This window comes from Silene latifolia, chromosome 1, assembly GCF_048544455.1.
Source record: "Silene latifolia isolate original U9 population chromosome 1, ASM4854445v1, whole genome shotgun sequence".
Classification (NCBI taxonomy): domain Eukaryota; kingdom Viridiplantae; phylum Streptophyta; class Magnoliopsida; order Caryophyllales; family Caryophyllaceae; genus Silene; species Silene latifolia.
The window spans coordinates 154,140,363-154,212,451 of NC_133526.1; the positions used below are offsets into that span (position 1 = coordinate 154,140,363).

Consider the following 72,089-nt stretch of genomic DNA (forward strand, 5'->3'; position numbering starts at 1 on the left):
GACGGGCGTCTTCTCATAATAGAAGACGGGCGTCTTCCTCCAAATCCGGGCGGATTCTAATACAGGGATTTTTCTAAGTTGAGAGCAGGAAGAAAATGGGCGTCTTCAGAGTTGGGACGGACGGATTTTCAAAAATCCGCTCGGATTTCCTAGCAGCTCAAAATCTTGTTTTAGATGACATACGGGACGGGCGTCCCGTGAAGAATACGGTCGTCTTTTATCAGGACGGGCGTCTTGGGTTGAATCCGCCCGTCTTCTAAGACAGCGTCAACCAGTCTTTTGACGGAGGTCCTGGACGGGCGTCCAGGCCTCGGGACGGACGTCTTCAGCTTCTTTTCTTCCTTTTTCCTTTCTTTTCCGCGCAAAATCATACCCTTTCACCGATTTGCTATTTCTCCTTATCTTTTTCTGAAAATTGCTCATTAAAAATATAAGATGACTCTATCTCTCACCACTCTCATGCAAGAAATTAAATGCAAATGCAATAATGTACAAAATTATACAAAGTAAAGGGTCCAAGAAATATCTTACAAATGGTGGTTTGAGATAGGACTCCACCAAACTAGTTCAACTTGCAGAAATGCTTGTCCATAGAGCTCAGGGCTCTTAATAAGAGATCAAAAGCTTGTGAACAAGCTCCAAATAGACACAAGTATGGGTTGCTCCACTTGAATATGGAATTTGGCCAAGGAAGCTTGTAAAATGTTCTTTCTTTTGCTTCGTCCTTGGCATTAGAGCTTTCCCAATGCTTCCAATAAACAAGCCCATGATTCTTGTCAACACTAGGCATGAAGTGTGGTTCATTTTCATCCGTAGACTTCCACTCACCAACTTCTTCTTCAATTCCGGTAATGATGATAGCATTTTGATTTTTCAATCCTTCCAAAGTAGAAGGAGAATTCTCATAACATTGATGATCGGATACCTTAGGAGTTGAGATTGTGGGTGCCAAATCTTCACAAGTGGCCTCACGAGCAATTTTTTCTTTGAGCTTTTTCACCAAGTAGCTCTTGTATGATACTTTGGCCTTTTGAAGAAGGTCTACCATATCCTCTTCAATGATCAGTAGCTCCATGATAGGTGTCAAGTGATCTTCATGAGGAATAAGGGAAGGACGTTCTTCTTCATGATAGGGTATCTCAAATGTCTCAAGGATAGGCTCCTCAAGCAAGGTGATATTATGAGTCCATCCGTTAGGCTCATCATCATTGCTATCTTCATACGAATCATAGATAGGGGCTTCATTTAACTCTTTCTCCAATGTCTCAATGTTCACATCAAAAGTCACACCCTCATACTTACAAAGGCTAAGAGTATTTGGCTTTCTCAACCTCATGTCTTCATCATCAAATACCACACTTTCATACTCACAAGAGCTCAATGAGGTTGGCTCTTCCCACTTCTCATCAAAAGTAACTCCTTCAAACTCACATTCATGGTCAATTTCTAAAGAGTGGTGAGGGGTAGTTAGTTGGGTTTCTTTTATTTGGGCAATTTGAATTTCCAACTCCTCACCTTGAGTAACAATGCCTTGAAGAACAATGTCCCTTCTTTGGCTCTCTTCTAGCATTTGTTTGAAGAAGTTTTGTTGATCTCCCATCATTTTGAGAATCACATTTTGAATGGGTTCATCTTCTTGTTGTGGGTAGGTGTGAAAGTGGTTGTATTGTGGCATTTGGAATTGGTTTTAAAGTGAGTTTTGGGTGGTTGGTTGTTGGTATTGGATGTGGTGATTTTGGTGGGGAAAGTTGGGGTAGTAGTTAGGATTTTCATTGTACAAATAGTAAGGTAGGTTTGTGTTGACTTGCTCCTCAAACTCCCCATACCCATAGTCATACTCAAAGAATCCACCACATACTCCATATGTCAAGTCTTGAGCCATCATAGCTAAGACAAGGAAACAACTACAAGCATGGAAACTACACAAAAACGGTAAGAACAATCCTTGAGGAACAAGTTCCTCAAGGTGAAAGCAAAATCAAAATAGACAAACAAGTAAGAACTTAATCACATAGCACCATCCCCGGCAACGGCGCCATTTTGATGGGTGATGTCGTCGGGTCACATCCAATCAAACACATTTATAATACTCAACAAACAACTAGTTAGCGGTAAGTCGAGGTCGATCCATGGGACGGTGTGCTTTGGGTTCTAAGCCTATCTATCTCAATTTATGCTAGTGTCACGATTTGTTTGGGTTTGTAGTTGTGTTCTAGGCTAATGCAAGCAATAAAGTATAACAAGCAATGAAATAAAGGATATAAATAAATGATTAAAGGTGCTAGGATATCATGGGGTCATAGGGGATTCATGGTGTTGATCATACAAACATGTTCACAAAGTTGCAATCAATTATTATTGTGGAGAAACCGAGTTGGTTTATATCTTACGGTTCTTAGGAAGAGTTGGGTCCCGGAGCCGAATCGATTAGATTGTACAACACCTACAAGTCGACTTACTTTCCTCCTAATCAACTTCTATGCATGGTCTAACAAGACTCGAGTTGGTTTATATCTTACAAGTCAAGTTGAATAGATAAGAGATGGTTGTAAATGCAAGGATTCATAGGCTTAGCATTTCATCAAACATAACATGTGCATAAAGTTGACATCACAACAAGCAAGCAATTTAATTGTGAAAACATATTAGATTAAGCATGAATCATTCCCCATGTTGATTTCCCCTAATTACCCACTAATCCTAGCTAGGTGACTACTCACTCATTATCAAGTTTAACATGCTAACAAGGTTGTCAATCATATTAACAAGGTAAAACATGATGAACAAGTAAGAAAGATTAACAATAATTAAAACAAGGATTAAGAGAATTATACCTATGGAGATTCCAAAATAATAATGCAAAGAATAATAGAAGAACTTGATGATTGATGGAAGGTTCTCAATCTCCCAATAATAACCCAATAATCTTCAATTACCCAATAATAAACTTGAATAATAAACTTGAACAATAATTAAGGAAAGATTAATGTGTAATTTGTGGAAAGATTAAAGAGTAATCTATTCTAATCTACTCCTAATCTAATCTAAGAGAATTTCCTACTAAGAGAGCTTGGTCTCTATTCCAATCCCCCTTTTTTTTTACTTGATTATTACAAATGGGGTATTTATAGTAGGGATTCACTAGGTTAACTAAGGCTAAATTAGTAATTACACTTTTGAGTTTAGAGCAGGGAAACGCCGGTATCTTTGGAAGGATGGGCATCTTTCACGGAGAAAGAAAAAGGCGAAATTTGCTGTAGGAGAATCCGGGCGTCCAAGGAGGAAGACGGGCGGATTGTTGAGGTGGTGCCCGGGCGTCTTCGTGGGAATCCGCTCGGATTATTTGGGGGAATCCGGGCGTCTTCGTAGGTATCCGCTCGGGTTTTAAGTGTAGGACGGGCGTCTTGTGGGAAACTCGCTCGTCTTTTGTGGCAGCGTCCCATTTCTTCACTCCCTTTTTATTCTTGTGGGGTTGGTCTTTAGTTCTTGCTTCCTCTTTATACTAGTCCATCAAATATCATCAATAAGCTTCCAAATATGCACGAAAGACGGGAATTTCCGCCTTATTATCTCCTTTTCTACAAAACATATGAAATGCGATAGAAAAGCAAATAGGAAGGTTTTGACGGATAACAAGGCCATGGAATGTTATAATAGTATGAAAAAATAGGCTCAATTAGGGGACTAAATGTGCGCAAATAATGGTCACATCAACGACCTTATCCAGGGTGTATGAGAGTCATTCTAGAGATAGGATGCTAAAGAGGGACGATTCCTTATCTTTAGTACCTATGTCAAACATCGCTTTTTGCCTTGGTTGACCTAGGTATAAAGTGGATTCGAACGGGTTCCAAGCATCCCACAAATGCTTGGTGGCGACTCCGAACATCTCTTGCATCGTTTCGAGACCCTTGCCGAGACGAAACCGACCGATCTAAAACGATCCGGTCGAATGCATTTTTACGCCGCCGAGCGTGGCTTTCAAAGAGACTGCTGTATGTCCACAGATCGGCTGGTCGTGCAGGTGGCTATGCCCACACAATCAATCACAATATCAATCGTACAACCAATTACCACACATATCTCAAATCAGTTAAACAGTAAACCAAGTGGGGAAACCCTACCTTTGCAGAAATCTGACACGAGGCAATCAAGCAAGCTAAAACGGCTCCTCTACGAAGTCTCCACCTAACAATAATCATATAATTTAATCACAAACATGCACAACAACCCCTTCCCTCAAATCATAAAACTAGGGCAAAACCCTAAAAGACAAATTGATAAAACTCATAGAACTAGACGCTTACTGACACAATCGACGGGAAGGAAGGACGAACAAGACTCACGAAAGATCCACGAACTTGAGAGAGATTTGGAGATGATTAGAGTTATGTTGAAAGTTTAGGTTTTGGTAAAAGTGATTAAGAAACTGTAAATCTCGTTTATATCTCTAATCCTCTCTAAATCAAACCGCGGAAATAAACACCGTCAGACCGGATACTCGACCGTTGTCAGAATCCCGATTCGATCCTATGATTCTATGATTCTACGATCCAAAAATGCTTGACCGATCCCGGATCCTACGATTCTATCATGTTTGTAGAATCTTACGATCCTATCTATTCGAAATTTTCTAGAGGTAGGATTATAATACGATTCTACAATCTTACGATCCTACGATCCGACTCCATAGGAAACATATTAAAATCTATTTTTATATAATAACATCGTAAAATCCAAATTTCATGTAATTTGTAGAAACATGTTCATGAAATGATACTAAACTTATTAATTATCAATATTTTGTGTATAAATAATTGTTTTGATCTTCAATTATAAATTTTTACCAAATAAAAAACTATATTTAATGAATTTGTAGAATCTTACGATTCTACGATCCGATTCTACCGATTCGATCCTACCCTCCCCCCATCGATTCAAAGTAGAATCCCAATCCTAACAACATTGAGGTCGAGTATAGAGTATACTCGGTCGAGTATCCTCTACTCGGCCGAGTATTATCATACTCGGTCGAGTATTCCTGGACATTAGCCTGACCAGAAACACACGACGCATTACTCGGCCGAGTTAGCCATATTCGTCTGAGTAACAAACTTAGAAAACCGTAGTATTACAAAGACGGTCTCCCAACCGTCTTACGTCTCCTCAACAGCCACATGTCACAATCTAACATTCTCCATTCACCACCTCCAACATCCACAATAAACCAAGTATGCAAAAATTAAATAAGACTTACCATATAAGAATGAAACATCTTATGACAAGAACTCGCATGTTTATCAATAAGCCAACTAATTAATTAACAAGCTTCCTAATTCATGTTATAAACACTGCACATTAGTATGTCATTAAACCCTAATTACCAATTACTCATGTTATCATGCAACTACCACATGTATTATGTAATTCATGATAACTAATGTACAAACAAACACCCATATTATGAAAGCTAAGTAGGGCAACCCTACCTTTTGCTAGTTTCCAAGCACTTCAAGTAAGCAAGCTAGAAGGACTCCTCAATAAAGTCTCCTCCTACACATATTATGACTAACTATCACAACAACATTCTATAACGATAATAATACTAATTAACCCACTTAATTTGTCAAAACCCTAATTAAAATCTCACGAGGCAACATACTAATTAAACTAGGGTTCACTAATTAAGAATAGAGGAAAAGTGTAAGGATGTACTTACAAGTGTAAACAAATGAATAAGAACAATAATTAGGAATAAAATCTTCACAAGTATGGTGAAAATCTTGTGGATAAGATTTGAGAGTGTTTTGTGGGATTTTTTAAGGTGTGCGGATAAGGTTTGGTGGGGAAATGAGGGAAGAAAATCTGAAAGAGAGTTTAGAGAGAGAAGGTTCACCTAACATGCTTTCACGTGAAAATAGGGACAGCGACAGGCCACTCAGTCGAGTGCTCGGTGGCACTCGGCCGAGTGGACCTCCACTAGGTCGAGTGCACCCGCCACTCGGCCGAGTGACTCATTCCAAGAGATGGTGTAAAAGACCAGCTGTTACTCGGTCCCTCACTCAGTCGAGTGAGATTCCACTCGGTCGAGTACTCGGTGTACTAAGCCGAGTGCAGCCTTAGAATTCACGGGTTACACCCTTATATCTTGACCCGTGACCCCCTTTGACTCGAATCCAAAATAATCTGTTATTCTAGGGCTGAAACCCGATCTGATCCGTTGAGTGAAAGATAAATTAAGAGTATTAGTAATATTTTTATATTATATTCGAAATAATTAAAAGAAAATAATTTTTTAAATATTAAATTAAAAATTCATTTAAAAATCAATTTTATAGTAATTTATGTCATTAAATTATAAAAAAATTATTTATTATTATAATTGCTAATATAAGTATGATATATTTTTTTCGTGGCATAAAAATGGTAAAATAAAGATGCCAGACATTTTTTTGGCTTGTATTTTGACCCTAATCCGATTCAAAACTCGTATAACCCGACGCGTATTTGGCTCGACCAAGATCTGCCCCGCCTGACCTGTTGAACATGAACTATACAACATAGCGAAAAATGGTAAAATCAACACTATATTAATTAACAACAACTTTTTCATTTAGTTATACGATGGAGATGCATATACTCATTTCACAATAATATATAACTCATAGTCATATTTGAGGGTCCTAGGTCATAAGGATTAAGTAGTATGGATCCTCTCCATTTCCTTTCATTTCCTTTAATACAATATTAATTATCGGATTTTCTAACATGTGCCCTTAGGGCACATTATAATAAGCTAAATAGGGAAATATTGTTGAGAATATTCCATGATAAATTATAGTTGAAACTCATATTTACCCTAACTAGTATAATAATCTTGAAAATCTTCCCCTATTTACATGGGCGGATCTAGGGGGCCGGGTGAGCACGTGCCCACCATGACTTTTTCGGGATAAATTTTTATAAGTAACAGAAATGATCAATAGGTTTATGTGGTTTAGTTGGTAAGCTCTTTAGTTGACCTTTGAAAGGTCACATGTTCGATTCTTGGTGCCCTAGTTTTTTATTAAATAATTTTTTGTAAACTGTGCAATGGTCTTGTTTTGTGTGGATTTTGCGCAAGGCGAAATCAGGTCAGGGTGATATTGTGCAGGGTTAACTAGCTCTAATTAGATTTCTGGTCAAGTCGACAGGGTACGATATTAAGCTGTAAATAAGATAACAAAAATAACAAGACAAACAATTTTGTACGTGGAAAACCCTTGAATGGAAAAAAACCACGGCCACCAAGCCAGGAGAGGATTTCACTATATGATTTGAGAGAATATTCTTATGATAACAACAATGCTTGTATTTCTAAGTAATATGTGTTCTTCTTCTTGTGTACGAATGATGTGTTCCCAATATCTTCAAAGTGTCTCTTATATAGCTTTCCTATCTTGAACGGCTGTATGATCAAGCATTGAAGGCTGAATATTCTCCATAATTGCTGGTAATAATTGCTGAATATTTCCCTCTTAATTACCGTAATTACTGCATAATCTTTATACTTAATGCTGCGTATTTATTTCCATTAATATACGCGGATATGGTCAAATATTGTCCTGATATTTTGACCGTTGTCCTCTCCATGACCTGGCGCCTAACTTCATGTCCCTGATAGCCTGGCACCCTGAGAGCCTGGTCAACAAGTTTAGATGAAATGCTTGATCGGGGTGGTCTCATGGATTTTCAGGCCTAACAATTGCCCCTTATCTCCTTATTGGTAGTGCCAGGACGAAAAAATGAGGAGATAACTTTAATTTTGATAAGGTCACCCAACGGTTAAATTTTCCCTGATCAGTTTCCTGTAACGGCTCTTTTACTGCAACTGTTGACGCGTGGTTTATTTACTGCAACTTCCTTAATTATTTTACGGCTGAAACCATAATCTTCTTTGCTATAAATACTTGGGTTCTTCATTTAATTTGAACTCATCAACACAACTTCTCCGTCTTCTTTCTCTTAACTTTCCTTGTCTTCAGTTTTCTTAATTCTCAACTTCCCAAATCTTTTTATTCAATCTTCCATAATTCTTCAAACAATGGCTGCAAAGAAAAAATCTACCAGGGCAGCGGTTCCTGTAACTCCTCCTCCTCAGAATCCTGAGGAAGTTTCCTCTGAAACTTTGCCTGCTTCTTCTGCTGCTCCATCTCCCATAGTAAATAAGACGAGTGATCCTCCATTGGAGATGATCTCAATATCTCATGGTGCTTTTCAATTCAAGCCCACGAAGGCTTTAAATGAAGATCAGTCTCCTGCAAACCGTTTGAAGCCTGAGTTCGAAAAAATTTTGAAGGATAAGGGAATCATCCCTGCTGATGCTGAAGTCTGGATCCCTGAGGATTCTCCTATCAGGGCTGATTGGGCTTGTCCTGGTTGGTTCTGCATCCATGATTGGGCCTTCAGGGCAGGCTGTAAGCTTCCTTTTTCTCCTCTTATGGTTGAGGTTATCAAGGAGATTGGTGTTCCCTCTTATCAATTAATCCCGATGGTGTGGAAAGTTGTATGTTCTATTGAGAATCTCTGTAAAAAACACAATATTTCTTTTTCTCTTGATGATTTGAAGACCTGTTATGCTGTTAAAACAAACAGTCTTGGTCGTATAAGTTTTAAGGTTAGGGCGTCACTACTCCTCTCCTGAGTAATTTAGACAGTGGCCATGATAAGGGCTGGGTTGCTGGCTATATGTTTGTCAGGACCAATTCTGTGGGTCCTGATCTGGCGTATTTAAATCATGAGGCCTGTGTGGCTGGTGAGTCTTTTGATTTCTTTCTTTGACCTGCATGTTTTTCCTGTTAGTGAGAAAATAAAATGAAAATAATAAGTCATACCTCTTATGTGTGCAGTTGATGACTGGGTTACTGAAACTGAGTACCCTACTCCCAATGTCTCTGCTTTCCTTGCTATTCCTCCTTTGGAGAGGTCCTGGCCTCTTTGTTGTGGGGTTGGTCACCTTCCTCGCTGTTTGAAGGCTGACGGTGCTCCCAGGGCTAAAGCGCCGGGGGCTGCTGGTGCCAGCACTTCAGGCAGTAAGTCTATTTTAATCTTTCCTTTCTTTTTACCTGGCCTTCCTGATGATACTTGGTTTATATTGCTGATATAGCACTTCGTTTTGCAGCTACCAGGTCGTCTATTCGTCTTGCCAGGTTTAGTATGGCTGACCTCTCAGCCAGACTGGCTAAGATTAAGGAGGAAGGTCCTCAGGGAAGCGGGGATAATGAACCTGTCATCGACTTGACTGAGCAATCGGATCTTTGCCAAGGTCACTCTCGCACTGCTTGTCCCTCGTCTTTGAAACAAGTTCAAGAAAGAAAAAGGAGAATTGAGGATGTTGATGTTTCGCCCCTGGTCGGGGAGGTGAGAGCCAGGTTGGATAATATGGAGGCTGCTAGGGTGAAGATCGGGGACTATGCGACTTCTAAATCGGATGTCATGCTCACCCTTGACCCTGTTGAGACGGCTACTCGTGCATTGCTTCGATGGATCATTCATCGCTTCTTGGGTCGGTGCCCCGGCTTTGTGAGGGGAGGTATGTTGGAATCATTTCCATGTGTTTTGTTTTTGGTAGTCTTCTATTGTTGGTACAAGTTACTCATACTTTTCTTGTCTTTGGTCGGTGTCGCGACTGTCTCCATAATGCCTATCGTGCTACTTCTTTGGTAGCCGGGATCGATCCGATGAGATCGGTTATGATAAGGTTGAAGTCCGAGCCGGAATTTGCAAGGGTGACTTGGCCGCCAAAACTGCCGATTTGACAAGGGTGCAGTGAGAGGGATGCTGCTAAGACTGAGGCAGCTTCGAGCAAGCGGTTGTTGCAGGAAGCTCTGGATAGGAATGAAGAGCTTACCCAGGAGAGGGACGACTTGGAGTTCAAGTTGGATGATGCCTCCCTCTATTTCTACATCAAGGGAAGGGCGGCTGCCATGTCGGAGCCTGTCGAGGCCAGGGCAAAATGGGACCCTGCAGCTGAGATGGCCTTTGCTGCTTCGAAGTATCCTGACCTGCATAATTTGGAGAATGAACAGGAGGTCGAGTCCCCAGGGGAGCAGAACGTTGGGGCTGAGCCGGCTAAGAGTGGGGAGCAGGTTGTTGATGTCGCTGCTTCTGAGGAGAAGCTGTAATATTATTTGATTGAGTTGGTATTTTGGCCCATCCAGGGGGGATGTCCCTGGACAAACATTATTTTCATTTTCCTGTTTTGGGTCAGGGGGGCTCTCCCTGGCCTTTATGAATATTTTGGCGCCTTTGCCCCAGAGGGTAAAGGTTTATTAATATAGACATGATGGCCTTCTTTTGGCTGATTTCATTTTTGTCTTTTCTTGATTTGTGAGTTTCATCCTGTTGGACCTGTCAAATATTTTGTTTGCATGATTTGCACATTATTCTGGTTAAATAACGTGTACATTTCGTTTCAATCTTTGTCATGAGTATTTCAACCAAGTATAGTTTTTTTTGCTATAATGGTTGAAAGGGTGGGAAATCCGGCCTGTCGGGAGGGCTTATGTCCCCTGCCTGGCTGGAAGGCTTGGTATTCGGCCTGTCGAGAGGGCATTTTAGACTGATGGTCAGGATAAAACACCCTTGCACCGTCTTTGCTTTGCGTCCGGCCGGTTGTTATCCGTGGCAGTAAACCTAGTCAGGTCAGGCAATTATTTCATGCCTGATTAGTCCTGACTTTTTACTGTATCCGGTGGTGGTTACCAACTCGTTAGGCACAGTTAAGTGCAAAATTTTTGTTTCAGGAATATATGGTAGAGTAGCCCTCAATCCTGAATATTTATGCGTATAATCTTTTATTATGTATAATTTTTCAGGATTCAAAAAGTAAAGATGGGTTAGTTGAGCAGGTATAAAATACAGACAAGTCATATAAAGCATGTAGTTCATCACATAGCACATCAGGTTGAGTAGTGATTGAATTTGTACCGATCGTAGCCTGATCTCGATCTTTACATATGGAATAGTTTTAAATGAGTTACATTCCAGGATCTTGGGATTATTTCCCCTTCTAGTGTTTGGAGCCTGTATGCTCCTTGTCCAACAATTGAATCAATTAAGTAAGGGCCTTCCCATGTGGGAGCTAGCTTGCTGTTGATTTTTCCTTTTATTTGGAAATACTTTGCGTAGGACAAGGTCTCCTTCTTTGAAGACCCCGACCCGACGTTTTATTGTAAGTCCTGGCAACTCGCTTGTTGATATGATGCCATCCTCGATTTTGGCGGCGTCTCTTAGTTCTTCCGTCGTAACTAAGTTATCTTGCATCGTCTTTATTTGTTTCAACGTTGTTCAGCCGGATCTGGATGTTGGTACTCGTATCTAGGGATGACACTTTCGCAGCCATACACCGAGAGAGTAAGGTGTTTGGCCTGTCGCGCTTTTGAGTTGTCTGTCGCCCATAGTACTAATGGAAGTTCTTTAGCCCATCCGCCTCGTCTTCTTTTCACTTCTTTTTTAGGCGAATTTATGATGACTACCTTGTTGCTTGACTCTGCCTGGCCATTAGCTTTTGGGTATCCAGGGGTTGATGTTACCAGTTGATATTCCATTCTTGCGAATGCTTGGGTCCTTTTCCCCACGAACCGAGTTCCGTTGTCACATACTATTTCGATGGGACTCCATATCTGCAAATAATGTTTGTCCGATGAAGGATATTACTTCTTTTTCGTTACTCTTAAGCTGTAAGAGTCAGCCTCGATCCACTTGGAGAAGTAATCAATCATGGCTAACATGAAGACTTTTTGTCCTGGAGCTACAGGCAGTTTTCCCATAATGTCCATGCCCCACTTTATAAATGGCCAGGGCACGGAAATTGAATGAAGGAGTTCAGATGGCTGATGTATGATTGGTGCATGGATTTGGCAAGCTTCGCATTTTGAAGAGTATTCCAGCAATCGGCCCTCTCTCAACAGGCCAAGAGTAGCCTGTCCTGAGAACTTTGTTTGCCAGGCTCTTCCTCCTTTATGATTTCCATAGTGTCCATCATGTATTTCTTGAATTACTAGTTTGGCTTCGTCAGGCTCCAAGCATCTCAGGTAGGGTCCAGCCTGCGATCTCTTGAACAAGGTGTTATTGATGATGGCATAAGATGAAGCTCTAATTCTAAAGGCCCTTGCCTCATGTCTTCCCTGAGGTAGTATTCCTTGGAGAAACCAATCATAATAAGGTTTAGTCCAAGAGTTACTGTCCTGATTGACAGGGTTGACCTGTTCAGGTTTGCTGATGGTCGGCTCTAATAAGTGCACAATTGGTATTTTATCAAAAATAGTGGGGGTAAAGTTTGAACCTAGGCTGGCCAGAGCATCAGCCTGGGTATTCAAGTCTCTTGATATTTGATCTATATCAAATAAAGCAAATTTGGCGGTAAGGTTTTTTGCGTATTCTAAATATGAAATCATTTTTGCATCCTTAGCTGTATAAATTCCCTTTATTTGATTGGCAATTAAGAGTAAATCAGTTTTTACCTTTAGGTTCTAAACATCGAGGTCTAGACATACCTTTAAGCCTGCTATCAGGGCTTCATATTCTGCTTCATTGTTGGTAGCTTTGAACTCACAGCTTATAGCCTGAGCTATCACATCTCCCTATGGTGATTTAAGTACTAGTCTTAACCCTGTCCCCCTGGCGTTGGATGCCCCATCTATGAATAGGGTCCATTCTTGGTCTAGGGTCTTATTTTCTAGTTGGTTGACCTCTTTTATTAGATCTGGTTCCAGGTTAGGGCTAAAATCAGCCACAAAGTCTGCTAGGGCCTGCGATTTGATCGCTGCCTTGGGTTCAAAAGAGATGTCGTATGTGCTAATCAGACGACCATTTGGCCATCCCGCCGAAAGTTCACGCTTACGCAGATGCATTTTATGGGTAAGTTGGTCCTGACTATAATTGGGTGACTTTCAAAATAAGGTCTCAACTTAGTACATGACATAATTAAAGCTAAAACATATTTCTCAAGTAATCCATACCTCAACTCAGCATCTAGTAGGCTTTTACTTACATAGTAGACTGGATGTTGCTGCCCGTCCCGTTCTTTTACCAGATCACGCTGACATCGTGTCGATGTGATGATAGGTATATCGACAAAGGTTCTCCCTTTCCTCGGTTTAGCCAGTGAGGGTGAAGATGACAAATAGGATTTTAGATCCTGGAAAGTCGCTTCATGCTCGCCCGTCCCCGGAATTGTTTATTTTTCCTGAGGAGGTTATAAAATGTTTTGCATCTTTCAGAAGATCTTGATATAAAGCGGTTCAGGGCAGCTACCCGGCCTGTCAATTTTTGGATATCTTTGATAGACTTGGGTGACTGTAGTTCCAGGATGGCTTTTATCTGTTCAGGGCTTGCTTCTATGCCTCTCTTTGTGACCATATATCCAAGAAATTTGCCTGCAGAGACCCCAAAGTGGCACTTTGCAGGGTTCAGCTTCATGTTATACTTTTCTAATATCTCAAATGCTATTTCTAGGTGCTTCACATGATCTTCTGCATTCTTGGATTTTACCACCATGTCATCTATGTATACCTCCATGATATCACCTATCTGGTCCTTAAACATCATGTTGACCAGGCGCTGGTACGTTGCCCCCGCATTCTTCAGCCGAAAGGCATGGCAAAGGTGTAACAAAGATATGCCTCGATGCCTAATGAATGCAGTACTCTCCTGGTCAGCAGGGTGCATCTTTATTTGATTGAATCCACTGGAAGCATCCATGAATGTTAGCATTTCGTGGCCTGCTGTTGCGTCTACCATGGCATCAATATGAGGCAGGGGGAATGGATCTTTAGGACAGGCTTTGTTCAGGTCGGTGTAGTCTACACAGACTCTCCACTTTCCATTCTTTTTCTGCACGACAACTACATTAGCCAGCTACTCAAGGTACATTACTTCCCTGATCATCCCCATATCCAAGAGTTTTTCTACTTCTTCATTTATTATGGTGTTTCTTTCAGCTGCAAATTTGCGCCTTTTTTGCTGCACAAGCTTAAAAGATGGGTCAACATTGAGCTTATGAGTAATAATATCAGCGCTAATTCCAGTCATATCAAAATGTGACCAAGCAAACCAAGATGATTTATTTTTAAGGAATTTTACCAGTTTAGGCCTGACACTATCTGGTGCGCCATATCCTATTAAAACATACCATCGTGGTACTCGGGTCTAGAATTACCCGATCTGTTTCCATTCGGGAGGTGCTACATACGTGCTCTTGACAGTCTACGTAATTGCTATGCTAGGGACTTACCCGCCTTGAAGGGCTTCAAGGTCAGCTGTAGCACTCACTCTGGGCTGTCTTGTGATCCCCTTTGATTGTGGTTATGCCCCGGTCTGTTGGTATCTTGATGCATTGGTGATAGGTTGATGGTACGGCCTTGACATTGTGAATCCAGTGGTCCGCCAGATGGCGTTGTAGGATGACAAGCAGTCAAGGACCCGGAACTTTTCATAGGATGAGACTCCTTCCACATAGGTTGGGAGGTGGATCTCTCCTAGAGTGCTCCCCGGTCTCACCACCGAACCCTACTAGACGCTGGATTTTTGGTGATTTGATCCTCGTTTATCTTCATGGCCTTGATCGTCAAGCATGATCGGGTTTCTTGAGCTGCCTCCATCTACCAGGATCCTTCTTACTGTGGTTGTTCCAATATGCATAGAAATGACCAGGCCATCATGATGAACATCAGGAACGCCCACCAGTCGCAATCGTTGAAAGTGATTGTTGGGACGGGATCCACTTGCGGGTGATGATACAAATCCTTGGTGTCCTGGCTATCTTTTTTTCTGAGCTTGTCAGCCACAAATCTCGACCCGCCGATATAAATTTTACTTCATAGAGTGGTGGTGGTGGAGGGAGGTCTGCGATCCCGCTTGTGCTCCGATTTTCTTTATCCTGGTTTGCATTCCTGCCTTTTGACTTGATCAGGTCTTTTAAGTATCCTGATTTCAGTAGGTAGGCCACTTCCTTTCTCAGGGTGAAACAATCATCCGTGGTGTGTCCAATATCCATGTGAAATTCGCACCATTGTGAATTGTCTCTTCTGGGATTTGGATTTTCTACCTTCCTGGGCCATCTAACAGCTGTTCCCATGTTGTCAAGCCTCTGGATCAATCCTGCAGTATCAACACAAAAGTTATGTTCGGAGATAGGTGGATAAACCTTAACCTTACCTTGATATTCACGAGTCAGGTTGACTTCTGACTGATCTGGCCTGGAATACATAGTAGGTCTGTAATTGTTTCCCTTGTTGCTTTTCCTATTGCTTCTTTCGTGGTCCCTTGGTCCACTGGGTGATCCAAGTTTGTAGCTTTTATCTTCTTCCAGCCTGATGAATGCAAGGGTCTTGGCCTGAACATCTTCGAAGGTGTGGCAAGGATACTTAGTGAGCTCACTGTATAAGTCACTATTCGGTAGTAACCCCTGTCTGAATGCCTCCACTGCTGTTCCAACGTCACACCTGGGTATAGATAATTTCTCTTTATTGAATCTTGCAAGGAATGTCCTGAGGGTTTTATCAGGCTTCTGTGTAACTCGGTAAAGGTCACTGGATCGTTTCTCCAACTCCCTGCTACTTGCAAACTGCTGGTTGAAACTGTTGATCAGGTTGGCAAAGGAATGGATACTGCCAGTAGGCAGGTTGATATACCATTACAAGGCAGGGCCAGTCAAGGTCGTTCCAAATCCCTTGCACATGCAAACTTGTCTGAATTCGCTGGGAATGGATGCAGCCAACATTTTCTGCTTGTAAAGAGCCACGTGATTTTGTGGATCCGTGGTTCCATCATAAACCCTCATGGATGGAATTGTAAATTTCTTTGGTAGGTCTACTTTGGCTATTTCGTCTATGAAGGGTGAATCAAAGATAGCCGTCGTCGGGCGACTTCTCTCTCTTGCTGGCAGGTACTCCTGGTATCTTGTCGAATTTTTCATTGAGTTTCTTGATCTCCTGAACTACTGCCATCATGATGACCACTGCAGATTCATCAGGTTTCTCTTGATCATCATTTTTTGGCTCATCATCACCATCTACGTTAATGGCTTTGGGGATATTTGGGCTCCCAAAACTGGAAAAATCAATGTTTTTGATGATTGATGAGAATGAGGTTCCTGGTTGGAACCTAGAGCCTGCCCCTTGGGTTTTTTCCAGTTTTTGTTTCAAGGCTGACTCAGATTCTTTCAATTGCAGGATCTCTGCTTCAGTTTGGGCCACTTTTTCTTTCAGGCTTTCCAACTCAGCGATTTTTTGGAGAGCTGCATTCAATTGTTCTTCAACGGTGGGTTGGGCCATTTTTGTAGGTTTTTTTTTTAGGTTTTTGTAAGGTAAGAAAAAAGGATTAAAGAGCTAGATGCCCCCACGGTGGGCGCCAATTATTTTGTGTGGATTTTGCGCAAGGCGAAATCAGGTCAGGGTGATATTGTGCAGGGTTAACTAGCTCTAATTAGATTTCTGGTCAGGTCGACAGGGTACGATATTAAGCTGTAAATAAGATAACAAAAATAACAAGACAAACAATTTTGTACGTGGAAAACCCTTGAATGGGAAAAAACCACGGGCACCAAGCCAGGAGAGGATTTCACTATATGATTTGAGAGAATATTCTTATGATAACAACAATGCTTGTATTTCTAAGTAATATGTGTTCTTCTTCTTGTGTACAAATGATGTGTTCCCAATATCTTCAAAGTGTCTCTTATATAGCTTTCCTATCTTGAACGGCTCTATGATCAAGAATTGAAGGCTGAATATTCTCCATAATTGCTGGTAATAATTGCTGAATATTTCCCTCTTAATTACCGTAATTACTGCATAATCTTTATACTTAATGCTGCGTATTTATTTCCATTAATATACGCGGATATGGTCAAATATTGTCCTGATATTTTGACCGTTGTCCTCTCCATGGCCTGGCGCCTAACTTCATGTGCCCTGATAGCCTGGCACCCTGAGAGCCTGGCAGTCAGGTTTAGATGAAATGCTGATCAAGGTGGTCTGCGGATTTCCAGGCCTAACAGGTCTCAAGGCTCATCTCGTTAGTAAGCTACAATTTATATGTAAAAAATGTTCCTCCCAGGGTTTGAACCCTTGACCTCGAGGTTACATACCACCTTCTCTACCATTGAACCACTTGTGTTTAGTGTGTATTTAAATATTAGAATATAATATATCTTATCATAGGAGATATTTTTTGTTTTTGTTTTTTTTTTTCGATAAAATGTAAGTATATTAAAGAAAAAAACCGTCACCATACAACAAGGGGTTCGGACCAAACCCACAAGTTAAAACAAATACAGGCCTAAGACCATGTCACCGTCGACAACATCAAAACCAAATAGGGAAATCTAAAAATAAGACAACAAAATCAAATTCCCTATTTCAATCCCTAAATCGTCATCTTCAACCTCCAGCTTCAACATCTCAACTCGAATTCATGGTTTGGGCTTGCTGAATTCGTTCCACTAATCTCCTATCTCGGTTTCCCATGAAAGTCAGAGGGAAACTTAAGATGCGAGTCTTCATCTCCCTGCCTATCAAGCTCGCCAGTTTCTGCGGATGCAAAATGGTAAGTTCATGCTTGGCTTGATTTCTTTGTTTCCATATGTGATAAATACAAGCGTTGTAGTAAGCATTTATCACATCCTTCCACAGATCAGTCCCTGTCATAGCCAATCTCCAGTTGCTGGAATCATGAGAAGGGAGGGGGATTCCAATCGTTATCTCAATATATTGAAGAACCCGTTTACTGTAAATGCACTCAAAGAAGATGTGTTGACTGCTCTCAGCTTCTAAGCCACACACATAGCAGGTATCATCCTCAATAATCCCCAATCTATGTAGCTTAACATTAGTATTTAGGCTGTCATGGTGGTACATCCAAGCTAGAAACCCATGTTTTGGAATCGTGAGTTTGTTCCATACCAGAGCTATCCAATCTAGTTTCTCCCCTCTGGTTCTTAGCACCTCATATCCTCTGGCTATAGAGTATGGCTTATCTTGTGTCCAATCTTGCTGCTGATAGTGACTGCATAGGATGTCTTTTATTTGACAGATTTTCCTCCAAGCCCAGCTTGAGTTAGGACTAGGAAGATAATCTAGCCAATCCCCTCCTTTTATGTATATTTGGTCAACTCATTTGACCCAAAGATGGTCAGATTTAGTGGCAACCCACCAAACCAGTTTCCCCACAGCAGCTTGATTCCACAAAGCGTTCTGCTTCAAGCCAAGTCCCCCTTCAATCTTTGGTTTACAAATTTTCTCCCAAGAAATCAGGGGGGTCCTTTTATAATCCACACCCCCATCCCACAAGAAATTCCTGCAAATGGACTCAATTCTGTTAGTCACCCCTTGAGGGAGGATGAACATACTAGCCCAGTAGTTATGTAGGGTATTAAGAACATACTGGACCAAAACCAATCTACCTGCATATGAAAGTTTCCTTGCCCCTAAATTCCTAATCCTTTGAACAATTTTATCAATAAGAGGCTTACAATCCTGAAGCTTCAATCTAGTGGTTTTGATAGGGACCCCAAGATATTTAAAAGGCATAGACCCTTCAACCATACCTGAGATTTGCAAAATTTCCTGTCTTAAGTCACTTTTGATCCCATTAAAATAAGCATTGGATTTCCCTTTGCTCATTTGTAGTCCAGATGAATGTGAGAAGGTAGCAAAAGTTCTTAGGATAGTCATAATTGAGGAGGCATCTCCCTTGCAGAATAAGAGAAGATCATCTGCAAACATAAGATGAGTCAATCTCATAGGTTTACATAGGGGATGATACCTGACCTCTCTTGTGGTAGTAGTATGCTCAAGGAGTCTAGAGAGGTATTCCATACATATGGTGAAAAAGAAGGGGAGAGAGGGGATCCCCCTGTCTAAGTCCCCTCTGCCCTTTGAAGAAGCCAAACACATTGCCCCCTAGGTTGAGTGAGTAGCTAGCAGTTGTGACACACTTCATAATCCACCCTCTGAATTGATCTGAGAACTTTAAAGCTTGTAACATTTGGTCCAAAAAATCTCATTCAATGGTATCATAAGCTTTCTGAAGATCCAGTTTAAATAGACATCTTGGTGAAACAGCTTGTCTCTCATAAAGTTTGACTATATCTTGGCATATAAGAATATTTTCCATGATACTACTCCCCTGTATGAATCCTTCTTGATTCTGAGCAATTAAATCATGGAGAATGTTGGCCAACCTGTTGCAAAGAATTTTAGAGATACACTTGTAAATAATATTACAACATGCAATAGGTCTGTACTGGAGCACACTAGTTGGTCTATCGACCTTAGGAATCAAAGTGATCATGGTAGCATTTATTTGTCTCAGTATTTGACCTGAGTCAAAAAAATCCATGATAGCATCAGTAACCTCATCCCCAATAATATCCCAACTATCCTTATAAAATTCGCTTGAATACCCATCTGGTCCAGGAGCTTTGTCATGTGGAATGTGAAAGATGATGTCTTTAACCTCCTCTTTAGTTACAGGGGTAAGTAGGGTAGCATGATGAACCTCAGAACAAGTCTTTCCCTGCTGCACAACGACTCTGTTAACTCTGGTAGTAGTAGTCTTTGATCCCAGGAGCATCTCATAGTAGGCTAGAAAAGCTTCATGAATACCTTCCTAATCTGAATGAGTGACCTGTTTATGATCCATAATCTGACAGATAAAATGCTTGTTTCTCCTAGCCCTTATTACTCCATGAAAGTACTCAGTATTAGCATCCTCATCCTTTAGCCAATGAGCTTTAGCCTTTTGTCTACGGAATGCCAACCTGGCTTGCTGAAGTGAGGCTGCAGTCTGGTGAGCTTCATGTTCCTTCTGAATAAGGATTGGATCCCCTGGACATAGAGCAAGGTCTTCCTGTATTTTAGTTAGATTGATCCTTGCAATATCAGCAGTATTCTCAATGTCAGTATAGCATTGCCTATTAATTCTCTTAAGATCAGGTTTTAGGAGCTTTAATTTCCTGGCAACCCTATACATTTTTGTTCCATTAATTTGCTGCTGCCAAACATTTGCCACACAATCCTTGAAATCAGTGGCAGTGCTCCACATATTATAGTATTTAAATGGCCTTTTTTGACTCCCTCTCAGGGCCCCTTTGCTCATCAGTCAAGGGGTGTGATCAAATAAGCCCTCTGGTAAGAAGTTTGCTATAAACCCTGGGTAACTTGCCATCCATTCATGATTCACAAACAGCCTATCTAGTCTACTGTAGATCCTTGTGGCAAGAGGTTGTTTATTATTCCAAGTGTAGAAAGCTCCAGTAGCAGCTAGATCCATCAGTCCACAAGTTTGTAGACAGTCATAGAAAGGTTCAGACTCAGCCTGAGATACATTGCCACCCAATCTCTCATTAGAATCCAGCACACAATTAAAGTCTCCCCCAATTGCCCAAGGGCCATTTATTTGAGAAGAAAAATTTTGAAGGTTAGACCATAAGGATTCTCTGTCACCAATACCATTGAAGGCATAGACAATAGTCAAGAAAAAATTCATGTGATCCATTTTATTCCAAACCTTCATATGAATGAATTGGGCATCATATTGAAGGAACTGAATATCAAACAAATGTGGCTTCCATAGCACCCAAACGCTACCTCCAACATGGAGGTTGTTATTAGTAGAAATGCTCCACTCTGAAAAAATATTACTAGCTATGCTATGAAACTTACTAGCCTTTATTTTGGTCTCTAAAAGACCAAACAAACCAACATTATTATTGTGAAGGAAGGTATTTACAACTACTTGCTTGCCTTCTTTATTCAAACCTCTTACATTCCAGTAACCAAACTTTATCATTTATTTGCTGTTGATATCTCATTACCATTTGTACCAATGCCCTGTTTTGGAGAGGATGACCCTTGTAAGTCCTCCATCAGAGGAGGGGTAACCAAAAGTTTCCTGCTGCCTTCTTCAGGACCTTGTTTAGTGGCCTTCGGAATCCTAATTGGGGACAAAGTCCCACTTGTAGCAAATTTAGGACTATTGTTAGGAGTGCATTCAATTTATTTCTCACCATTCTTACTTGCATCAGGTTGTGGCACCATGAGAATAGCTTTTGGAGAGCTTGAAGATGGTGGGATCTGAACAACAAGCTGCTGGACAGTGGAAGTTGAAGCCTTGACAGGTCTCCACACTTTCTGAGGTACAGTAGTTTTAGCCTTGGGTTTCCCTCTTCTACACGTTTCTTTTTCATGTCCCAGTTGCTTGCACTTGGAACACAAACTTGGTTTCCATTCATATTCAATGCTTACAGTGATCATATTCTTTTTCTCATCCAGAAACTTAATTGAATTAGGAAAAGATTGTCCTAACTTAAGTTCCACCATGACCCTAGCAAAAACAAGTCTAGTTTTTTGTTCAGTAGCATCATCACTTTTGATATAAGTACCTACAAGTGAGGCTAATTTAGGGAGACTCTTACCCCAAAATTTTAGAGGCAACTTTGGCATTCTGATCCAAGCAGGAACAGATTTAATGTTTTCCTTAGTGAATTCAATATCTGGTTGCCAAGCCTTGAGGATAAGGAGTTTATTATCAAATAGGAAGTGTCCACTCTTTAGGACTGCATTTTTCATCTCCTCTGTTTGGAATCTTGCTAAGAAAATACCATTAGGTAAAAATGAAATTTTATCAATGACATACTTACTCCAAATTCGTTTCAGGAAGGCTTCTAAGACCTGCCATGGTGGATTAGCACCAACAACAAACCCCACAACAGCCTGTTGCCAATAATCTAATTCAGATTGAATGTTCTCATCAGTCAGTTGAAGCATTTCATCAGGTTCCTCATCAATTATTTGGATAATTTTCTTTCCATGGACTTGATACCAGGCTTCATCTTGTGCAGCATCATCATCTGAAGCTGAATTCTCTTCACAGTCCTCTACTACAACATCATCCAAGACAAGAGGAGGGATACCGGTCACCTCATGAATACTTTTGCATTTTTGGCCTTCATTGTCATTAGGTTTCCCAACAATTTTTGTCTTCTCTGATTGTATAGCAATAGAGGTAGTAGATCTAGTACCAATTTGTCTGGGTTTAGAGGAAGGAATAGCAGATTTCTTAGTCATATTGAGAAACCCTAATAATGGCGGCACTTTCTCTCTCTCTCTCTCTCTCTCTCTCTCTCTCTCTCTCTCTCTCTCTAAACATTTCTTAAAGTCTAAACATTTATTTTTATTTACAAAGTACATTTATTTCAAATTTAAATATTTCAGAAGAAAGTTCAAAATAAAATACTAATTTTTAAACTAAAAAAATTATTAAAATTAGTTATTTTTCTATTTTTTTGGGAGGAAAAAAAATCCGTAATAAAAAAATGCAGTTTAAAATAAAAAATAATGTATCGGAAAAAAAATTTGTGTCCCCCTTTCGATAAATTCCTGCGTCCGCCCCTGCCTATTTAGCTTATTATCATGTGCCCTAGGGGCACATGTTAGAAAAACCCTATTATTATATCATTATTCAACTCATAAGCAAATCACAAACATCCAACTGTTAGGTCGTTCTGGAACAGGATCTAGATCATTGATAAGAAATGGAAAGAAATGAAGAGAGGAATAAATGGAGAGGATCCCAATTGGGTAACGGTCCATTTTCTCTCTATTTCCTAAAAAGAAATGGAGAGGCTAGTTCTTATCAAGGTATGGATCGCATTTTAACAACATATAACGGTTTTAAATTTATGCATAAAAATAAAGGAAAAATAGGAATGAAAGGGAAAATTATTATTTAAAGAGATTGTGAGAGAAAATTGGGAGAAAAGAAATGGAGATGATCCATTTTCAAGTACAAGGCCAGGGAGAGCATGGCTAGAGGACAAGACTCAAGAGTATGAAAAATATGGAATTTAGAGAATTGTTAACAACAATTAAAAATAGGGTTTGGGATCCAAGATGAATTTAATTATCCCATAAATCACCACCTTCTCAACTCTTGATCCAAGCTCAAGTAATTTACGAGGAGACATGCATACTAATCTTAGACTAAAATTAAGATAATTGCTTCTCACTTGAGCAATGAATTTCTTTTCAAAGTTGACCATTTTAGCTTAGACGATATTCTATTTGTTTTATTTAATACGGAGTATCCGACATTTTCGATGAGAACTCAATAACTTTTAATTTCACATAACAATTTTATTTATACTCCGTATTAAATACCAGGGAGTACAATCATAAGAGTATGTATATTTTTCTTATGTATTCGGTAGTTTATTAAATACTCCCTCTGTTTTTCTATATATGACTTTCTCACATTTCGAGATACATACTTCTCTCTTCAATATCTCTCAAATTATATGCTAAAACATAGTGATATATATACTCATATGAAAGAGTTTTTCATAAGGAATTTAAAGGTATAATTTTTATAGTTTTTTACCAAATATATTTTTGCAAATATTAAAGTCAAAGGCTCGCCTCGAAAAAGCAAAACGTCATATATTAAAAAATGGAGGGAGTACTAAATAAGTATAGTCTCTATAAGAAGTCATCTAAACCAAAAAAAAACTTGCTAATAGTCTCCGGAGATAATAAGAAATAGAGAGTAGTGAGGGTTGCAAGCCCAATTAGATCAAGGAAAATGATACATACAGCCCTAAGGGCTGCATTTAAGGTAACTAAAAAGGAAAGAAAAACTTAAATTAAGCATTAATGATATCAATTTACGCGTAATTGTGTTATAAATTCCTAATTTAATTTCATTTTGGAAAGTAATTTAGTTCTTAAATACGGCCCTAAGGGCTGTATTTATCATTACCAATAAATCAAAAGCTTAAAAGGGCCCGTCATATATGGACTAGTCAAGTTGAAGTTGCCCTCTCAGTTTGAGCCTGGCCTTCAAATCACCATCAGATGTGACATTATGATAAGTAATCAAACTACACCAGCTGCTCCACCTCTGCTAATCCCATACTCAACACCCTTCCGGTTCGAGTAATCCAATGGGAAGACATAACACGAACTATCCCGGATTCCTGGGATAGTAAAGATGCAAAACTAACACATCTCAGACTTGATACCTTGTGATGATATGTTTCATTATTTCTTTGATAAAACTTTTAACGAAAAATATCCTTACAAGTTACACCTAAAGGCAATCCACCAAATAGAATATTATGAAGGCTAAGCTCTAAGGAGTACGTTCCCCCAGGAGGACACGAGTTTTTTTAAACTTTCATAATAGGCAGAGCAAAAGCTTGAAGGCGCATATAGATGGATCTCTTAAGGGGGAAAAAAACACTCTCTTTCATATAAGAAGTATTAACAACTATACAAACTATGATTCCCACAAAATTGCACCACTAATTTCAGCAGTTTGACTAGTTTTTGAGCTTTGCTCACTTTACACAAATTCGCAACGGTTAAATCTTACATACACCTCCCAAGATTAAATGAATATCATCAAATTAGTGTCAAACCAGAGAGAGAATTAAAGACAACTTCAAAGAAATGCCAGTTAAGTATAGACATGGTGTTTAACTGTTCATCATCCTGGTCACTGCCATGGGAAATCAACAATACAGCTTCATTTTTCTGTATCATCGTTGACTTAAGCCACGATACATATGCTTCACTGAAAAAATTAGATTAGGCTCTTTCGACAGCAACGCTGAATATTGTATGAGACAGTTTCCCCTGTGAAGCCAATCCCAAACACTCGAGTACTCATTAAATTATATGGCTCAAGGAGGTGATTTCACAACTGAGTGCTATTGGTTACTGTTCCTACTGACTGTTTTACATAACTCAACTTGGCGAGAATCAATCCTACTCATAATGCGGCTAAGATCATCTGATGCAAAAGACATGGTTTCACCTTTACCTAGACGTCTCTGTTTGATCTTCATTATAGCCCGTGAAATTTCTCCACTGCTAGGACGTTTCCTAGGAGTCTTATGTAGGCATCTGAAAGCTATCTTAGCTAAGCCCTTCACTTCGTCGAGCCTACATTTCCCTGACAGGCGCTTATCAAGTATCTCATCAACTCCTCCATCTGGGTCCATAGCCGCCTTTGAGAAGATGGAGGGAAAGCAAGAAAATAACACCATATTACAAGATAGAAAATGAGTTTATAACGCCACATTTACTATTAAATTATGTTACAGAATGAAAATATAATAATAGATTTGAGTATGGTGGTACAAAAGTACCACTCGTCAACACTCTACAAGATAAATGAGAATAGTAAGGGAAGAGTGGAAGGACGAATACTTACAAGATTGACATAATCCATCAGGTTTTGTTGTGGATGAATGGCTGTAATGAGCTCAAAGAAGATGACTCCTAAGCTGTAGATGTCGCTCTTTAAACTAGACTTGCTTGACGAGATGTATGCAGGATCCATGTACCCGTATGTACCTTTGAGGCTTGATTTACGCCCATCGTAAACCTCTTCCTTAGAAAGCCCGAAATCAGCTACCTGATCACATATAGATTCATCATTTGCTGAAAACTTGAAAAATATTCGATTTAACTTGGGCCATGCCCACCCATGAGAAATGAGGAATATTTTTTTTTTGCTTTCAGGAAGGGAGGCGTTCTTAGATGCCATACCTTTGCTCTCATTGTGCGGTCGAGTAGTATATTAGCACTTTTCAAGTCTCGGTGTAACACTGGAGGAACTGCCTGTTCCAATGTATATTATAGTGATAAGGAAGCTAAAATCTAAAATTTATAACAAGTTAGTGTCACATATGACATGACATACCCCCTCATGAAGATACTCAATCCCGTTCGATATGTCTAGTGCTATTTGAAGCCTATCATCCCAAGTTAATGCATCGTCATCACCTGATTCAGAAACAATAAAATTAAATAAAGACAGTTCATTCATACTACAATGGGACTTACAAAGAAGTCTGTATTTGGACAAAGCTTTCGTTGTTGACAGGTGGTACAGAAAGGGGGGAGGTCAACAACTAACTGTATATCAATTTTTCTAGACTGCCCTTGCTCATGTACTCGTAAATCAACATGCGTTGCCCTTTCTCGACACAGTATCCCACCAAATTCACCAGATTACGATGGTGAAGTCTACCTAGCAACGATACCTGCACAAATCCAAAAGTAAATAGTATATAAGTGATCTACTACTATTTGATAAAGTGGGACACAAAAGAGCAAACATGTTGTTTTGACAGGCTTTTTACTGGATTGTCCTGCCAGGGATTTATATGTAGGGTGATCTAACTCAAACAACTCGCCTGATTGGTATAGTTAAGTGCAAAATGAACTAATAAACAATGACACAAAGATTTTTATACGTGGAAAAACCCTGGGAATAAGGGAAAAAACCACGGGCACCAAGCCAGGAGTGATTGTTACTATGGTTTTAGATAGCCCGACAGTATTGTTATATCGGATGAGCGAATATATAGCTTAAGAATACAAAAATATAAGTAAAAGTGAGGGTATATCTGATGACCCTTCTCATCTTCTCTTCTTTCCTATTTATAGCTGATCTCCCCCTCCTTTTTATGCCGTTTAGGGTTTCCTGGTAAATAGGGAATGTGCCCTATTTACCCGGAGGTGGTTGCCTCTTTATTAGCCGTTGTTTTGATTTGCTTCCTATATCATAGCTTTACGAATTGGTCTTCCTTTTTTGTAGGGAACATATATCAATCGCCTTTTGTCGCTGCAGTGGCCTGGTGCTTTTCTTTTAGGTCGCTTGGTTATCTTTTTACTTTGTCTTTCATCAACTCCTGCTTGGTGCCTATCCGTGTTGAATCAATGTCCGGTTTCGGATGTCTTTTGCCTGGAAGTTGTCCTTGGGCATTGCCGGCTATGTCGGTCGGGCAGATAATTTAGGGCCCAACAATTGCCCCTTATCTCGCTTATTACATTATTGGGTCCGCCAGGAATAAGGAGATAAAAATTTGGGCCAGGCAAGTGATTTGTGCAGGGTCTTTTTATCGGATTTAGAATTGGTGTTTGATTCAACTTCTTGTAACGGTTATTTGTCATTAATAGGGTAGGTTCACAAAACCCTAGGAGAGTCATGATTAGTCTCTACCACTTGCTTTTCTAGCCGTTTAGGATTTGCGGTTATAAATATCCTTCCTTTGCCGTGATTGCTTCCACATTTCAATCCCCAAATTTCTTCTTTCCCTTTCTAAAAATTCTCTCTTTGAAAAATTCATCTTCCGAAAAAAATAAGACATGGCTAGTGGCGGGAGAAGGACAAAGACTTCAAAAGCTCCTGCCGAGGTCAAGAAGTTCTGTTGAAGTTGAAATGGTTTCTCGCCGAGGTTGAGAGGGTCCCCGATATCATCCCCGAGGATGATGTGGTGGAGATTGTTGCTCCTCCGGAGGTTACGTCCATGTCTTATAAGGGGGTTGAATATTCTCCTAATAAGGCTTTGGCGGCTTCTTTTCAAGAAGTCAATCAATCGAAACTCGCTTTTGAGCATTATATAAAGGGCGGGGCCTTATTCCTCATGGGCTTAGGTTTGGATTCCCGAGAACGGTCTGTCGGGGCTAATTGGAGTAGCCCGAGTTGGTTCTGTATTTTTGAGTGGGCGTTCGGGGGTGGCGGTCGCCTTCCCTTTCTCCTTTTATGGATCGAGGTGATTAAGGCTATTAGGGTTCCTCCGTTTCAACTCATGCCAATGGTTTGGAAAATTGTCCATTCTATCAACATTTATGTTCTAAGCATAAATTGGTTATTACCCTGGATGATTTCAAGAATGTCTATCACCACGAAGAGTCATTCTACTAGGAGGTTCAATTTTCGAGTCAGGTCAAAGATGGCTCACCTGATTACCAACTTTGACTCAGGGGATGATAAAGGATGAGCTCAAACTTATATGTTTATCAAGGTGATTCAATTGCCCCGACCTGCACTATCCGAATTACCCAAATTGTTGAAGGAGGTAACTTTCTTTCCAGCATTATTTTTGGTTTGGTAATAATATGTTTTGGAGAGTTTACTTACTTTGCCCGTGCTTTCTTTTAGTAAATGATTGGGTGAATGATCCCGATCTTTGAGGGGTCGGTGACCGGATAGCGGCGTTTATGGCGTTCTTTAAAGAGGAGAGGGCTTGGCCTACCTGTCTGGGGCAAGCTTCTATGCCTCGTTTTAAGAAGGCTAAGTTGAGTACGTATAAGCCTGTGAAGAGCACTAAGGTTCCGGGGGCATCTTCGTCGGGGAGTAAGTTCTTTTGCTTATTTTTGTCATTCTGTTTCTGTATTGGATTCATGCTTATATTCTTTGATTTAGAAACTCGTCGTGCGGCTACCGAGCTTCGCCCGGAATGCTAGTTTTGGTCTCTTTGGTGAAGACAGGGGTTTCTCAGTTACGGGGGAGAAGTCAAAGAGCGGTGAGGCAGGCGGAGGAGTGACAGTCTTTGTTCAGTTCGGGAACCCGTGCGGGAGGTTCGATTGGCGTCTCTGAAAAGATTGTGGATGATAGTGACCGTCCTGAGAAGAGGAAGAGAGTGGATGAGTCTAGAGGAGTTCATGAGGTCGGGGGGTCGGGGCTCGTATGGATGAGGTCCAGTTTGCCAAGGATCAAATTCAGGCTCGGGCTTTTGTGGTTGATGATCCCTATTTCAAGTACCAGGTAGAGGAAGCTTACCCGTGCTTTGGGTCTTGCTATGTATCGTTCCGGGGACTATCTTTGCCAACCCGATTACCATGCTTCAGGAGGTATATATTCTCTGTCTTTGTTTATTGTGGGTTTTTGTGTGTGTTTTCTTTTTTGTGGCTTAGATAGACATTTTTCTTTTGTTTTAGAATGTTAATGATTAATGATGTCTTGAGGAGCGCTTTGTCAATCGGAATCGACCCATGGTCTAAAAATACCTTGGATTGGGAGGTACAAATCTTGAAAAAGATGTTGACAAGTTTAAAACGAGTTGGAGGTGTCCAAGGCCGAGAATCATTCTTTGAAGGAGGATAATGAGGCGGGAAGGCTCGGTTCTTTGGTGGAGTCTTCTAAGCCGAAATCGCTCGGATGCTCAAAGCTCTTCGAGCTAAGTTTGATATTGCTCGGGAAGAGTTGAAGGTCAAAAAAGCAAAGCTATGCGAGGAAGCGATTAAAGGTAAATGAAGAATTGGGTCAGAGAGGGATGAGGTCCGGGCTAGGTATAAAGATCTTTGATTGTATTTCTTTGCAAGGGCCGTGTGGATGCTATGAAAGAGCTCTGCTTTGAAGTCGCCTTTTTGAATCCTAATCGAGTTGGTGATCTCAATACCACTTATCCCGAGCTTTGTAAGTTGCGTCGACGAGGAAGTGGACTCTCCTCCATCCAAAGGGAAAAATAGTGATCTTTGAAGGGGAGGAGATGAAGAAGAGGAGGTGGCGATGAGGGGATTGGCTCTGCTATTGTGTCCAAGGCGGGCTAGTTTGATTTTTTTCTTTTCTCGTGGAATTTTGTGTTGTTTTGGCCTATTCGGGGGGGATGTTCCCCAACAAACAATTTAGGATTTGTTTTGGTTTTGTTGGCTTTTCCGGATAAACGGTTTGTTGCACAGGAAGGGTATATTCCTGAGTAGGTTTTAATATATATATATCCTTTCTTCTCTTGATTTTCTTCTTTGTGTTTGATCGGAATTTGTACTGTACATTCATGTGATTTTTTTGTTAGAGTAATGTCCGTCGGGAGGGCTTATGGCCCTCATTCCTGCGTTTATGGGGAATGGTGGCTCTATCTCTGTCGGGAGGGCTTTGAGAATGAGGGTGGTTGCACGGGTCGGGAGGGCTTATGGCCCTCGGCTGTCGTCAGAGGGCTTCTTTGACAAGTCTTATGGTTTATTCCACTTTTGTACTTGTCTTTTTATGTCTTGAGCTCGAGTTTAATTTTCGGGTCGACGGCGGTGCCAAATTAGAGCATTTTTAAAATCTTTGTTCGGGTTAGGTGGAGTGGCCTCAATCCCGAACATTTGTTTAAGCCTAAAGTGTAACATATAATAAGTGAAAAGAAGGCGTAAAACAAGTTTTCAGGATTTAAAATAAAGTTTTAGGTGAAGCTAAGAATAACAGGAAGCAACTTAGCACATACAGCGGGAAGTTCTATTGACGTGTATATAGGGTAGGTAGTTTTACCTGCTTCTCGGATATGAAATAGTTTTAAGTGGGAAATGTTCCAAGATCTGGGGATCATTTCTCCTTCCAAAGTTTGTAGCCTGTAAGCTCCTTGTCCCACTATTGAATCAATTAAGTACGAGTCTTCCCATGTAGGGGCTAGTTTGTCTGCGTTCTTTTCTCTGGTGTTGGGGAAAACTTTCCTTAGTACCAGGTCTCCTTCTTTGAATACTCGATGTTGACATTTTTGTTGTAACTTCTCCGCTCTCTTTTGTTGTTGGTAGCGGCTATCCCGACTTTGGCCGCATCCCTTAGTTCTTCCGTTAAGGGTAGGTTATCCTGTAATATGGGCCTTTTTTTCTATTGTGTTCAGTTTTTACGTAGTTGGCACGTGAATTTCTGCTTTGGTATTATTGCTTCGCGACCATGACCGGGGAATATGGTGTCGGCTTTGTGGGTTGTTTTTGGGTGTGGTCTGTCGGCCCCCATGGGGTAGGGGAGCTCTTACGCCCATCTTCCTTTTCTTCTTTTCGACTTTTTCTTGAGCAAATGATTCTTACTTTGTTACTTGATTACGCTTGGCGTTGGCTTTAGGGTAGTCTGTGTAGATGTGACTAGGTTGATATTCCATTGTGCCAAAAGTTTGTTTGTTCTTTTTCCCACAAATTGTGTACCATTGTCACGGACTATTTACGAAGGTATTCCATATCTGCATATGATATTCTTTTGATAAATGATATGACCTCCTTTTCTTTGACTTGCTGTAAGAGTCGCCTCATCCATTTGGAAAAGTAGTCGGTCATTGCTAGCATGAAGACTTTTTGTCCGGCGCTGAGGTAGCTTACTTTACTATGTCCATGCCCCATTTCATTTGAATGGCCGGTGAGATGGAATGTAGTAGCTCGATGGTTGATGGATATAAGGGGAATGGATTTGACAGGGCTTCACATTTTGAGCTATATGTTATGCGATCGGCTCTCGGGGTTGGCGAGTAGCCTTCCACGAGAATTTTGCTTGCCAGGCTCCTTCCACCTTTATGATTTCCGCAGATCCATCATGTATGTCTTCTATGACCTGGTCCGGCTTCATTTGGTTCCAGTAACGCGTAAGTAAGGTCCAGCTTGAGACTTTTTAAACAAGGTGTTATTTATAATGGTATAAGTGGACGCTTTGATTTTCAGGGCCCTTGCTTCGTTTTTATTTGTAGGGAGTATCCCCTGTAAGAACCAATCATAGTAAGGTTTAGTCCAGGAGGTTGTATCTTCCTGGATAGGGCAAATTTGTTCGAGCCTTTCTATGGTTGGTTCCAACAGTGGACGATGGGTATTTTGTCAAACACAAAGAGGTGAAGTTTGCTCCCAGTCGCTAGGGCATCCGCTGGTATTTAAGTCCTTGGTATTTGGTCAATGTCAAAGGTTTTGAATTTTTTTGCAAAGGTTTTTGACATATTCCAAATAGAGTATCATCTTTGAATCTTTTTGCAAAGATATACTCCTTTGATTTGATTGGAAATTAAGAGAGAGTCAATTTTTACCTTGAGGTTTGCTACACCGAGTTCTATACATACCTTTAATCCAAAGAATCGGGGCTTCATATTCACCTCATTATTCGTGGCTTTGAATTCACAATTAATAGCACATGTGTGCGATTAGGTCTCCTCTGTGGTGACTTTAGGACTAGTCCTAGGCCAATGCCTTTCATATTTGTTGCCCCATCTACATGGAGAGTCCATTCCTGGTCCTCTTTTGGGTGTCGAAGAAGATTGACCTCCTTTATGAGGTCCGTTCTAGGGTAGGGCCAATTGACCCACGAAGTCTGCTAGTGCCCGAGATTTAATTGCGTCACGGGTTCAAAGGTTATATCATAGTCTTTGATTTGTCGACCATTTTGCCATTCTCACCGACAAACTCGGGCTTTCTTAGAACAGATTTGATAGGCGGGTTGGTTCTTCAATGATTGGGTGACTTTCAAAATAAGGTCGAAGTTTAGTGCCGGACATTACTAAAGCAAGTACATATTTTTCAAGTAGGCCATACACGGTTTACTAACGTCTGGAGACTTTTACTTACATAGTAAATCGGATCTTTGTTGGCCATCAATTTCTTTGGTCGCGACTCCACTTATCGCTTTTTACGTGATGATAGGTAGGCCGTCGGGGTTCTCCTTTGTCTTGTTTGGCAAGTAGTGGAGGTGTAGTCGGTATGTTTTGAGCTCTGGAAGGCCGACTCCACTTCTTCTTTTTTCCCGAGTAGGTCATAGAATGCCTTGCACCTTCGATGATCCGGAAATGAATCTATTCAGTGGCGCAACTCGTCTGTCGGTTTTTGAATATCTTTGATGACTTGGGGATTCGGTTCTAGTATGGCTCTTATTTGTTAAGGTGGCTTTATTCCTCTTTTGGTCACCATGTAACCTAGGAATTTTCTCAAGATATTCCAAAATGGCATTTGGATGGGTTAAGTTTCATATTGAATTCTTTCCCGGGATCTTAAAGGTCGTCTCCAAGTCCCGACATGATCTTGACTTTCTTTGATTTAACTACCATGTCATCAATATAGACTTCCATGGTGTCTCCTATTTGGTCCTTAAACATTGTATTGACCGGGCGTTGGTATGTTGTCCCTGCATTTTTCGGGCGAAAGGGCATTCTTTGTGTAGCGAGATATGCCCTTTCCGTGATAAATGCGAGATGTTCCCCGATCGGATGGGTGCATCTTGATTTGATTGAATTCACTTGAGCCATCCATGAATGTCGGGAGTTCATGCCTGTTTGTAGCATCCACCATCAAGCGTCATGTGTGGGAGCGGAAATGGGTCTTTTAGGCGAGGCTTTATTGAGGTCCATGTAATCTACACAAACTCTCCACTTGTCATTCTTCTTTTGTACCACCACTACGTTGGCTAGCCGATTAGGGTACATGACTTCTCTTATCATCCCCATATCCAATAGTTTGTCTACTTCTTCATTAATGATAGCATGTCTTTCAAATGTGAAACTTTCTTCTTTTTTCACGAATGGCTTATAAGACTCATCTATATTTAGTTTATGTGTAATAATATTGGCATCTATTCCGGCCATATCAAAATGTGACCAGGCAAAACATGAAGATTTACCTTTAAGAAAATTTACTAATTCGCCTCGATATTATCGGGGACATCGATCTACCGATGCGTGCTGTCCCGGGGTACTCGGGTCTAAAATTACTTGATCGATTTCCATTTTGGTTTCGCAATGACATGAGTTGTCTGACGAGTCTTTTGTAATTGCTAGGCGAGGACTTACCCGCCTTGAAGGCTTCGATGACTCGGATAGCATTCTGGGCGGTTATGTTCACCTTTTATGGTTGCTTTACTCCCGTTCTCGTTGGTATTTTGATGCATTGGTGATAGGTGGAGGGTATGGCCCTTACGTTGTGGATCCATGGTCTTCCCATATGGCATTGTAGGATGACAGCGATCCAGGACTCGAATCTTTCGTATGAAGATACTCCTTCCACGTATGTGGCGGTGTATTTCTCCCAGTGTGTTTCTTGTTTCTCCATTGAATCCTACTAGGACATTAGACTTCTTTATGATTTGGCTTTCATCAATCTTCATTGCTTTAAGGACATCAAGCATGATCGGGTTTACCGAATCGCCTCCATCTACCAGGATTCTCATGACACGTGCAGTCCCTATTTGCATGGTGATCACCAGGCTATCATGGTGGAGGTCCGAATGCCATGCATATCAGTGTCGTCAAAAGTAATTTGAGGTAAATTGATAGGTTTAAAAGGAGATTTCATTTTGACTCCTGTTTCTTTGCTTGTTTGAATGAGTCGACCACAAATTTCGATCCTCCATTGATGAATTTGACTTCATAGATGGGTGGTGCGGGGTAAGTCACGTTGTTGCCTTTACGTGTTTTTTTCTTGTTCCATCATCTTCCCTGTTCTTTGTTGGCATCAAGTCTTTCGGTATCCTTTCTTTAGCGGTAAGGCACTTGTCTCCGTAATCCCGGCATTCTTCCTTTGTGTGCCCTATGTCCATCTCTGAAATTCGCACCACCTGGTGGTGTCCTTCCTGAGTTGGGGTTGTCGATTTCTTTGGCCACTTGACAATGTCTCCCGTATATGTCAAGTCTCTTGATCGATCTATGAATGTCAACAGAGAAGTTATATTCTGGACGGGAGGATAAGTATAGGAGTTACCTCGTTGTTCATGTGTATAGTTGACTTCGATCTGTCCGGGTCTCGTGTAGGGAGATGGCACGGCCGCTTCCTCGTGGTTAGAGCTTTTTCTCGTTGGTTTTGTCATATCACGAGTTGTTGTCGGCATTATCTCTTGTAGCCTTTGTCTTCTTCCCGGCTGATATAGCTTTATGGCTAATGCTTGGACATCTTGAAAGGTATGACGGGGCTTCATGGTCATTGCGTCGTAGAAGTCATCAGCATCCGGGGTAGCCACTTGCAAAGCTTCAACGGTTGTTCCAACATCACATCTGGGGATTGAAACCTTTTCTTTGTTGAATCTTGTCATGTAGGATCGATGGATTCTCCAGGCTTTTGTTTAACCACATGCGAGTCCTCACTGGATCTCTTTTCTAGTTCCTGCTGCTTTGTGGTGATGATTGAAAGAGTTGACCGGTCGTGAAAGGACTTGATGCTTCCATTTGGCGGGTTTATGTACCATTGCGGGCGGTCCGTTCGAGTTGTTCCAAATCCCTTACACACGGACTTGACGTAGTTCATCGGGAATTGATCTTTGCCGCCAAAGATCCTTTGCTTGTAATAGGCAACATAGTTTTGTGGATCTGTGGTTCCATCATAGATTCTCATTGAGGGAATAACAAATTTCTTTGGCAGGTCTATTTTTGCTATTTCATCCACAAAGGGTGAATCAAAGATAGCTCTCTGGATTTGCTTCTTCAATTGGGGTAGGAACTCCTGGAATCTTTTCAAATCTCTCGTGAAGTTTTTGGATTTTTACGAGCATAGCCATCATAATGGCCGTGTTAGTCGATCGATGAGGTCTCTTCATTTTGGAGTTCTCCTGAGTCCGTCTCTTCTCCTGCTTTGGACTTTGATGGAGTAGGAGTACCCATATTGGAGAAATCAATGTTCCTTATGATTGAGGAGAATGGTGTGCCAGTGGACTTTCAACTTTGATCCTGAAGCTTTTTCTCCCACCGTATTTTTAGGTGGATTCTCGATTCTTTCAATTTTGCCACTTCGCTTGACTGGATCATTTTTTGTTTCGATTGTTCCATCTCCAACAATCGTTGTTTGCGAAGACTAATTGTTGCTCAACGCTATCTCCTGCCATCTTTTCTTAGTTTTTTGTGGTATTTGGTTATGGGCTTTGATTATTTTTGAGTTAGATGCCCCACGGTGGCGCCATTGTTTTGACAGGCTTTTTACTTGATCCGGATTGTCTGCCAGGATTTATATGTAGGGTGATCTAACTCAAACAACTTGCCTGATTGGTATAGTTAAGTGCAAAATGAACTAATAAACAATGACACAAAGATTTTTATACGTGGAAAAACCCTGGGAATAAGGGAAAAAACCACGGGTCTCCCCCTCCTTTTTATGCCGTTTAGGGTTTCAGGGAATGTGCCCTATTTACCCGGAGGTGGTTGCCTCTTTATTAGCCGTTGTTTTGACTGCTTCCTATATCATAGCTTTCTGGAATTGGTCTTCCTTTTTTGTAGGGAACATATATCAATCGCTATTTGCTACTGCGGTGGCACAGGTGCTTTTCCTTTTTAGTCAGTTGGTTATCTTTCGCTTGTCTTTCATCAACTCCTGCTTGGTGCCTATCCGTGTTGAATCAATGCCTGGTTTCAGATGTCTTTTGCCTGGAAGTTGTCCTTGGCTGTTGCCTGGCCTATGTCAGGTCAGGCAGGATAATTTAGGGCCCAACACATGTCTATGAACTTTTGTACAGATTCTAAGAGACTGCATTTTGAGACGAAGAGGGGGAGGGGAGGGGGCAGAGTTTTTTCTTTTACTGAAGAGAGAAGGAATCAAGTACCATTTAATGTGGTAAAATTCATTGCTACAAAAAGATCAATCTTACTCAGACCCTCCTCTAATCAAATTGAAATTCTATCCTCCTTACCATCATAATGTGATCTAGCTACTTTGTTAGTTTGTTACCGTCTCTTCTAACATTGAAGCGTTCATTCTACCTTTTAACCTATTAATTACTCCCTCCATTTCATTCTGTTCTTTACAAAATATTTCCAACTATGTAAGGGGAAGATTTTAAAAATGAAGAAAACCAATTGAAATGGAGGGAGTGAAGTTTAGTATCTACAGAACATCTGGACTAAGAAAAGCCAATGTAACCACCAACTAGTCTGCCAGCTATCAACAATAATAAGCTTACCAAAGTGCCTCAATGGCTCCCGCTTATGGCAGGGTAAGGGGGGCCGGATGTTTGCAGCCAAAAGTAAAATTGCGTCGTAGAGTGCATCGATACACTAACTTCACGAGTCAGTGTACAAGAGCGTAGAGTATATAGTTAGCCACTATGCAAAAACCGTCCAGCTATCGGTGATCTAAAAAGATACTCATGTTCTTGGTATCCCAGCAGTGTTTTTAAGTTTTTCAACTTACATTACAGGCATTACCTATGAATACCAAGGACCACACCGGCTAACACCTCACACAAAATCAAAGATATTTGATACCTACTTTTTAAAAAAATACAGAGCAGATGATATGCAGAGTTTGTAAAAGAGACATCACCTCAGTTTGAAACTCTTTCTCACCCTGCCTTGAGTTCGAAGCTAGTACTTTAACCGCCACCACTCCACCAGCTGGCATTGAGGCCTTGTACACCGGCCCAAATGACCCTTCTCCCAATATTGTTGTGAAATTCTGTGTGGCTTTCTGGATGTCCCTAAAATTACACTGAACCTTTAAAAGCAGCTTTGCATGTATCTATTGTCAAACTAAAATAAATAAATAAAGTTTTGCATGGTTCTCCTTAAAATGGTGAATACAGTTCTTGCAGTAAGTACACATCATCTACAGAAAAGCAATAGTTGCTCGTGCTTTGCTTTAGCTTCAAATAACACCAATTCTCATTGAAGACGAACACTTTTCGTCACAAGCTGAAGACGGGCCAAATGTGACCCATTTAAGACGAAAATGTGATCATTTTAATGACAAGCTGTTATAGCTTAGAAAATTGTTCTGGTAACTTTTTATCTAAAAATGGTTACATTTTCGTCTTCAATGGGTCACATTTTACTCCATGTTCAGCTTGTGACGAAATGTTACCTGTCTTCAACAAGACTTATAGTTCAAATAATCACAATTGATACATAATTGATTGTAGCCATAGGTTCTTGCTACTTGTCAAAAATACTTCTAACACCCATGTGTTGATTGAGGCAACACATCATAAGCACGCTGCACGCCAAGGTAACCATTGTATTATTCAGAATTGTAGGGCTAATTTAGCAAGAACCAAATGTTGGTAGAATTACAAACACATTATCTGGAAAAAAGGTACAAGTCGAATAAACATTTGGGGAAAAGTCACTAGCTACTCCTCAAATAGAGAAGGCATGGCCCACGTACAATTTTTAATATATCTGTATATTATGGAGCCCTATTGGATGCCGCGAAAGGTTTCAGATGATGATTCATGTCAGCCAGACAAAGGCTCTGATATTGTTGATGTTGTTCTAGTGGAAGCGTAAGAAGCAATTACTAATTAATTGTATTGCTGATGCTATACCTAAGGAGTCTAGAAAACTTACTTGTGCGAGTAATTTGGTATGCCAGAAACTGAAGGTGTTCGATCTTTGTTATGGTAATTCATCCAAGAAGGTGCTGAGCTTTTGGCTGTGAGTTCAGGTAGAGAGACTAGTACAGACCCTGACAGTGAGGCACTAGAGTCAATATCAAGGCCTCGTCCATTTTGACGCATAGGAACTCTTGTTAAGCTACCGTCTTCAAGATCAGAGCGTCTTTTGTACCATTTAATAAAGAAAAACACCAGTGAAGAAATGAAAATGCCAACAACTACTCCAGCTGCTGTACATATGATAGCCAAATCAATTGAACGCATCATGCTTTGACGTCTTCAACTATGTGGGGAAAGGGAGCATCTTAAATTCATACTGTATATAGCTGCATAGTAATCAAATTATTCATGTTTAGAATCATTAACAAAGAGTTATATGGACATCAGAATAACAATACCAACAAAAATACTAAGAATTGCAATACTTTTATACTAGAAGGGAAGGAAATGATTCAGCAAACAAAAAAAGAAGACAAGGATGATAATTAATAAAGCGAAATGAAGAATTAAGAACCCAGGGCGGGGCTGAAGCATGCATGGACTTCTTATCAAGCTGTTACAGACATTCTACCTTGGCTGTGGTAGGGAAAAGACTCTTAAGGGTGTGTTTGGATTGAGGGATTTGGAGGGAAAAGAAAAGGAGGGAGAGTAGGGATTTAAAATCCCTCGTTTGGATAGCAAATGAGGGTGGATGGAAATGGGAGGGGAGAGATTTGGAGGGATTCAATTTCCCTCCTCCAAGGCTAATCAAAATCTCTCCATAATAGACAAGATTTAGAGGGAAATTCTATCCAAACAACCACACTCCATTCCACCTCCCCTTCCCTTCTTTCCCTTTCCCTTCCCTCCTTCCCCCTCCTCTCCCTTTCCCCCCACTTTTGCTATCCAAACACACCCTAAGTTTTAGGTCATGGGGTTAGATTTTATAGATAGAGAGTGGTAGACAATCATTCTCCATGGACCAGCCATAAATACATAGTGTAAAGACTAACCTAACTTCAACTGTTGCAAGTTTCTGAGGCTTAGTTTAGTGTAGTTTGGTTGGGGACGAACGGAATCAGTAGAACTACAATAGAAACCCCCCTAAAACCCAAATAACAATAGGCAATTAGGCAGTGACAATAATGCAATCATGGGTAGCTGGGCACTAAAAATTCAACAATTTTACAAAAGTACTACAAGAATAGCAATTACCTAATCTAATAATCCAATAATTTACATTTAGCTAATGCCATAATCAAATGGGAAAATACAAGTATAACATGAATATGGATTTGAGAGGTACATTTCAAACTTTGCCACAAAACCTAAACCCAAATCAGCAAAGTTTCTGGCACTAGATGTTCATATGCATGTTTCCAATTCCATTGAAGTCAAAGACTAATTACTCATTGATTGTGGGTTAGGATGGAATAAAAGCAAAATGGAGCAGCCGAGCTTCTTTCAATTGTGAAGTACTAACTGAAAGCAATTTTCATCTTGGGTCATTCAGAATATGCTCTTTGTATAGCTAAAACAAGAGTAAGGCTGCTAAAACAAGAGTAAGGCAGTAAGGCCGCATACATCTTGGGTCATTCGGAATTTGCAGGAACCATTGAGTGCTGGGGTAATATTGGTGTTGTATCGATGTTCATATCAATCATAAGCATGTAGCTCATTTGATAATCAATTAATAAGAAAATGCAAGCATATAATAACAAAAATAGTGAAAAATTGGAGATGGGTAATGCATGGAACAGAGTTATTAAGCAGATATAGAAAATTATGAAACAAAATTAGCAAAATGATAAAGGAATTGTTGAGAATGAAACAAGGGTATACCTGAGAAAGTAGGAGGATAGAGGAAAAAACAGAGAGATAAAAAGGTTTGAAGAAGTAATGTGACGGATGTAATGAGTTGTAGACAAAAAGAAAAAGACTTGACTGATTCTACAATGGAGATGGAGTTGTTGGTGGACTGACTCTTTCTTTTTCATAAAATGGACCAACCTGAATAATAATATCATTTCTGCACAAATTAGTCAAGGGTTTTGGTCGGATTATGCTACTTGTTTCTTTCTTGGAAAAATGGACAAGAACAATATGGGCGAGGGCCGAGGGGAGTTAAATGAGTGAAAGTTTTCACAGGGCCGTCAAATAATTTTTGGTGGCCCTGTTTTAAGTCGCAAAATGAGGCCTCTAAATATGAACAAAATCAATTACCATTTACATACTATCTTTGTATGAGTTTTTTCGCTTACCTATTTCATTTTGGGTGTCTCACTCAATTGTTTACCTTTTTGGAAATTGTTTGGGGCCTTGGGCCAAAATTCACTATTTGGCCTAACCTACGTGACACGAGACGAGTGATTAATTAATTAAGCAAATGGACTCATGTCATACATGGGGTGTAACACCCGCGAATTTCCCATTTTTGACATTTAAAATTTATTTAACCGTTCAATTACCTTATTTTATATTTTTAAATTATTTAATTTAATTAATTCATTTTAAAACATAATTTTTATTAAAGCTATAATCTTAAAGCTTAATTTATATATAAAAAAAAATACGTACTTTAGTCGGTTAGTAATAATAATGTAATAATATTAGTTTCCGTCTTAAGTTAATATAGACCCGAGGCATTAATCCGTCTAGCTATAGACCGTCACACTTCCACTTGTGAGACGAATCTTTTCTCGACCTATCCTATATCGACAACACACCCACCTACCTCTTACACTCTACCTTTAAATATCTTACATATTATTATTATTATTATTATTATTATATATTATTATCTTTATTATTATTATTATTATTATTATTATTTACCACCCGTCCCCCTCACTCCACCTCACACCCTTCATTCTCCTTTTCGAAATCACTGTACTGCAACAACAACAACCAAACAGTAAGACACAAACACCATTTTCGTCGATTAAAACCCAGATTCCGACTCCATTTCTCCACCTTTTCCTCTAATTTTTGTACCATTCTCCTCCTTACTTCCTCCTTCATCTTTCAAGGTAATAAAATCTCATTTTTGTGACGGTTTCATTTTTCACCGTCTTATAAAAGTTTCGACTTTTGCCTCAATCCTTTCTTTTTCTTGCACTCTGATGAAGGATTTGAAGACCCGAAGCAGTCTGAGTCGGAAATCGTGCTCGTTGAGGAAGATATAAGGTAACGGTGATAGGTTACTCGACAAAAACGTCGAAATTTCGTGCTATGGGCCGTTTTATATACTCTTGTGTGCTAAAGTTAGGCTCTTTATGCTTTACTCATATGTATGGTTGAATGTGTGGTTTTATTGGTCTCTTTACATGCTTATTTGAAGTAGTTCCATAGCTTGTGACCCCTTAATATTTTCGGGTAAGGTGGGTTTTACTCGGGTGGATTTCCGTCTCCAAAGACGGGTAGAAATGGCCTGTTTTACATTGTCTGTCGGTGTCCTCTCTTTCATTGTTTTGCTGCAAAGTGATGGAAGCCTTTGCAAATGGCTATCTTTATCTTGCTTGTTGTCGGCCTTTTCTAGTCCCCTGAACATGTGCATCACACCTGATTCTTTTATCAAGTTTTCGTTAATTAGTGTAGCCTGACTCCCAAAACCAGTAAACAAGCCTTTAGAGTGATTAGATTGTTAATTTAGAGCCAGCTTGTATACGATTGCAGATAGATGGGTGTGCTGCTCTGTACAATTAGGTAAGTAATGGTGTAATTAATCCCTATGTATTTTTGTGACCGTTTGGAGTTTGTGACAGGCGGGTAAGGGAGCTGAAATGTGGATCGATTTTTGTGGTCTTTCGGGATTATTTTAAGACGGAAAGTGGACTGTGTTGTAAGGTCAATGTTATGCAGTTTTACGGTCAATTTTTGGGTGTGAAATCAGTGCCTTTTGGGACTGTTGTTGGCTCTGTTTGTATGCAGTTGAAATGGCTGTTTTGGCGCGGTCTTAAGTAGCTGTACTGGACTATTTTGAGTCACTGTGTGCAGGTTACTCATTGACTGCATAATGCTATTGTGGGACTGTTTTTGATTCTTTTTTGGGACGATTTCTCGCTGTTTTGGGGATGTTTGTCATGGCGGCCACGTGATTGTTTTGGATAGTCGAAATGGCGGTTGTGTGTGGACTATTTTGGTTTTATTTTCGGTCGCTCTTTCCGTGTGTTCGTATTGGGGTTGAATTTTGGTCAATTGAGTTAACTTTACCATTTACTGCCAATCTTTGTGTATATTAGCTTCCTGCAGGCTGAGTTGGGCTCAGTTTCGGGACGGATAAAATGGTGCTTTTCGGGACTATTCTTGGGGCGTAAGTGTGACTGATGTGGGACGGTTGTCTATGCATTTTTGGGACTGTTTTAATGTGTTTGAACAGGCTGTTTTATGGTCTGTTGTTGGGATGAATATGGGTTCATTGGAGGGGCAGTTAGACAGATAGAGTAGCATTCACAATTGTTAGCAGTTGAGACTCGAGAAGTTTGTTTGTTTAATTTATATGTAACCAGTTTATGTCATCGTGCTTCATTCTTACTTGCCTTTGTATTGCATATTAATCTTTTATTTGTCATGGTTTGGATTCTGTTGTGTACTCCGAAAATAATTTATTCATTACCATTTTAACGTAGCAATGCATAATGTGCATCATATTGTTCCACGACTCTATGAATCGAACGTGAATACTGTGGTGTCAAAAAGGTATTACTAAACTCGAATTTGAAATGATGAGCGTATTCAAGATTGGCGAAAATGGCACCATTATCAGCTTAGGGGAGTATTAAATGCTTCATATCATATTCTAACGTCATTCCTTTTAAATGGATGCACCTTATATTTTATTTGATTGGCATGTATATTCATGAAAAGAAATGCTTATCGATATAATACAAGTATGAAAGATTATTATAAATACTTACTTGTAGTGAGTCTTATTCTTATGATAATGCCTTTATGTTATACCGTATTGCATGACTTATCTTTACGCCTCTTTCGGACTGTCCTGCTGATTGTGGGTTTAACTCATATCTTCCGCCTCTTTCGGACTGTCCTGCCGATTGTGGGTTCTCGATTTCCGATCTGTCTTCGAGTCTTGGATGCGGACTGTTCTGTCGCATGTCGAATCGGGGACCGTTCTGCCCCGAGAGTCTGACCAGATTTAGACTAGGACTGAGTCTTGGGAGTACCATTGTCGTCTTACCAGGGGAATTATATATTGATATATGAGTAGTAAAGGTCTTGCTTGGTTATAAATATTGATATTTGTCTTTCTTGTATTGTTTGTCTTGGTCCTATCGGATACTAGGGGTGAGCTATAAGCCCTCTAGTTGCGACATGATCGTCGGGATTGATGTTCCCATCCGTTCTTATGGTGAGATGCAAGCCATAAGTATGAATGTGACATTAGTAGCCACGTCCCGTGCAATGTTTGCTAAGTAGTTTTCCAAATAATGGCTATGGTTTCTATTCTTGTAACTTGCATTGATTGACCCCCCTTACTTAACTGTTTCACATGATTCGGATTCTATTCTCACATCTATGTTGTAGTTCCTTGAAATGCGTGCTTTTGCATAAATGACCGTATTCTTATCTTTCATATTATTTAATTATTTCACATGAATAGTGAGTCTCCATTATGCTAATATTGATCCATCGTATTCTATCTCATTTAATTGACATATTTAAATATATAAACTTGATGTTCATATCTTTTGTAATTATATTACATGATTTATCTAATTGAGTTCTTTGTTATGTTCGTTTCGACATTTTGTGGCTGGGAGAACCTTGAGTTACTCCCCACTGACTGTGGCGTTCATGTTTACATGAATGACAGGTACTAGTCGGTACATTTATGGGGTGAAGACATGTGTGAGCTAGCGAGCATTGTGGCCTTGTAGTCGGTTTGTTATGATTAGACTCACCTCTTATTGTATTGTCATTCGAGGGATATATTTTCCATCACCTTTGACTATCACGTTTGTATATTTTAATCTTTATTTCCGCATTATTTATTTACGTTTTAGATTTTAATGAACCCGCGTTTTAAACTTTAAAAGTTTCAAAAATTTCCAAATTTCCGTTTGAATTTATAAGTTATATTTTCTGCGTTATTGCGGAGGTGTCACCGTTGGTATCAGAGCCTATGTTGCTCCCGACGCACACACGTGTACCCCAAATTTAAATTTGAACTTGATCTTGAATAATGAATGAGAGATGGGTAGACTTAAGGACCTAAGGTGGTAGTCTGTAGTGTGTTTGCTCTTTGTTAGGTTCTAACATGTTTGTTGATTGTCATTTAATAATTTTTGGGCCCTTGGATCAATGATCGTGAACTTATCTATGTGGAGATCAAGACTTGGTGCTTAATGTCGGAAACTGAAGATTTGTTCAACCTTTGAAAAATGCTTCTCCTTCCTCGAAAATATTCTTCATTCTTTGTGTACCTTGCCTTATTCTTTACTTCTTGCTGCTTACTTCTTCTTCTAAACTCTCTTTTCTTTTCCTTGGAAGTTACTCTTGTAACCTCCCAACTTGTCATTTATTCCTTGTTTATCCTCCCTTAATGCCTTTTTGTTAATTCTCTTTCTTTTGTGGGATGTTAGTCTTGGTTGGATAATTGGGCTTTGTGGAGTTTGTTTGTGGTTGACCCATAACTCTTGGTTTTGAGAAGTGATGATGTTGGAAGGACTTAGGTAGTGTGGTGAGACATACTTAGTGGTTCTTATACCTAGTTATTTGATAAAGTGAGTATAATTGATTGGTGGATTCTGTGTGTTAAGAGTGAGTTGCCTATGTTACTAAAGTTATGGAACTTGGCCTTGTTGTTTATACATGGAAGTTTGAGTTGAGCTCGAGGTTATCATAGTCGGTATACTTTTGTGAGTGTTGTGATGATTACATAGGAACCATGCTAGGTGAGAGTTCTTGCTAGTTTTGGAATCTCATTTGGGTATCCACTTCGCGGTAATCAGGATTAGTAGCCAGAGTTCTTGAGATGTAATTATAAGTTAGGGTCGATAGATGTTGAGTTGAGATGAGTTAGATGTTTTGGGTGGTTGTCTCAGGATTTGGAGAATGTCACCATCTATGCTTTAGGTTTCGAGAGTATAACAAGATCTCTTTGGGATGTTAGATTGTACAAAAGAACTTTTGAACTTGGATTTTTGATTGATGGTTTACCATTTTGAGAAACTCATGGTTGACCCTTGTTGGATATGAGTATAGCTTTGTTAGAAGCTTTGACCTTGATCTTGTGGAAGTGGTTTGTAGATGTTTGACGATTTGGAGTAATGAGATCACACTTATAGTAGAGTACCTTATTTCAGGGAATAGCTGAAGATGAAGTAACATAAGTGTTTTGAGGAGATCCTTGAGAGTGTTGTGGTTATAAGTTTTGTTGTTAGGAAGTTTTCGGAACCGTTTAGGATGCTGTTGATGTTTGAGATTTGAGTACTTAGCATTTCCTTGCTGCCTAATCTTTTTTCTTCTTTGACCATAAGCGTTACCGTTCATACCTCTCTTCCTGGCTTCATCATGCTTCTCCGTTAAGTTTGACAATCGTAACTTGTGAAACTCTATCTTTGACCCCCTTGTTGACCTTACTTCGAACCTTACCTCTAGGAAGTTCATCCTAGCTCTCTTGTTAGTTAAGTTTGGATCCTCTTAGCATACTTTGTTTTTATGATATCTAAGTTCTTTTCTTTTCGTACAATTGCTAAACATTGCAAGCTATCTTTTTGTTTCGTTGTTAAAAGTTTATGTTACTTTTACAAAACCTCACCTATTTTAAGGGTTTGAAAATGAAAATTTGATTTAATTCTCCTTTTGTTCCTTGAGTATAGACCTCTTTAACATGATTTTAATTGCTAAACCCGAGATCTCTTTAAATTCTATCCAATTTCTGTTAACTTTGATCTATTTATGATTTCTTTGTCAAAGTTTAATATTACATTTTCAGAAATTTGACTCCCTTTTGAGTTTAAAAGTGAAACTCTTATCTCCATTTTGGCTTTTGCAAAAGAAAACTTGAGTAGATTACCTTTTCCTTTTGATTTTAACGTTGACCGGATGTTAGAACTCGTTATTAGAGGCGTTTAATAACTGGTTCTGCCCTTGTCGGCGAGAGATTTTTGTTTTAAATTTGTCTTTGACTTGGAAAGTTAGCGTTCTTGTGTGCACGACAAGAGCAATTTCGTTCCATGAATGAGACTTATACTTTTGAAAACTCTTCGTTAATGTTTTTGAAAGTATTTTGATTTTTGATTTATACCAATGATTTACCTTACGACCTGGTTCTGTCGGTAAATTTTAATTGAAACTTTTGAAAGAATTTTGATTCTTACGATAAGTAACCTTTTAAATGTTTTGATTACCGATTCCAAAATTCCAGTTTTATCTTATATAACCTTTCATTTCTAATTTCAAGTTTCGAGAACGAAACTTTTTAAAAGATTGGGTGATTGTAACACCAACGAATTTCTCATTTTTGACATTTAAAATTTATTTAACCGTTCAATTACCTTATTTTATATTTTTAAATTATTTAATTTAATTAATTCATTTTAAAACATAATTTTTATTAAAGCTATAATCTTAAAGCTTAATTTATATAAAACAAATACGTACTTTAGTCGGTTAGTAATAATAATGTAATAATATTAGTTTCCGTCTTAAGTTAATATAGACCTGAGGCACTAATCCGTCTAGCTATAGACCGTCACACTTCCACTTGTGAGACGAATCTTTTCTCGACCTATCCTATATCGACAACACACTCACCTACCTCTTACACTCTACCTTTAAATATCATCATCATCATCATCATCATCATCATCATCATCATCATCATCATCATCATCATCATCATCATCATCATCATCATCATCATCATCATCATCATCATCATCATCATCATCATCATCATCATCATCATCATCATCATCATCATCATCATCATCATCATCATCATCATCATCATCATCATCCCGTCCCCCTACCTCCACCTCACACCCTTCATTCTCCTTTTCGAAATCACTCTACTGCAACAACAACAACAAAACAGTAAGACACAAACACCATTTTCGTCGATTAAAACCCAGATTATGACTCCATTTCTCCACCTTTTCCTCTAGTTTTTGTAACATTCTCCTCCTTACTTCCTCCTTCATCTTTCAAGGTAATAAAATCTCATTTTTGTGACGGTTTCATTTTTCGCCGTCTTATAAAAGTTTCGACTTTTAACTCAATCCTTTCTTTTTCTTGCTCTCTGATGAAGGATTTGAAGACCCGGAGCAGTCTGAGTCGGAAATCGTGCTCGTTGAGGAAGATATAAGGTAACGGTGATAGGTTACTCGACAAAAACGTCGAAATTTCGTGCTATGGGCCGTTTTATATACTCTTGTGTGCTAAAGTTTGGCTCTTTATGCTTTAATCATATGTATGGTTGAATGTGTGGTTTTATTGGTCTCTTTACATGCTTATTTGAAGTAGTTCCATAACTTGTGACCCCTTAATATTTTCGGGTAGGGTGGGTTTTAGTCGGGTGGATTTCCGTCTCCAAAGACGGGTAGAAATGGCCTGTTTTACATTGTCTGCCGGTGTCCTCTCTGTCATTGTTTTGCTGCAAAGTGATGGAAGCCTTTGCAAATGCCTATCTTTATCTTGCTTGTTGTCGGCCTTTTCTAGTCCCCTGAACATGTGCATCACACCCGATTCTTTTATCAAGTTTTCGTTAATTAGTGTAGCCTGACTCCCAAAACCAGTAAACAAGCCTTTAGAGTGATTAGATTGTTAATTTAGAGCCAGCTTGTATACGATTGCAGATGGATGGGTGTGTTGCTCTGTACAATTAGGTAAGTAATGGTGTAATTAATCCCTATGTATTTTTGTGACCGTTTGGAGTTCATGATAGGCGGGTAAGGGAGCTGAAATGTGGATCGATTTTTGTGATCTTTCGGGATTATTTTAAGACGGAAAGTGGACTGTGTTGTAAGGTCAATGTTATGCAGTTTTACGTTCAATTTTTGGGTGTGAAATCGGTGCCTTTTGGGACTGTTGTTGGCTCTGTTTGTATGCAGTTGAAATGGCTGTTTTGGCGCGGTCTTAAGTAGCTGTAATGGACTATTTTGAGTCACTGTGTGCAGGTTACTCATTGACTGCATAATGCTATTGTGGGACTGTTTTTGAGTCTTTTTTGGGACGATTTCTCGCTGTTTTGGGGATGTTTGTCATGGCGGCCACATGATTGTTTTGGATAGTCGAAATGGCGGTTGTGTGTGGACTATTTTGGTTTTATTTCTGGTCGCTCTTTCCGTGTGTTCGTATTGGGGTTGAATTTTGGTCAATAGAGTTAGCTTTACCATTTACAACCAATCTTTGTGTATATTAGCTTCCTGCAGGCTGAGTTGGGCTCAGTTTCAGGACGGATAAAATGGTGCTTTTCGAAACTATTCTTGGGGCGTAAGTGTGACTGATGTGGGACAGTTGTCTATGCATTTTTGGGACTGTTTTAATGTGTTTGAACAGGCTGTTTTATGGGCTAATGTTGGGACGAATAGGGGTTCATTGGAGGGGCAGCTAGACAGATGGAGTAGCATTCACAATTGTTAGCAGTTGAGACTCGAGAAGTTTGTTTGTTTAATTTATATGTAACCAGTTTATGTCGTCGTGCTACATTCTTACTTGCCTTTGTATTGCATATTAATCTTTTATTTGTCATGGTTTGTATTCTGTTGTGTACTCCGAAAATAATTTATTCATTACCATTTTAACGTAGCAATGCATAATGTGCATCATATTGTTCCACGACTCTATGAATCGAACGTGAATACTGTGGTGTCAAAAAGGTATTACTAAACTCGAATTTGAAATAATAAGTGTATTCAAGATTGGTGAAAATGGCACCATTATCAGCTTAGGGGAGTATTAATTGCTTCATTTCATATTCTAACGTCATTCCTTTTAAATGGATGCACCTTATATTTTATTTGATTGGCATGTATATTCATGAAAAGAAATGCTTATCGATATAATACAAGTATGAAAGATTATTAGAAATACTAATTTGTAGCGAGTCATATTCTTATGATAATGTCTTTATGCTATACCGTATTGCATGACTTATCTTTACGCCTCTTTCGGACTGTTCTGCCGATTGTGGGTTTAGCTCATATCTTCCGCCTCTTTCGGACTGTCCTGCCGATTGTGGGTTCTCGATTTCCGATCTGTCTTCGAGTCTTGGATGCGGACTGTTCTGCCGCATGTTGAACCGGGGACCGTTCTGCCCCGAGAGTTTGGCCAGATTTAGACAAGGACTGAGTCTTAGAAGTACCATTGTCGTCCTACCAGGGGAATTATATATTGATATATGAGTAGTAAAGGTCTTGCTTGGTTATAGATATTGGTATTTGTCTTTCTAGTGTTGTTTGTCTTGGTCCTATCGGATACTAGGGGTGAGCTATAAGCCCTCTAGTTGCGATATGATCGTCAGGATTGATGTTCACATCCGTTCTTATGGTGAGATGCAAGCCATAAGTATGAATGTGACATTAGTAGCCACGTCCCGTGCAATGTTTGCTAAGTAGTTTTCCAAATAATGGCTACGGTTTCTATTCTTGTAACTTGCATTGATTGACCCCCCTTACTTAACTGTTTCACATGATTCGGATTCTAATCTCACATCTACGTTGTAGTTTTTTGAAATGCGTGCTTTTGCATAAATGACCGTATTCTGATCTTTCATATTATTTGATTATTTCACATGAATAGTGAGTCTCCATTATGCTAATATTGATCCATCGTATTCTATATCATTTAATTGACATATTTAAATATATAAACTTGATGTTCATATATTTTGTAATTATATTACATGATTTATCTAATTGAGTTCTTTGTTATGTTCGTTTCGACATTTTGTGGTTGGGAGAACCTTGAGTTACTCCCCACTGACTGTGGCGTTCATGTTTACATGAATGACAGGTACTAGTTGGTACATTTATGGGGTGAAGACATGTGTGAGCTAGCGAGCACTGTGGCCTTGTAGTCGGTTTATTAGGATTGATTAGACTCACCTCTTATTGTATTGTCATTCGAGGGATATATTTTCCATCACCTTTGACTATCACGTTTGTATATTTTAATCTTTATTTCCGCATTATTTATTTACGTTTTAGATTTTAATGAACCCACGTTTTAAACTTTAAAAGTTTCAAAAATTTCCAAATTTCCGCTTGAATTTATAAGTTATATTTTCTACGTTATTGCGGGGGTGTCACAGTTGGTATCAGAGCCTATGTTGCTCCCGACGCACACACGTGTACCCCAAATTTAAATTTGAACTTGACCTTGAATAATGAATGAGAGATGGGTAGACTTAAGGACCTAAGGTGATAGTCTGTAGTGTGTTTGCTCTTTGTTAGGTTCTAACATGTTTGTTGATTGTCATTTAATAATTGTTGGGCCCTTGGATCAATGACCGTGAGTTTATCTATGTGGAGATCAAGACTTGGTGCATAATGCCGGAAACTGAAGATTTGTTCAACCTTTGAAGAATGCTTCTTCTTCCTCGAAAATATTCTTCATTGTTTGTGTACCTTGCGTTATTCTTTACTTCTTGATGCTTACTTCTTCTTCTAAACTCTCTTTTCTTTTCCTTGGAAGTTACTCTTGTAATCTCCCAACTTGTCCTTTGTTCCTTCCTTATCCTCCCTTAACGCCTTTTTGTTAATTCTCTTTCTTTTGTGGGATGTTAGTCTTGGTTGGATAATTTGGCTTTGTGGAGTTTGTTTGTGGTTGACCCATAACTCTTGGTTTTGAGAAGTGATGATGTTGGAAGGACTTAGATAGTATGGTGAGACATACTTAGTGGTTCTTATACCTAGTTCTTTGATAAAGTGAGTGTAATTGATTGGTGGATTCTGTGTGTTAAGAGTGAGTTGCCTATGTTACTAAAGTTATGGAACTTGGCCTTGTTGTTTATACATTGAAGTTTGAGTTGAGCTCGAGGTTAGCATAGTCGGTATACTTTTGTGAGTGTTGTGATGATTACATAGGAAACATGCTAGGTGAGAGTTCTTGCTAGTTTTGGAATCTCATTTGGGTATCCACTTCGCGGTAATCAGGATTAGTAGCCAGAGTTCTTAGGATGTAATTATAAGTTAGGGTTGATAGATGTTGAGTTGAGATGAGTTAGATGTTTTGGGTGGTTGTCTCGGGATTTGGAGAATGTAACCATCTATGCTTTAGGTTTCAAGAGTATAACAAGATCTCTTTGGGATGTTAGATTGTACAAAAGAACTTTTGAACTTGGATTTTTGATTGATGGTTTACAAGTTTGAGAAACTCATGATTGACCCTTGTTGGATATGAGTATAACTTTGTTAGAAGCTTTGACCTTGATCTTGTGGAAGTGGTTTGTAGATGTTTGAGGATTTGGAGTAATGAGATCACACTTATAGTAGAGTACCTTATTTCATGGAATAGCTGAAGATGAAGTAACATAAGTGTTTTAAGGAGATCCTTAAGAGTGTTGTGGTTATAAGTTTTGTTGTTAGGAAGTTTTCGGAACCGTTTAGGATGCTGTTGTTGTTTTAGATTTGAGTACTTAGCGTTTCCTTGCTGCCTAATCTTCTTTCTTCTTTGACCATAAGCGTTACCGTTCATACCTCTCTTCCTCGCTTCATCATGCTTCTCCGTTAAGTTTGACAATCGTAACTTGTGAAACTCTATCTTTGACCCCCTTGTTGACCTTACTTCGAACCTTACCCCTAGGAAGTTCATCCTAGCTCTCTTGTTAGTTAAGTTTGGATCCTCTTAGCATACTTTGTTTTTATGATATCTAAGATCTTTTCTTTTCGTACAATTGCTAAACATTGCAAGCTATCTTTTTGTTTCGTTGTTAAAAGTTTATGTTACTTTTACAAAACCTTACCTATTTTAAAGGTTTGAAAATGAAAATTTGATTTAATTCTCCTTTTGTTCCTTGAGTATAGACCTCTTTAACATGATTTTAATTGCTAAACCCGAGATCTCTTTAAATTCTATCCAATTTCTGTTAACTTTGATCTATTTATAATTTCTTTGTCAAAGTTTAATATTACATTTTTAGAAATTTGACTCCCTTTTGAGTTTAAAAGTGAAACTCTTATCTCCATTTTGGCTTTTGCAAAAGAAAACTTGAGTAGATTACCTTTTCCTTTTGATTTTAACGTTGACCGGATGTTAGAACTCGTTATTAGAGACGTTTAATAACTGGTTCTGCCCTTGTCGGCGAGAGATTTTTGTTTTAAATTTGTCTTTGACTTGGAAAGTTAGCGTTCTTGTGTGCACGACAAGAGCAATTTCGTTCCATGAATGAGACTTATACTTTTGAAAACTCTTCGTTAATATTTTTGAAAATATTTTGATTTTTTATTTATACCAATGATTTACCTTTCGACCTGGTTCTGTCGGAAAATTTTAATTGAAACTTTTGAAAGAATTTTGATTCTTACGATAAGTAACCTTTTAAATGTTTTGATTACCGATTCCAAAATTCCAGTTTTATCTTATATAACCTTTCATTTCTACTTTCAAGTTTCGAGGACGAAACTTTTTAAAAGATGGGGTGATTGTAACACCCGCGAATTTCCCATTTTTGACATTTAAAATTTATTTAACCGTTCAATTACCTTATTTTATATTTTTAAATTATTTAATTTAATTAATTCATTTTAAACATAATTTTTATTAAAGCTATAATCTTAAAGCTTAATTTATATAAAAAAAATACGTACTTTAGTCGGTTAGTAATAATAATGTAATAATATTAGTTTCCGTCTTAAGTTAATATAGACCCGAGGCAGTAATCCGTCTAGCTATAGACCGTCACACTTCCACTTGTGAGACGAATCTTTTCTCGACCTATCCTATATCGACAACACACTCACCTACCTCTTACACTCTATCTTTAAATATCTTACATGTTGTTGTTGTTGTTGTTGTTGTTGTTGTTGTTGTTGTTGTTGTTGTTGTTGTTGTTGTTGTTGTTGTTGTTGTTGTTGTTGTTGTTGTTGTTGTTGTTGTTGTTGTTGTTGTTGTTGTTGTTGTTGTTGTTGTTGTTGTTGTTGTTGTTGTTGTTGTTGTTGTTGTTGTTGTTGTTGTTGTTGTTGTTGTTGTTGTTGTTGTTGTTGTTGTTGTTGTTGTTGTTGTTGTTGTTGTTGTTGTCGTCGTCGTCGTTGTTGTCGTCGTCGTCGTCGTCGTCGTCGTCGTCGTTCTCCTTTTCGGAATCACTCTACTGCAACAACAACAACAACCAAACAGTAAGACACAAACACCATTTTCGTCGATTAAAACCCAGATTCCGACTCCATTTCTCCACCTTTTCCTCTAGTTTTTGTACCATTCTCCTCCTTACTCCCTCCTTCATCTTTCAAGGTAATAAAATCTCATTTTTGTGACGGTTTCATTTTTCGCCGTCTTATAAAAGTTTCGACTTTTGCTTAAATCCTTTCTTTTTCTTGCTCTCTGATGAAGGATTTGAAGACCCGGAGCAGCCTGAGTCGGAAATCGTGCTCGTTGAGGAAGATATAAAGTAACGGTGATAGGTTACTCGACAAAAACGTCGAAATTTCGTGCTATGGGCCGTTTTATATACTCTTGTGTTCTAAAGTTAGGCTCTTTATGCTTTACTCATATGTATGGTTGAATGTGTGGTTTTATTGGTCTCTTTACATGCTTATTTGAAGTAGTTCCATAGCTTGTGACCCCTTAATATTTTCGGGTAGGGTGCGTTTTAGTCGGGTGGATTTCCGTCTCCAAAGACGGGTAGAAATGGCCTGTTTTACATTGTCTGCCTGTGTCCTCTCTGTCATTGTTTTGCTGCAAAGTGATGGAAGCCTTTGCAAATGGCTATCTTTATCTTACTTGTTGTCGGCCTTTTCTAGTCCCCTGAACATGTGCATCACACCTGATTCTTTTATCAAGTTTTCATTAATTAGTGTAGCCTGAATCCCAAAACCAGTAAACAAGCCTTTAGAGTGATTAGATTGTTAATTTAGAGCCAGCTTGTATACGATTGCAGATAGATGGGTGTGCTGCTCTTTACAATTAGGTAAGTAATGGTGTAATTAATCCCTATGTAATTTTGTGGCCGTTTGGAGTTCGAGACAGGCGGGTAAGGGAGCTGAAATGTGGATCGATTTTTGTGGTCTTTCGGGATTGTTTTGAGACAGAAAGTGGACTGTGTTGTAAGGTCAATGTTATGCAGTTTTACGCTCAATTTTTGGGTGTGAAATCTGTGCCTTTTGGGACTGTTGTTGGCTCTGTTTGTATGCAGTTGAAATGGCTGTTTTGGCGCGGTCTTAAGTAGCTGTACTGGACTATTTTGAGTCACTGTGTGCAGGTTACTCATTGACTGCATAATGCTATTGTGGGACTGTTTTTGAGTCTTTTTTTGGACGATTTCTCGCTGTTTTGGGGATGTTTGTCATGGCGGCCACGTGATTGTTTTGGATAGTCAAAATGGCGGTTGTGTGTGGACTGTTTTTGTTTTATTTCCGGTCGCTCTTTCCGTGTGTTCGTATTGGGGTTAAATTTTGATCAATTGAGTTAGCTTTACCATTTACTACAAATCTTTGTGTATATTAGCATCCTGCAGGTTGAGTTGGGCTCAGTTTCGGTACGGATAAAATGGTGCTTTTCGGGCTATTCTTGGGGCGTAAGTGTGACTGATGTGGGACGGTTGTCAATGAATTTTTGGGACTGTTTTAATGTGTTTGAACAGGCTATTTTATGGGCTGTTGTTGGGACAAATAGGGGTTCATTGGAGGGGCAGCTAGACAGATGGAGTAGCATTCACAATTGTTAGCAGTTGAGATTCGAGAAGTTTGTTTGTTTAATTTATATGTAACAAGTTTATGTCGTCGTGCTTCATTCTTACTTGCCTTTGTATTGCATTTTAATCTTTTATTTGTTATGGTTTGGATTTTGTTGTGTACTCCGAAAATAATTTATTCATTACCATTTTAACGTAGCAATGCATAATGTGCATCATATTGTTCCATGACTCTATGAATCGAACGTGAATACTGTGGTGTCAAAAAGGTATTACTAAACTCGAATTTGAAATGATGAGTGTATTCAAGATTGGCGAAAATGGCACCATTATCAGCTTAGGGGAGTATTAAATGCTTCATATCATATTCTAACGTCATTCCTTTTATATGGATGCACCTTATATTTTACTTGATTGGCATGTATATTCATGAAAAGAAATGCTTATCGATATAATACAAGTATGAAAGATTATTATAAATACTTACTTGTAGTGAGTCGTATTCTTATGATAATGCCTTTATGCTATACCGTATTGCATGACTTATCTTTACGCCTCTTTCGGACTGTCCTGCCGATTGTGGGTTTAGCTCATATCTTCCGCCTCTTTCGAACTGTCCTGCCGATTGTGGGTTCTCGATTTCCGATCTGTCTTCGAGTCTTGGATGCGGACTGTTCTGCCGCATGTCGAATCGGGGACCGTTCTGCCCCGAGAGTCTGGCCAGATTTAGACTAGGACTGAGTCTTGGGAGTACCATTGTCGTCCTACCAGGGGAATTATATATTGATATATGAGTAGTAAAGGTCTTGCTTGGTTATAAATATTGATATTTGTCTTTCTTGTGTTGTTTGTCTTGGTCCTATCGGATACTAGGGGTGAGCTATAAGCCCTCTAGTTGTGATATGATCGTCGGGATTGATGTTCCCATCCGTTCTTATGGTGAGATTCAAGCCATAAGTATGAATGTGACATTCGTAGCCACGTCCCGTGCAATGTTTGCTAAGTGGTTTTCCAAATAATGGCTACGGTTTCTATTCTTGTAACTTGCATTGATTGACCCACCTTACTTAACTGTTTCACATGATTCGGATTCTAATCTCACATCTATGTTGTAGTTCCTTAAAATACGTACTTTTGCATAAATGACCGTATTCTTATCTCTCATATTATTTAATTATTTCACTTGAATAGTGAGTCTCCATTATGCTAATATTGATCCATCGTATTCTATCTCATTTAATTGACATATTTAAATATATAAACTTGATGTTCATATCTTTTGTAATTATATTACATGATTTATCTAATTGAGTTCTTTGTTATGTTCGTTTCGACATTACGTGGCTGGGAGAACCTTGAGTTACTCCCCACTGACTGTGGCGTTCTTGTTTACATGAATGACAGGTACTAGTCGGTACATTTATGGGGTGAAGACATGTGTGAGTTAGCGAGCACTGTGGCCTTGTAGTCGGTTTTCTTAGGATTGATTAGACTCACCTCTTATTGTATTGTCATTCGAGGGATATATTTTCCCTCAACTTTGACTATCACGTTTGTATATTTTAATCTTTATTTCCGCATTATTTATTTACGTTTTAGATTTTAATGAACCCGCGTTTTAAACTTTAAAAGTTTCAAAAATTTCCAAATTTCCGCTTGAATTTACAAGTTATATTTTCTGCGTTATTGCGGGGGTGTCACATGGGGGAGTCGGGCCCTTGGACCGAAAGGAGAGGAATACGGATAGAAGACTAATGATAACGACGACCCAGGAAGACTAAACCCTATCTTGGAGAGAAAGACAACTAAGTGGGAAACACTAATAAACCCACTAGGGTTTATTCACTATAAATACAAGGAAACAAATAAAAAGAAGGGATCCATTATTCGTTCGTACAAGAACAAACACAACGGCGCATACTAGAGAAGTTATACCGAGATCTACGTACAAATAATACCCAAGCATTAACCTATGACCATCATGCCATCATTATTCAATCATTACCTCCATCATTAGATAATGATTAACCTAATCATTATCTCCATCTTATCATACGAAATATAATCCCGCGCATAAATCCACGAAGTAGCCGCTGACATCCGATTAATACTCCGTTTGTCTCTCGCTTATGCACCAGACAGATTATTCGTCATCAGATCTGGACCGTTGTATATTGTACTTGTACTCCGATTATCATATAGTGGACTATTGGCGTGGTTCCGACTCCCCCCGCGATTGTTTCCCTCATCGGATTTTCCGCATCACCAAAATCTCTTGTGTCATTATTTCCTTATTTCGTCTTTTACATTATTTACATCATTATTTCGTCACAAATCGCCAATAATTTAACCCTCCGATACGAGGCTAAAAAGATTAGGTCACTTTAACCCCTAACGAGATAGAATATCTGTTTTGGTAAATTTCTACCAATTTAGGGTTAAAGCGGTCTTAACGTTAAGTCTGAATTATGGTTGTTCGTTTATTGTATGGTAGTTTAGATGCGTAATGTAAAAGAATAACACAAGCAATTTTGTTGACGCGGAAAACTCGATATGGGAAACAACCGCGGGGGGAGACGGAATCCCACCAAGATTTCACTATAATTCGAGGGGAAATACAGTTCGGGCGCTTATGCTATGCTATTGAGGCTATAATGTTTTTCTTGTATTTTTATGATCCCCCTTCTTCTTTGCATTGAGGCTTCTTATATAGTGGAGTTCGCTCATCTAGGGTTTCTTGCTTTTCCTCCAAGTATCCCTAATTTGACACGAAATAGGACTTCCCTTCTTTGGATATGGTAAGTGATTGAGTTTCCATATACTTCTTCTACACGGATCCAGGATCTGTGCCTTGTGACGCACGCTGCTGCTGCCCTGGACCCTTGGCATCTAACATCCTGCTCTGCCTCCAGATCCGGTGCCCCAGGTCAGCCCATCTCCAGATTTCGGGCCTAACAGTTTGCCCGAAATTTTCCGCGAAAGTCCAACCCTAATCATTTGATCGGGAAATTGCAGTGTATCATTGAATGACTTCTCGTATACTCTTTTTCAATTCACATTTTAAAAACTCCACCTACTTTTTCCTATTTATCCTCATCCGTCCCCCAACTCTCTCTCTTATCAATCATTTCATCCTCCTCAAAACCCTCAAACTTCCCGACTCCCCAAATCCATCTTCTCAACTTCCTTTCACTGTCAGCGCCGCCTCCACCTTCCGTCTTTCCAGGTATTCCTACTTCTCTCTCCTCATTTACCATAGCCAAAACCCGGTTTACGTCATCTTCGTCCACCACCATTGACCTCGTTGAGGACGACGACTTCCCCTCGCAGGGAATCCTCAAAAAACCACACTCCGGTGACTCCTACCTAACCCAAGAAGATATCCCTAGAATCAAAACCCTGCTTGGCCTAGGTGACGATGTGGTGATCCATATCCCTAAACCTGGTCAGAAATTCGACGCCTTTCATTACGGGTGGATCTGCTTATACACCTATCCTTTCATCCTTGGCCTTAGATTCCCTTTTCCCCTGATGATTCAAGAGTTCATCTGCCTGAACTCTCTTCCCATGACTCAAATCGCCCCTTATGAATGGAGGATCCTCTTGTCCACCGTTGCTCTGAACAATAGCCTGGACGCTGGGATTGAGTTGTCAGATCTGTCACACAGGTTCGAGTGTCGGTCATTGGGGAACGGCCAATATACCTTCAGGGCCGTAGAGAAGACTGAAAACTTCCTTCAGTATGCGGCTAAAGGGTAAGACGACGGGTGGTATGAGGACTTCTTTTTTGTCAAGCTTGAATCTCTCCCAATTCATGCTGATTACTTATTCGAGCACTGGGTCTTCACAAAAAGTAAGTATACTTGCATGTTTATCCTTTGATTTCTTCCGTCACTCACCGTTCTTACTCTTTGATTTGGTGCAGAACTTAAGAATCCCAAGAAGTCTAAGGATGAGGAAGTCTCCATTGCCAAACTCTTCTCCATTCCCGAAGACCGAAGACTGTTTCCCATCCTGCTCTCTGGTTTAGACGATCCTGCCGCTGAAGAAACTATGTCGTCTGGTAAGTATCTTCTTCTGGTTTTCACAGGCCTTTTCACCCATTTGTTCTGTACTCTCACTCCCTGCATTCTGGTGTTTTCACAGGAAATGTCCGACCTTCTGCCTCTGAGATCCTGATGCGTCAAGCCAGAAAAAGAACTGCTGACTCTTCTGCTTGACCTGCCTCCTCAAAAAAGAGATCTACCTCAAGAGCTGCTCTAGAGCCCATCGAAGTGACCCCGATATCACGTGCTCCTGGTTCCTCTATCCATGCTGACGACCTGCTGCTGCGCCTCCCTGCTAACTTTGGGGATGCTGAGCGTGCCAATTATTGGCCTGCACTAGAGCGGCTCCTGACACCAGCTTGCTCTAGGGCATTTGATGAGACTGCCCTCCAAGAGATGACTGACCTGGCTGCCGAACACTGCTTCCTTGTGAGTCTACCTTTCATTGCCCCTGTTTAGTTTACTTTCTTTTTTGATTTTTCTCTTTGCCCTTTGTTCCTTCGACTGGAGGTTTTTCATGCGCGACAGGCTCTTCAATCGTCCCTCTACCTCCGCAAGATGCTACAGAGTGCCAAGATTGAGTGTTTGGATTCTGTTAGAAAGAACAAGGAGCTCACAGCTACCTGTGCCAAACTGAGGGTGTAGCTTCATGAGGCCAAGAAGGAAAAGGAGACGGCCAAAGACCAGCTTGCTAGGACGTAGGAGGCCAACCGTGTTCTGACCTCTGGACTGACAAAGGCAGAGGCCCGTGCTGAAGAAATGACAGAGCTAGCCAGAAATGTGGGAGCCTATACTGCCTTCGAGGGGAGGATTGACTGCATCCATGCTTACACTGAGGGGAGGCACATTCCTGGAACCTGGAGGAGGAGCTGGCCGAGTTTGCCCATGCCTTTTCCAATGGTATGGACTTGAGCGCCCTGTTCCCTTCTGATGCTGAGGCTTCCAATCCTGAGCCTGAATTCCTTGCCATGGATATCTCTGGGATTATCTCTGGGACTGATGCTGTAGAGGAGATCCTGGCGGAGGAAACTAGGGACGGTGCTGCTGTGGCCCCTGAGGCTGTTCAGGTACCTGCACCAGAGAAGCAGATGGAACACGGGGAGCAGAGTATTGGTCAGGATGCAGCTGATGAGAGGATTGAGCTCTCTTAAAATTTTAGTTAATTTTCTGGGGACTTGGACCTGTGTGGTGCAAGCTTGTACTTATGTTTTCAAACTCTCTTTTTATTTTGGTTTGCTTGTGCCTGCTGGTATGCAGGTTTTGAAACTCTTGCGGTGCCTGCTATAGCTAGTAGGTGCCTTTATTTTGAAGTAACACTGGGTCTAGCTTTTAGGCCCTACTTTTGCTATGCTTGCGTTTTTGCCCTTGGTTTCTGGAGTTTAATTCCACATAGATATATCCAGGAGGCTGACCTGGTTCCAGGTGCACAGCATTTGATAACATATTTTACCCATGACGTAAAATATCTTATCACTAGGATTAGCTGATTAGAGCGTACCTTCATTGATTGTTTCTGACTAACAAGGAATGTTGCGTTCCTTGTGGTTCCAGACGTTTGTAATTTCGTGCGTGCACCTATGTATATGGCCCTACATCATAGTTATGGATTTACTGAGATTAACGTTGAGGTACAGGTGATCTTAGTATGTCGTACCATGCGCGCTACCTCGAACGTATGCTCCCCATGTGGCTTGACTTAGTAAACGTCTCGCAGCCTCACATGGCAGGGGCTGGACCCTCAAAGTGTTCCTTATCTGACAAGCAACCAACATTAGTGTCAAAGCCTTTCTCCCTAGAAGCATGATAAATTCCAAAGTAGTGCGAATTACCTAGTGCTATCTCATGGTGTTCCAAGGCAACAGCTGGATCCAGGAAGCCACAGCCTGAACTACTTAGTTTAAAAACGACTCAATTGGTTTAAAAAACGAAAAGAAAAGAAAACGAAAAAAAAGTTTTTTTTTTTTTTAAAAGCGCACCTGTACCTAAAGCATATACTAATCCCCCCCCCCCCCCCTTTTTTTTGCTTCACGAACTTTTGAAAGGTCCTTTGTACACTAAAGGTTTGACACTTTGTCAGACAAAGTACCGTTTCAGATGACGAATGTTCCAGGGTTTATCCAGGATTTGATCATGCATGGTCATCAACCGGTATGCCCCATTCTTGACAATGCACTCGACCTGATATGGTCCTTCCCATTTGTAGGCGAACTTGCCCGCCTTGTGGTTCTTGGTATTTTCAAATACCCTTCTGAGTACTAGGTCCCCTACTGCGAGGGTCCTGATTTTGACATTCTTGTTATACGTCTTGGCTACAGTTTGTTTATATGATGCCATACGTATGTAAGCGCTCTCCCGCAGCACATCAATTATATCTAGGCTACTAGCCATTTCAGCCTGGTTTTGCTCTGCTGTTTGACAGCCATACCTATGCGTGGGTACCAGAACTTCTGAGGGTATCACTGCCTCTGCTCCGTATATAAGGCTAAATGGAGTTTGGCCTGTTGCCACTTTTGGCGTTGTTCTATCTGACCAGAGAACTAACGGTAGTTCGTCTGCCCATTTTCCTCCCAACTCCTCCAGCCGTTTTCTGAGATTCTCCACAATGATCTTATTACTGGACTCGGCTTGGCCGTTGGTCTGTGGGTACCTGGGGGCTGACTTTCTCAGCGTTATGTTCCAGCGTGAACAGAAGCCCTCAGTGTTATCTAATATGAATTGGGATCCGTTATCACATATGATTTCAGATGGTATCCCGAATCAGCTTATGATGTTGCATTTTATAAAAGAGATCACCTGTCGTTCTTTTACCTCTGTCATTGCCTCTACTTCAATCCACTTTGAAAAATAATCAGTCATGACGAGCATATATACTCTGTTTCCTGGAGCCCTGGGCAGCTTACCCACTATGTCCATTCCCCACATCATAAATGGTCATGGAGAGATAATTGGATGCATCGGCTCCGCCGGCTGATGGATTGCCGGAGCCGCCTTCTGACATGATTCACAGCGTTTGGCATGGTTAACGGCATCCATCCGCATAGTAGGCCAGAAATACCCTTGTCTTAAGATTTTGTTAGACAGACTTCGTCCCCAGCGTGGTTCCCACACTCTTCGCCGTGTACATCGTGCAGCACCGTTTCTGCCTCCTCTTTGCTCAAGCACCTGAGGCAAGGTCCTGCCAATGATTTTTTAAAGAGAATATTATCTATCAAGATGTATCTAGAGGCCTTTATCCTGAAACTCTACGCCTCCTTTCTGTCCTCAGGGAGCGTCCCATCCCTCAGCCAGTTCACATAAGGTGTTCTCCAATCTGGACCCCCCTGCTGTACTTCCCCGGAAACTAGGATCCTAGCTTCCTGCACATGATGTACGTGCGCTGTCTCCTCTGAGGGGTTCTGATCTGACTCCTTCTGAATGGCTGGGGTCAAAACGTGGGTAATCGGTATATTTGATAGTTCTGTGGGCTGGAAGGTGGCCCCCAACGTGGCCAAAGCGTCTGCTTCCACGTTATGATCTCGTGGCACCTGGATTATTTTGAACGATCTAAATTTCAATTTCTGCTCCGTGGCTATCTTCAAGTAGGCTATCATCTTTGAGTCACGTGCCACGTATTCGTTATTTACATGGTTCACCACAAGCAATGAATCGCTAAATACTCTTAGGTTCCTCACTTTAAGCCCCAGCGCCATCTGCATCCCTAATATAAGGGCCTCATACTCGGCTTTGTTGTTAGTTGCCTTGAACTCGCACCTAACAGCTTGCACTATAATGTCACCTTTAGGCGACCGGAGGACCAAACCTACGCCAGCCCCTCGCGCATTTGAGGCTCCGTCAATGTATAAGGTCCATATTCCGCTATCCTGGTTTCCCACCATTGTCAACATTCCTTTTTCTGCCTCCACACGGGTAGCAGGGCAGAAGTCAGAGACGAAATCTGCTAAGGCTTGGGATTTTATTGCCGTTTTGGGTTCGAATTGCAAGTCATACCCGCTAAGGTGTACCGACCATTTAGTCATTCTCCCTGAAAGTTTCGGGCTTCCTCATGATAGTTTTCAATGGGTAGTTAGTTACTACGTGGATGGTGTGAGATTCAAAGTATGGTCGCAATTTATAGGAAGCAGTAACCAAAGCTAACATTAGTTTTTCGAAGGACGTGTACCTGGTCTCTTCAGGAAGCAGAGACTTGCTAATGTAATACACAGGGTGCTGTACTCCTTCTTGCTCTTTGACCAAGACCGCGCTTACAGCTGCTTCCATAACTGACAGGTACAGGAATAGTGGCTCCCCTTATTCTGGCTTCGCGAGTAGTGGCGGCGTGCTCAGGTAGCTTTTAAGTTCCATGAATGCTTTGTCGTGTTCCTTGGTCTATTCGAATTTCTGGCTATTTCTCAATATATCATAAAATAGCTTGCATCTGACCGAGGCTCGTGAGATGAATCTGTTTAGGGCCGCCACCTTTCCCGCTAGTCTTTGCACATATTTTGGCTTCTGCGGTTATTTCAGCTGGAGTATTGCTTTAATTTGCGCCTTGCTTGCTTCAATACCTCTCTGGGTCACCATGTATCCTCAGAATTTTCCCGAGGACACTCCAAATGAACACTTGGATGGATTAAGCTTCATTTTATACTCCCTTAATGTTTGGAAGGTGTCTGCCAAGTGCTCCATATGCATTCCTGCTCTTTTGGATTTTACCACCATATCATGTATGTATACTTCCATTGTCTTCCCTATTTGCCGCTTGAACAATTTATTTACCAACCGTTGATAAGTGGACCCGGCGTTCTTCAGGCCAAAGGGCATGACGTTGTAACAATATATGCCTCATTCTGACATGAATGCCGTTTTTTCTTGATCTTGTGGGTGCATTTTGATCTGATTGTAACCGCTCCAGGCATCAAGGAAAGTAAGTACCTTGTGTCCGACAGTGCCGTCCACCATTACATCGATATGGGGTAGTGGAAAAGGGTCCTTGGGGCAGGCTTTATTTAAATCTGTGAAATCCACGCACACCCTCCATTTTTCGTTTTTCTTAGGCACCACTACCACATTAGAGAGCCATTCAGGGTAGCTTACTTCTCTGATTTTACCTGCTGCCAAGAGACTATCTACCTCTTTGTTAATGACCTCGTTTCGTTCTGCCGCGAACTTCCTTCTTTTCTGCTGTTCTGGGATGCAACCCGGGTTCACGCTTAACTTATGTGAAATAACGGATGGGTCTATACCGACCATGTCATCGTGGGACCAAGCAAAACAGTCCATGTTTGTTTTTAGAAACCGAGTCAGCTGATCGTGCAGTTCTCCACTACAGGTTGCTCCAATTAGCACTGTTCTGTCCGGGTGTTCCTCGTCCAGGTCGACCTGGTCTAGTTCCTCCGAGGGTGGTTCCTATTATTCTTTCTAGGCGCCCCGGTCCTGTAATTGCTATGAGGGGAGCTTGGTTGTGGCTTTCAGGGCTTGAGTATAACAACTCCTGGATTCCTCTTGGTCCCTCTTTACCGTGACGGTGCCCCATGGCGTTGGGAACTTGAGACATTGGTGATATGTTGAGGGGACCGCCTTCATCTGGTGTAGCCATGGTCTTCCTAGTATTACGTTGTAAGTAGTTGGACCCTCAATGACTAAGAACCTTACCAATTTGTTAACCCCCTCAATATACGTTAGAATGGTTATCTCACCTACCGAATGTGTTGTTTCACCACTGAATCCCACCAGGGGTACAAACTTCTTTATCAGATTCTCTTTGTCGAAACCCATGATTTTGAGAGTTTCCAACATAATGAGGTTCACAGAACTTCCCTTATCTACTAATACTTTTCGCACGGTGCAGTTTCCAAGGGATAACGTTATGGTCAGAGCATCATGATGTTGTTCTGTGCCGTTTTCTATGTCAGTTTCATCGAAAGTTACCAAGGGTAAATCACTCTGGCTCACTCTGTATGAAGTTTCTGGATGATCCCCTTTACTTTCGGTGGCTTTCCTTTTAGCTGCGGAGTATGTCAAACCTGATAACTCGGATCCACCTGTTATCACGTTAATAATCTTTGAGCATATAGGTGGAGCAGAAGGAAGCACCTGGTTTGTTGTTTCTCTCCCGTCCTGCTTGCCCCCACGTGATAACAGGTGGTCTAGGTTTCCCTTGCGTACCTGGAACTTCACTTCCCTGCGTAACCTGTAACAATCCTCTGTTCGGTGTCCGATATTCTGATGCCATTCACACCTCTTACTACTGTCTCTGTCATCATTGGGCCGGCTCTGCGTAGATGGTTTGGGCCACCTCAATTGGTCACCTAAGCCTCTTAGTGCTTTCAGCAATCCTTCCATTCCTGTGTTGAATCCGTACTCAGATAGCTTAGGTGGATGTGGAGAGTCATCGACTTGCTGGGTTTTTTCTGCTACTCTACTGATATTGGGCCTGCTGTATGGCTTAGCTCGCTCGTCTTTCTTTTCCGTTGAGATTTTCCTGTTAGCTTTGTCGGAGTTTGTCATTCCCTTTCTGGCATGTATGTCCTCTTCTAATCTTAGTGCCGCTGTGGCTCTTTGCTGGACTTCTTCGAATATTTCACACGGATACATCGTTAATTCTTTGTAGAGATATGATTCCTTATCCAGGCCCTGCCTGAAGGCATTGATGGCGGTGGATGTGTCGTAGCCTCGTATAGAGACTTTTTCTGCGTTGAACCTGGTGACGTAGTCCTTGATTGATTCGCCGATCTCATGAACAATCCTGTATAGATCGCTTGGCTGCTTGGGTGTTCTCCGGCTGCTAGAGAATTGCTGATTGAAGGCGTTGACCAAGTCAGCGAATGAGGATATGGATCCATTAGGTAAGCCAACAAACCATTGTAGCGCTGCCCCGGTTAGGGTCGAACCAAATCCTTTACACATACATGCTTCCTTCGAAGCCCCTGCTGCTGTAGTCACCATCATTTTCTGCTTGAATTGGCTAATGTGATCACATGGGTCTGTGGTCCCATCGAAAAGAGTCATTGTTAGGACGTTGAATCCTTTTGGCAAGGCAACTGCGGCTATATCGTCGGTGAAAGGCGAGTCGGCGTAGCTTTCTGGAGCAGCCATCTCCATGGGTAATGGCATCCCCGGGACTCTCCGGAGGAGGCTGCGTAGTTCCTGATACTGCTGCTCTATATATGCCTCTCTCCCGGTGGGTCGCTGGTGCTCCCACGGTTGGCGCTCCACTGCTCTTGTGAAATTTCGTTGTCCCGAGATTGGCGGTTGGTGTATTTCCAATGCTGCTGCAGCCAGGCCGCTCTCCCAGGTGTACTCGGTTAGGTTTGGGATTGGAGCTCTGGTCACCGGGATTGTAGCTACCATTCTACTTTGATGGCGTCCTTCTGCATCTAACATGGGCATCAGGTCTTCGTGTATCGGCTTGTCGTCTGGTGTCAGTGCTCCCAGTCCTGTTGGGACCAGGCCTCCTCTCGGTTGTGGTGTTGTGTCCATGTCCAACCTGGTTGCTATGTCGTGTGGCAGCGCCCGTGTCTGCCTCTGATCCCTGTCTGCTCCCGAGGGTCCCCTGGATCTATCTTCCTGCATCCAAGGAGTTGAATTGGCAGCATGGCTTCTTAATTTGTTGATCTGGGCTCGGAGGAAATTGTTGTCTTCTTCCATCTGGGATCTCATGCTCCTATTTTTGTTCTGCATTGCTCGGATTGTCTTTTCTAGGGTGTCCAATCCGCTTATTACAATGCTGGTGGGACTCGGAGGAGTCTGAGCTTGTTGTTTGGATTGTCCTCCTTTCTCAGGCTGCGGAATTCCTTGCCGGCCCTGGATGGCTCCCGAATCTTTAGCCTGGATCCTCTCCGATGACTGGCTTGCTATTGCCTGGGAACTTTTACTTTGTTTGACGGCTGGTACCTGGATGGTACTGGTGGGTTGAGCCGAAGCTGTGCGAGCCGTTGCTGCTGAGGGAGATGGTGCCCGTGTTGCTGGGGCACCGCCTGCGTTGCCTGAGCTAGTTTCTTGGTGTCCGGACATGTTGTTTTTGCGGCGTAGACTGACTAACGAAGACGACCACTATGCCCCCACGGTGGGCGCCAAACTGTTTGTGTAAATTTCTACCAATTTAGGGTTAAAGCGGTCTTAACGTTAGGTCTGAATTATGATTGTTCGTTTATTGTATGGTAGTTTAGATGCGTAATGTAAATGAATAACACAAACAATTTTGTTGACGTGGAAAAATCGATATGGGAAACAACCGCGGGAGGAGACGGAATCCCACCAAGATTTCACTATAATTCGAGGGGAAATACAGTTCGGGCACTTATGCTATGCTATGGAGGCTTTAGTGTTTTTCTTGTATTTTTCTGATCCCCCTTGTTCTTTGCATTGAGGCTTCTTATATAGTGGAGTTCGCTCATCTAGGGTTTCTTGCTTTTCCTCTAAGTATCCCTAATTTGACACGAAATAAGACTTCCCTTCTTTGGATATGGTAAGTGATTGAGTTTCCATATACTTCTTCTACACGGATCCAGGATCCGTGCCTTGTGACGCACGCTGCTGCTGCTGCTGCCCTGGCCCCCTGGCATCTAACATCCTGCTATGCCTCCATATCCGCTGCCCCAGGTCAGGCCATCTCCAGATTTCGGGCCTAACAATATCGTATTTTGACAGTTTTTACCCAAAACAGTTTGGCGCCCATTGTGGGGCATGGTGATCGATTTCTATAGCCAAGTTGTCATCAAGTCAATCTCGGGTGCCATGTCGGCTAGCGAGCAAGATCTCATCACTATTTATGGAGTCAGCAGTAGATTTCCTCCCCGGAATTCAGCCGAAAGCAAGCAGCAGATATGCTTCCTGGTATCCTCTAGAAATCTCGCAGCAGATCTGCTCCCTGAAGTCCCAGTAGAAACCTGCAGCAGATCTAGTCCCCGGAATTTCTTCAGACGTCTGAGTTCGGCAGCAGATCTGGTCCCCGAAATTCCTTCAGACGCCTGAGACTGGCAGCAGATCTGGTCCCCGGATGTCCTTCACACGCCTGAGTCCGGCAGCATATCTGGTCCCCAAAGTTCCTTCAGACGCCTGAGTCCGACAGCAGATCTGGCCCGCGGAATTCCTTCAGACGCCTGAGTCCGGCAGCAGATCTGGTCTTCGAAATTCCTTTAGATACCTGAGTTCGACAGCAGATCTGGTCCACGAAATTCTTTCAGACGCCTGAGTCTGGCAGCAGATCTGGTCCCCAAAATTCCTTCAGATGCTTAAGTCCAGGGAGGCAGATCAAACATATCAGGTTGGGAGGCAGATCAGGACCTCAGGAATCTCTGGCCCAGATAGGCAATTCCCTGAGGAGCTAGTCACCAGACTACAACTTGGGGGGCCAACATATAACCATTCTTCCATGATGACCAAATTGTAGGCTATGTCAGGTACCACCTTATCTATTGATTCCGTTGGAGCTAAAATTCTCCTTTCTGCAGAAATTTCAGCCAGCAGGAGTTAGAATGACAATCTGGAGCCATTGCCACATAACTCCAGTAATCAACAACCCTAGAGGTTATATCTCTACAAGAGTATCATCACAGAGGTAACATCTGTGGTACTATTCTGCCCATCCCTAACCCTCTTGCAGAATCAGGAAGCCTGGTCAATAGCCAGGAGAGAGGTAATATATCAATACGAACAGGGAAACCTGGACCACCTGCTACTACGCGGGGGCAAGGTCTAGTAAATTATGCTCCACGAATCAGGTTCTACCCTCTACACTTCCTATTTGTCCTAGAATAATATACGTGATAACAGGTGGATCAGAATTGTGCGACCTAACATACTAAGTAGCAAAAAAGGCATGACACAGAAACAAAAAAAGATATCCTAAAGTCCTCCTGTAGAGTCAGCCATGGGAATATGCCACATGTCACATTCGACAAGGTAGATTCTCATGACACTCAGGGGCACCACCGTGATGCTCTCATCATAACATCGTACATAGAAACTACACCATGAGAAAAATCCTAGTGGTTACAGTAAACTCAGTCAACATGGGTAAGATGGACCCACAACTAATAGTGCTTACAGGTTCAGAGCATATAGGTAATCTTCTTCAACAATTGATTAAATTTCATAAAATTAACATGGATTTTTTCGTTTGATCCCATGATGATATGATAAGAACCAGACAAAATATAGCCAGCAGGCTGGACCCAGCCAAGACAAAAATAATCAGAATGCTGACCCCATCAACTCCAGGCAACTGTCACCCTCATAGGGTCAACAGCTACCAGTAATCAGTTTTTACAACGAGTATCCTAGCCATACTAGAACTCGAGAAACATCACAAAAACGAAACAAACAGAAAGGGCCAAGCCCCGAAACTGATAAACAAAAGTCCGAACAAGTTAGGGGAGAGATCTATCTAAAAGGATCCATTCCTCAACAGCTGTAACACCAGCTCCACCATCCAGCTCTACTTGATCTCTTCTTGTAGGAACTAGCTCTGGCTCGGAGACATCAGCAGCCTCAGCAGCATTTTAGGGGAGCTGACCTCATCAGCATCCAGAATTAGGTCCCCAGTACGCTGAGATCTAGCAGAATAAGGAAGTCTCGACCAGCTGCCTCCTCTCAAATTCAGGAAGCATGTGGAGCCAAAATCGGAAATTCAGGAAGCAGGAGGAACCAGAATCGGAAATTCAGGAAGCAGGAAGCAGGAAGTAGGAAGTAGGATGAAGGAGGGAGCAGAGTCGAAAATTGAAGAGGCAGGAAGCAGTCATCAGAAAGCAGTCAGAAAACACCAGAACGACAACCTGGATTAATTGTCGCAGCAACCCTTTCGCCAACAACCCAAGCAGTCAGAATCTAGCAGCAGCTTGGATAGGGAGCAGCACCTAGGAGTAGGAAGCGAAAGGGGGCAGATGCAGGTTATTTTACGGCATACTTGAGAGGCACCAGAAGCTCGATTGGGCGGAGAAGCATGAAAGACATTCACAAAACTGAAACACTATCTGAGCGCACCACCTCTGATGTCCAAACCAAAACAAGGAGAATCCTGGTCCCCATACCTATCAGTGGCTGAGACAATAGCCAATGTCATGCTGGAAGCCAGAATATTACTTCATTAAGATGCAGAGACCAGGTATACATCACTTGGAAAACTGGTTCTTGCACATGTTACTGTAACACCCGCAAATTTCTCATTTTGATATTTATAATTTATTTAACCGTTTAATTACTTTATTTTATATTTTTAAATTATTTAATTTAATTAATTCATTTGAAACATGATTTTTATAAAGGTAATATTTTAAAACTTAATTTATATAAAAATACGTATTTTAGTCGGATAGTAATAATAGTGACAATAATAATAGTTTTCCGTCTTAAGTTAATATAGACTTGAGATATTTTTTCGCCTTTTATAAGACCGTCACATTTTCACATGTGAGCCTAATTTATTCTCGATCTATCCCGTATAAACAACACATTACTCACTTTTACACCTAACTAAATTAATAATACTTTACTCTCACTCTCTCTCCCTCACAATGTTACCTGACCAATCCCCACCTTTCTTTCCATTTTTCCTTCTTTCTTCTTTTGCGTTTTACCTGTATAAATCGAAACAACAAACAGCAGAGCTTCAGACACCATTTTCGGGACCTTAAAGCTCAGATTTCATGCTCATTTCTCAACCTTTTTCCTTAATTTTTGTACCATTCTCTTCCTCTTTCCTTCCTCCTTCCTTCTAGGTAAGAAAGTCTCATTTTTGTGATGGTTTCATTTTTCGCCGTCTTATAAAAATGTCGTGTTTTAGCTTCTTTATGCCGTTTTCTTACTCTTTAATGAAGGATTTGAAGACCCGGAGTAAGACTCGTGCCTTGTGGACCATTTATCCGAAGAATAAGGAGCGTTAAAGGTAACGGTGATAGGTTACTTGAAAAAAAAGATAAAACTCCGTCTTATGTGTCGTTTACATGTCCTTGTTTGATAAAGTTTGGTTCTTTATACTTTTTCTCACTTGTATGCTCGAATTTATCGTGTTAAATTCTGTCTTTAAGCCCGGATTCGATTGTTGTTATTCATGAGGTAACAAAATGTTTGAGGAATAGGTTATTTCCTGTCGTATAGGTTGTGCTAATTTGCCTCTCACTACTGCTCGGTGAGCTGCTTAACGCGATTTTCCTCTTGTTTTGATGTAGTGACTTCTCTCCTGATTTGTTGTCGAAAGCATATAATTTTTTTAGTTTTGTAATGAATGGTTGGAGTAGAGTATTTTCGTGGCTACTCATTAGATTTTGTAGTGGTTAATCATGTTTCAGTCACGCTTTCCCGTCTCAACTCTGCCTTTTTATTTCCGTCGTAAATTCGAGTTGAACGACTGTTGGAACCTTGCCTTAAAATCGTGATAGGGGACGTTTTTGGATTCTGTTTTGGAGGACAAAATATGTCTTCTGAATTGTTTTCTTGCTTGTTTGTCTCACGTTGATGTTGCCATGTGTACATTCTAAAATCTTGCTTTAAAACGTTTGTCTTGGACCCATTTTTGTTGCGGGTTTTCGGGACTCTTTCACGGTTGTTTTGGGCAGCCGTGGGTGGTTCTTTTGAGTGGTAAAGATTGTTTGTATTTATGGTGAAATGTGTGCATAAATATACACATCCATCTTAAGCTTGTCATGTATCCGACTTTTGGTTACATGGTAGTTATTCGGGTGAGTATTGATGAGCATGGGTGGTGTTTGCTGGCTGGCCGTGGGCCGGGCATGGCGGCTGGGTGGTTATGGTGGCCAGCTGTGGGCTGGCGGCATGGCCACGACCTAGCCTCGGTTCGCGATGAGTTCGGGCAGTAGTCAGTTGGAATGCTGATTGAGTAGTATACATGCCTTATATGTCATTCTTTTGGTTTTAATTGTGGGCGCACCATCCTTTTCATTTTGGGCTCACCATCCTTTTTATTTTGGGCTCATTTGGCTTAAATTGTTGGATTCATTAGGTTTTGTTTGTTGGGCTCCTTTGGCTTCATTTGTTAGGCTTATTTGGGTCATTTGTTGGGTTATCATGTCTAATGTGTTGGACTTGTCACATAACTTGATTGTTGGGACAAGCTTATGTTTTGTAGTGGGCTCATGAATGAGTCATGTGTGCTTGTTTCCGTAAATCTCACATAATGTAAATTATTCATTATCGCTTGTTCTACTATATCTAACCGACATGTTAAATTATGAAAGGAAATGTTGATTAATATGGTACAAGTATGAAATAATTATCGTAAATAATTACTCGGAGAGAGTCGTATTCTAATGATAATGCCTTTATGCTATACCTTTTTGCTTGACTTATCTTTACGCCTCTTTCAGACTATCCTGCCGATTGTGGGTTTACCTCATATCTTCCGCCTCTTTCGGACCGTCCTGCCGATTGTGGGTTCTCGATTT

At 40.6% G+C, this 72,089-nt stretch overlaps 2 protein-coding genes across 2 annotated transcripts; both read right to left on the bottom strand.

Moving 5' to 3' along the window:
- Positions 1-20,145: 20,145 nt before the first annotated feature.
- On the bottom strand, positions 20,146-20,835 carry LOC141658520 (uncharacterized). The gene has a single exon (XM_074465458.1). It carries the CDS (start codon positions 20,833-20,835, stop codon positions 20,146-20,148), a length of 690 nt encoding a protein of 229 aa, XP_074321559.1.
- Positions 20,836-24,266: 3,431 nt separating this feature from the next.
- On the bottom strand, positions 24,267-39,951 carry LOC141610740 (calcium/calmodulin-regulated receptor-like kinase 2). Its single transcript, XM_074428991.1, has 8 exons — positions 39,694-39,951; positions 37,826-38,198; positions 36,804-36,957; positions 25,969-26,095; positions 25,753-25,835; positions 25,599-25,670; positions 25,261-25,464; positions 24,267-25,054 (listed from the first exon to the last, which is right to left on the bottom strand). Exons 2-8 carry the CDS (start codon positions 38,137-38,139, stop codon positions 24,755-24,757), a joined length of 1,254 nt encoding a protein of 417 aa, XP_074285092.1. The 5' UTR covers positions 38,140-38,198; positions 39,694-39,951; the 3' UTR covers positions 24,267-24,754.
- Between the last annotated feature and the right edge of the window lie 32,138 nt (positions 39,952-72,089).

Excerpts from the sequence above, each read along its gene's own strand:
- LOC141658520 (XM_074465458.1), bottom strand. The coding sequence starts at position 20,835 with ATGATAAAGTTTGGTTACTGGAATGTAAGAGGTTTGAATAAAGAAGGC.
- LOC141610740 (XM_074428991.1), bottom strand. The coding sequence starts at position 38,139 with ATGATGCGTTCAATTGATTTGGCTATCATATGTACAGCAGCTGGAGTA. Across the intron at positions 26,096-36,803 it reads AGAAAGAGTTTCAAACTGAG|GTATCGTTGCTAGGTAGACT; the intron begins GTGATGTCTCTT and ends GGATTTGTGCAG. Across the intron at positions 25,465-25,598 it reads ACCGCACAATGAGAGCAAAG|GTAGCTGATTTCGGGCTTTC; the intron begins GTATGGCATCTA and ends ATATGTGATCAG.